General features: G+C 50.1%; 1 protein-coding gene across 3 annotated transcripts; it reads left to right on the top strand.

Moving 5' to 3' along the window:
• The first annotated feature begins 6,798 nt into the window (after window positions 1-6,798).
• Window positions 6,799-38,642, top strand: GPAT4 (glycerol-3-phosphate acyltransferase 4). 3 transcript variants are annotated; one of them, XM_032618207.1, is made up of 12 exons: window positions 6,799-6,955; window positions 18,983-19,965; window positions 27,617-27,686; window positions 27,840-28,140; window positions 28,905-28,979; window positions 29,754-29,843; window positions 30,020-30,113; window positions 30,621-30,736; window positions 31,713-31,768; window positions 32,290-32,375; window positions 35,288-35,496; window positions 37,868-38,639. In XM_032618207.1, the coding sequence occupies exons 2-12, from the start codon at window positions 19,801-19,803 to the stop codon at window positions 37,974-37,976; spliced, it is 1,371 nt and encodes a 456-aa protein (XP_032474098.1). In that variant the 5' UTR covers window positions 6,799-6,955; window positions 18,983-19,800; the 3' UTR covers window positions 37,977-38,639. The 3 variants fall into 3 exon arrangements, with proteins under 3 accessions (XP_032474098.1, XP_032474099.1, XP_032474100.1); XM_032618208.1 differs by lacking the exon at window positions 6,799-6,955 and adding an exon at window positions 11,696-11,773 and having other exon boundaries at window positions 37,868-38,642; XM_032618209.1 differs by lacking the exons at window positions 6,799-6,955; window positions 27,617-27,686 and having other exon boundaries at window positions 19,649-19,965; window positions 37,868-38,642.
• The last annotated feature ends 14,553 nt before the right edge of the window (window positions 38,643-53,195 follow it).

A 53,195-nucleotide genomic window follows, 5' to 3' on the forward strand; every position in this document is an offset into this window, starting at 1 on the left:
AGGGGACACGGGTTCATGACCTGTTCCAGGAAGATCCCACATGCCGTGGAGTGGCTGGGCCCGTGAGCCATGGCCGCTGAGCCTGAGCGTCCGGAGCCTGTGCTCCGCAGCGGGAGAGGCCACAGCGGTGAGACGCCCGCGTACCGCAAAAAAAAAAATTAAAAATACCCAGTCAATCTAAGAAAGAAATGGAAAATTTTATTCACGCCAACCTGAGGATTATAACCCAGGAGACAGTCTTTTAGAAGGCTCTGAGGACTCTTTCGAAGAGGTAAAGGGGGAAGCCAGTATATGTGTGATTTTGGCAAATGGTTTATGCAACCATGCAATCATCTTGGTAGAAGGTTACTGCTGTTCACGATGAACAGATATCTTAGTTAATGGTTTTAGTGCTTTTCTAAGTATGGGAAGATGCAAGAAACTGGATTCATAAAATTTTCTCCTGAAAATATCTAACCGCCGCAGGGCCAGTTTGGCCAGTTTTCCCAGAGCACAAAGTGCCTCATACTGATCTTCCCCCAGAATTCCTTTCAGGGTGTCCTGTAGGTCAGCGACTGCAGTGGCTAATGACCTGATTCTTGTAGAACTGGATGGTGGGCAGCATTCTTTATCTTACAGTCCCCTCCCTTGCGGTCTTAATTTTGCCCAAGGTTTGGGAAGCATTTCATGGCCAGTTTGTCTCACGTCGCTAGGAATGCTCATTCCCAGGTCAGGCGAGGATTTTCTTGATAGGCCTCTCAATGTGCTTTACTGCATGTGGTCCTGTTCATAGTAGCTCAGAGCCTCTGGATCGCCAGTCTTACTAGTCTCTTGTGGTCCAGGAAATGGTTTCCTCTTCTTGCTTCTTCCCTTATCTAGAGTTACAATATATTACAGTCATTGATCTTATAGAACTATATAGTTCATCAATCATTTCAAGTCACCTAATAATCATTAACTTTATTTGAGACTCAGTCACACATTTGCAAGAAACAATAATCTTGTAAAATCAGCAGAATACAAGTATCAATAATATAGCTAGTAGCATTAATAAGGTCATAAGTAAGTATTTAAGCTAAGAACTTCCATTAGGTGTGGCCTAGTGTCTCCCCAGGTCATCTGACTGGTCTGTTCTACACCAATCACTGTCTTTAAGGGAAACAATATATTGGCATTGTACATTGAAAGCTCACCAAAGGTGTCGGCACATACAAGGTGAGTGGTGGGTCATTATGACCCCTTACAAGATTGAGGAAGGAATGTTATCTTCTAAGGAGTTACACGGCTGGCGCCAGAAGAAGAAAAATGGATCTATATGGCAAGTATTTCTGCCATTGGAGAGGTCTGGTTAACTTATAAAACAGACGCACAGTGCACACTGGAGGGGAGAGAAGAGGCCTCAAAGGACAGATTTTATGTTTAAATTTTGTGGGGTTTTTTGTTATTTATTTTATATGTTATGTTTAACTTTTTGTTTATTTTGTATTTTATGTTCCATTTTTGTTTTATTTTATTTCAATTTTATGTCTTGCCTTAAAATGTGAATTTTTATTTCATCAGTGTCAACAGAAAAAGTAAGTAGCCAGCTATAAAGGTGACTTACCCCTAGAAATGTGTTGTAATATATTTGTAATGAAATTAAGGTTTCTAAAATCTCATCGATGAGCCTTTGAAAAAGTACTACTCGTGTCAGAACTCACCACTCGGGAGGGGAAGTCTGGAAGACCATGTGGGTCTGGTCTCACAATTACGGGGACCTGGAATCTAGGCTTTTGATATTATCTCCAATGACGTTATACATGCCACCACAGCCATAGCTAACAGGATTGAAAAAAGATGCTACTCATCACCATCTGTGAATTTCTCAAGCCTGTAGCGCACTTTGAATTAATATTTGGTATTTTATAAAGCCTTATCTTGTAAATGCACAGCTGTGCTCATTGCCCCCTTTTCTGTTAGAATTGTTGATTTTGGAAAAATGCACATGTACTACATGCCACAATATTAATCCTGTAATTCTTTTTTCATAGTGATAATCTCAAAAAAAATGAAAGTGGCTCAGGACCCTCTTGACCTTTGAAGACTCCAGGCTAAGATAAACTGGTCTAATTTATAACACCCTTTCTTATCTGGGTAATATTTCCATTCACTGAGCTCTGACCTTTTTGCTGTTAAGAACCCCTTTTACTATTTTTCCCCACGCACAATGTGTGTTGTCTACCAAATTTCATGCATTCAGTACTAGTTCATTTCATGATTTCATTAACTGCGTACATAATTTGTCAAGTTTCTGATGGTTACATTGTGTAGTTTTTACTCATTCAACAAACATTGAGTGAGCAAGTGCTATGTGCCAGATACTAACTACTAGGGATGGAAAGATGAATTAAAAAAAATCACAGTCCAGTGAGGGAAGCCAGCCATATAAATAGATAATAAAAATGAATAGGGAATTCCCTGGCCGTCCAGTGGTTAGAACTCCGTGATTTCACTGCCAGGGGAAGGAGGGCGTGTGTTCAATCTCTGGTCAGGGAACTAAGAGTGTTAGGGACACGAGGGAGAAATCAGAGACAACTTCCTGTTGGAGTTGCCCGCTATCATGAGTCCCTACAAGCTGAGCAGATGTTTGCCAGAAAATGCATTTTGGTTAGCTTAAGTGGCCTTATTTACATATGTAATTTCCACTAGACTTTTTGAATTAAAGCAACGGAAGCTCCCCTTTTCTTTTCTTGAGACTCTCTGGAAGGCAGCCCGTTGTCTTAATGGAGGGGATAATGACTGGTGGGTGTGAATTTTAGAAAATGGAGAGCCTTAATGGAGGTGATAATGGCTGATGGGTGTGAATTTTAGAAAATGGGGAGCCTGGCGAAGAGGAGTAGTTTCCCCGTATTCATCCAAGAGGATGCTTTGCTCGGCCAAGGATTTTTCAGCTACGTGGCAGGTAGAATGCTGTACAAGTAGAATTTCGGGGGTGTATCAGATTGCCAGAGCCTTTACAGTCACACATTTCCTTTCTTCTTCTTTTAAATGTTATAGTCGACAGCAACCTATTGGTATTGATTTGGTTTCCCAAGTAGATTTCCTACCGGTAAGGGTTTGAACTGACCTATGGATTCTATTATTCCAGTTATGTTATTCTATTATTCTAGTGAATTAAGCATTTTCAATTAGCCACCTAAATTAATAAATAAGCCTTATCTTATTATCAGTGTCTCCTGTTGGCTTGATTACTACAGATCAATCCCCAGAGCCGGCTCATCCTGCTGTGAATTGGCAGCATTGAGTCTGTGTGTATTCAAACTGAGGACCACAGTGTGGATACAAACTGAGAAACTGGTCTTCATTTTGCTCTTAACTGCAAAGTCCTACTTAAGACCGAGTGTCCTTGTATTAATCCGATCCAACATGTATATCATCCATATTCCGAGGATTCTTAAATTTATATTACTAGCCTGGATCTCTCCTCCCAACTCCAGACTCATATGTCAAAGAATAGCATCTCAAATGGTGGTTCCCCCGAAGTTAAAAAGAGAACTACCACACAATTCAGCAATCCCATTTTGGGGTATATAACCAAATGAACTGAAAGCAGGAACTCAGATATTTGTACATTCACATCACAGCAGCATTATTCACGGTAGCCAGAAGGTGGGGGCAACTCAAATGCCCACCAGTGGATGACCAGGTAAAGAAACTGTGGTCTACACATACAATGGAATATTATTCGGCCTTAAAAAGGAAGGAAATTCTGGATGAAGCTGGAGGGCATTATGCTAATTGAAATGAGCCAGTCACAAAAAGACAAATATTGTATAATTTCACTTCTATGAGATATGAGTACTCAGAGTCATAGAAACTGAGAGTAGAATGGTTGGTTGCCTGGAGCTGGGGGAAAAAGATTAGGCAGTATTTGTTTAATGGATACAGAGTTTTCTTTTTACAAAATGATAAATTTCTAGAGATTGAGGGCACAATAACGTGAATATACTGAACACTACTCAACTGTACACTTAGAAGTGCTTAGGATGGTCAATTTTATGTGTATTTCACCACAATGAAAACATTTTTCAAAAAGAACCCAACTTTTGCTTAATTTGGCCTTTTCTCTAGGGGCTTGGAAATGAGCATCTCTGTTGCTGGTTGTGGATTCACCTCTCAATAAATGTCAAAGGCTTTGCACACATAAAGGTGACTTGGATGGGAGAGAAGTTATACAGCACACGAACGGGATTATTCTGCTGGGGGAAGGAGTATCTTTTTTTTGGCTGTTTTGGGTCTTCGTTGCTGCACGTGGGCTTTCTCTAGTTGCAGCGAGTGGGGGCTACTCTTTGTTGCGGTGCGCGGGCTTCTCATTGCAGTGGCTTCTCTTGTTGCGGAGCATGGGCTCTAGGCACACGGGCTTCTGTAGTTGTGGCACACGGGCTCAGTAGTTGTGGCTCGCGGGCTCTAGAGCGCAGGCTCAGTAGTTGTGGCGCACAGGCTTAGTTGCTCCGCGGCATGTGGGATCTTCCCAGACCGGGGCTCGAACCCATGTCCCCTGCATTGGCAGGAGGATTCTTAACCACTGCGCCACCAGGGAAGTCCAGGAGTATCTTTTAAAAGGAGTATCTTCCCAGTTCATAGCACCGTGTGACATACACACAGCAAACACAGTGATCGCAGAGGCGCATTTTGGGAAATGAGTTCAAAGTTAGGACAGCGTGGGAGGTTATTAAACTTCTCACTGAGCTCTCAAACACTGTGATCCCCTACTCTTAATGGACTATCCTTCATCAGGTTTTTTAAATTACTCAGGTAATTTTTGTAGTATGAGAGTATATTCATTCTAGAATGTGAAAATTCCTTTAACAATAATCTAAAAGTCCCAATTCACCGTGACAAGGAGTTTACTGTTGGATATAAGCTGATCATGCTATAGGCAAGAGGCCTCCTCTGTAGGTAAGCCTACTTTGTGTCTAACTTTTCAAGCTGCTTGCTCATTTTCTCTCTCCCATTTGTATTCCTCATGCCTAGAAATGACCATGACAGAGATGTGACCAGATCACTGACCATTGCAAACAAAAGTTTGGAGCCTAAGGGAACTATATTAACCCTGTTCTTATTGGCTTCCGCTTTGGAGAGAAGTTTGATTGCCTTCCTGCACTCAAGAAGTTTAGAGATGGTCTCAGAGAACGTGTACATATTCTCTCACGCATGTGTGTGCGTGTATGTGTGTGTGTGTGCGTGTATGTGTGTGTGTGTGTGTGTGTTGATACCCAACAACTGAGTCTACTATTTGGTTGGGCAAAGAATCAGTCAACACCATTTGTGTTCAGTCTCTAGTATGTGTAAAACATTTTAAAATTTCAAAATTATTATGTACAAAGAAATGTAGTGTATGGTAAGAATTGTGAGGAAATTTAAACATGAATATATATGAGCAAAGCAGGTGAATGGATGACTTCTACATTTTGACTGATTCTGGATCAAGAAAGGAGAGCAGATATAAGAACTCAAAGAGCATTGATGATGGTGGTGGCCACTTTAAAGCCCTATGCCTCGCGTTGATGATGTCCAGTTTCTCCTTTTATGGAACTTAATCTATTTGAAGATTAGACATAGGCATGCATTGTTTGGCTTTGCATCATTGGGACCAAAATTTGTTAAATGAATGGATAAATGATTGAGTTAATGAATATGGGATAAGTCCCACAGGTGTGGTAGCATTTAGCGTGGGGATGAGCGGTCCAGTGTTTGAGAGCAGAGCCATCATTCTTACATGATGATTTTGAGGTCTAAGAATATGGACTTTACCCTCAAGCCTTACTATCGGATCATTTAGCATGGATTGGCAATCTGACAGCAGTGTGCAGAATAAACTAGGAGGGAGGGCTTGATCTTTTCAGAACAGGAAGGAAAAGGGCTAATTTTTTTTTAAGGAGAACCAGTTTTAGGGCAGATGATACAGGTTTGGGTTAGGCGTTTGAAGTTTAAAGAGATGGTGAGCAATACACATGCAAACTCTAGCAGGCAGCAACTAGACTTTAGCAGAGACGTAAGTTACAAGTTGAGGTAGACGTTGGAAAGTTGCAGCTGCGAGGGAACAGGGAGATGCCTACACCAACCCTTTAACTCCTTGGCTTTGCTAGTTGGTAAATGAGACTCGGATGATGATGGTGGTGGTGATGACAGCTAATATTTCTTGAGCGTGCCGGCCGCAAGCTAAGTTCTTTCCATACCGATCTGTATCTGACTGTATACTCACAACAGCCCCAAGATGACAAGGCCATTTGGTGACTCAAGCCTTTTCTCGCGATCAGGGCTGATTTCACTCTCTCCAGAACCTATAAGAGTGTTCTTTGCGGGAAGCAGCCAGCATTCGGGCCCTGGCGCAGCTCAGAAGCGTGGAGACCTCTCTTTAGGAAGTGCTCCCCTTATCACAGCAGGAGTCTTGGGGGCACGCGCCAGGCGGGGAGCAGGCGACCAGGGCCCGGCACGCACAGTACCGGTCTCTGCAGCAGCTGGCCCGGCCCAGGCAGCGGTCCTCGCCCGCCAGGTGGCAGCTTGGAGAGTACCGGGCGCGCCCACTTGGGGCTCGTGACGCGGAGCCCCGCCTCCTCGGCCCTCCATTCGGCTCTCAGTCTGCCCGTCTCCCCGGCACCCCGCCCTTCTTAGCCCCGCCTCCCCAGCGCCCCTCCCCTCGGCGCCCCGCCTCCCCGGCCCAAGACTTGGCGCCCCGTCTGCTCATCTCCCGGCGCCCCGCCCCCATCTCACCGCCCCTCGGGGCCCCGCCCAGCCCGACCGGGCGCGCGCCAGCGCGTGGGTACTGGGCGTGAGGTTAGACGACGGGAGGGTGGGGACTGGACGCGAGGGTCACGTCAAGGCGGCATAGACAAAGGGCGGGCGCGCGCACGTCCTTACGCACGCCTCGGCCGGCGGCGGCGAGGGCGGGGCGGACGGTCCCCGGAGCGATTTGCCTCCTGGAGCCTCGAGGAAGGTGAGTACGGACCGGCTGGCCCGTTCCTGAAGGTCACGGGCCTCTGCGGGAGCTGGGGTTTGGTCCGGCGCCCGTGAGGGCTGCGGTCGAGCGACCCCGCTCCCTGCGACCCCCACCCCCCCGGCGTTGGGAGGCACCATTGCCGCTGCCGGGGGGTTTCCGGCGCCGGAGCGTGCCGCCCTCCCTGCGGTAGAGCGGGCCCGCCCGTCGCCGCGGCGCCCTCCGGCCCGCGCCCCCGCGTGTCCTGCCGAATCCCGGCTCTCGCGGCCTGCCCTCCGCGAGCTCGGGAGGGTGAAAGATCACGGGGAAAGGCCTTCACCGTGGCCGCTCAAGTTCTTTGGTGTCCCTGGGATGTACGTTTTCCGCTCCTGTTCTCCAGAGGATCCCCATTTTGCTTTCTTCAGGATTTCTTAACCCTCGATATCCCTTGCCTTTCCGTTTTGATTTCACGCCCTGCGAAGCATCCTCCTACCGGAGGGTCTTATTTCCTCACTCTCCGTGTCACAGAGGGCTTTAACTTTCGCAGTTGAAAAGTTAGGGAAAATATAGTGTATGAAACATACTGTAGTTCTGTGGAAGTAAGCTCCATGCTGTACTACAAACCAGTGCGTCACTGCTCAAGGCCTCTGTGCCGCGGACCTTCTCGCTGATAAGTTTCTTGAGATCCGTTGAAGAATTTGCTTTCTGGTTCATTTTCCTTAATTTTGGCTGAAGTTTGAGTACGTCAGTTTAGTTTCATGTCTTGTAGATTCTATCTCAACCCAAGGGAAACGGTATGAAAAGCAGTTGTCCTTATGCCGGAGATGGTAGAAAAGAGTCCTGTATTAATGCCAGTTCGGTATTATTTTCTCACTTTGACAGTGATGTTTTTTTCAACCTTGTATTATGAAGAATTTCAGACATGGAAAAGTAGATAGAATAGTGAACCAGCATGTACCCATCATCCAGCCTCAAGAACTCACCTATGACTGAGCATGTCTAATCCACATCCCCCTTCTGCGCGCCCCCATATCTCTGGGATAAATCCTTGATGTCAAAAGTAGCTGGAGAGGGCTTCCCTGGTGGCGCATTTGTTGAGAGTCTGCCTGCTAGTGCAGGGGACACGGGTTCGAGCCCTGGTCTGGGATGATCCCACATGCCGCGGAGTGGCTGGGCCCGTGAGCCACAACTACTGAGCCTGCGTGTCTGGAGCCTGTGCTCCACAACAAGAGAGGCCGTGATAGTGAAGAGGCCCGCGCACCGCGATGAAGGGTGGCCCCCGCTTGCCACAACTAGAGAAGGCCCTCACGCAGAAACGAAGACCCAACACAGCAAAAATAAATAAATAAATTAAACTCCTACCCCCAACATCTATTAAAAAAACCACCATGTTCCTTCAGTGAGCCAAGTTCTTTAAAAAAAAAAAAGTAGCTTGAGAGTCAAAATAAAAATCTTACTTTATGGCTTTATGGAGTAAAGCCATAACTTACTTTTATTGGGACATAGTCTATTACAAGTACAAGTCCAAAACACATAATAGCATTGGAGAAGCACCAGAAAGGGGCATCTAAAAATTAATTAAGCAGCTGGAGGACAGATTAAAACAGAAGGTATGGATGAGAACTTCCAGATCATATTGTCTTTTTCATTTTTGATGAGCCCTCAAGGCCCAGAGAGGTTCAGTGACTTGTCCAGATCTACAGGGATTGAGAGGTTGAACTGAGGCTGGAAAAGACATCTCCCAGCTCCGCATCTAGTCTTTCTCCTGTACCATGCTGCTTGTGTTTATGTTGTTTCCTTTATTATTTCTTAAGCTAGATTTGGGACAAGTTGAGGAGTTCTCATCATAGCTTTTAGGAAACATGGGAAGATGCTGACCTTAAAAGTGGAAATCCAAACAGAATAAGTACAAGCTTTAAAAGATTTAGATGACATTCATAGCTATTGAATGAAGAGTGACTAAGGGAAAGTGGAATGCTTTTTAGGGGGTGTACCCCTGATGCTATGCTCTTGTGGCCGAGAGAACAGTAGCGCCCTCCCATAAAAACATCCTTCCTTGCCATGATCAGGTAAGAATCCTGGGCTGGGTTAGGCTTTTTTTTTTTTTTTTTTTTTTAAAAAAACAAAACCATGGTTTGTATTTCCTAGCACACTTTAGGCAATTAAGTTTCCATACCTGAGGAAAGACAGCTAAGTTCAGTACTTGGGCCTCAATTTTTTTTACCCTTAAATGCTACCTGAGGGATGCTGTGAACAAGGGAATCCTTGTATGTAGACTTCTTGGAGTTTGCTTGTAAGTTCATTTTATATGATATGACATAATTGTTTATAAATTTATTTTCAGGATGGACTTTTCTTCTGTGAGTTTGTGACCTAAACACAGTAGTTGTCATGCACATGCAGTTTATGGAAATGCCGCTCAAATGAACAGCATCAGGGTGTCTTGGTAAATCATTGCCACTGAAGACATGAGGGGGTGGGGGAATTGTATGTGTTGGCTGAGGGGTTGGTGTGTGTTGGAGAATATTTGGTCCTGGTTAAGCTTGAGCTGTACTGCAGAATTGTTTCTTCACGTAAAACAACCTCATCGTGGCATGTCATTTACTTCTTACTGTATCACTACACTGATGGGGAGGACCTGAGCAAATGTCATCAGTTCCCTGTATAATAATGCTTACTCTATAGCATGATGAATGCTTTTTAAGAGCACAGAATTTTAGAGTTAGGAGGAGTGTTGTAAGTGCTTGGAGTTTTTCGTAAGTCCTTAACGGTACTCTCTCTTTTAAAACACATTGATACATGCACACGCCACCGAGCCCTACAGGCTGGTTTGCTCTCTGGGAGCTCTCTTTATTTTGTCTTCATAATAGTTGTTAGCGTGTTTGCCTTCTATTAAACTGTTAGCTCAAGATCTGCAATTCTAGAACGATGCTTTGTAAAAAGTAGGCACGTGATACGCTTTTGTTGACTTTTTGAATTAAAAAAACAGAAACCAAAAAGCTGGTGGGGAAACTTAAATCCATAGAAGGTGAATGACTTATTGAAGGTCACACAGAGCAGAGAGTAACAGAGCTGGGCCTCCAACCTCAGATGACTCCTGAGTCCAGTTCTCAGCCCCTTCCTTTGCACTGTTCTCTTCACACCTCCGAGGAGTAGGGCGGGGAAGATACTATATGTATGTTTTCCGTTACCAGTTGGAGATACATTATCTTCAGGGTCTGCCTTAAAACTTTGTGGTCAGTGCTATCCAATAGAAACATAACACAAACCACATGTATAGTTTTTTGAATTTTGTAGTAGCCACTTTAAAAAAAATAAAAAGAAACAGGTGAAGATAAGTTTAATCATATATTTTATTTAACCCAGGTTATCTAGAATATCACTTCAACATGTAATCAGTGTACAAATTATTAACGAGATCTTTTACATTCATTTTTTTTTACCCTAAATCACTGAAATTCCAGTCTGTTTTACATTTACAGCACGTTTCAGTTTAGACTAGCCACATCTCCAGTGCTCGAGGGTCAGACGTGGTAAGCAGCGGCTGTGTTGGACAGAATCACTGTCAGCTGAGCATAAAGATGAAAGAGCATTTTATGTTCCTGGTAATATACAGGTCTGAGGTTAAAGTAGAGTTTGTGGTTTTGGTGACTTCTCTTTGCACAATTAGGGTTGTTTCAACCTTGTGGCGAGTTGAACCAAGAAGTCTGATGTTTCACAAATTTTGTGCCTTTGTGATGAAATGCTTTCTCATTGTAAAGAGACTGCTTAGTCATGGGGGGCAAGGTTTGACTTTTAAAAAATGGCTAGTGATAAAGCTGAATAATAAAATAACCTGATAAAAAGTAGGCAAAAGATCTGAGCGCTTCACCGGAGAGGATATACAGATGGCCAATAAGCACATGGAAGATGCTTCATATCATTGGTCATGAGGGGAACAAATTAAAACTGGGAGATACCACCTAACATCCATTAGCATGTCTAAAATTAGAAAGACTGATCATATTGAGTGTTGGTGAAGATGTAGAGCACATGGAATTTTCAGACACTGCTGGTGAGAATTAATGCAAGATGGTACAACCAGTTCAGATGCCGGTTTGGCCGTTTCATTAAAAGCTAAACGTACACTCACGTCGTTCCACTCCTAGGTATTTACGCAGGAGAAATGAAAGTATGTCCATGCAAGGTTTGTAGGCAGCGACTTTATTTGTAACAGTCCCCAGGTGGAAGGACCCGTCACTAGGTGAGTGAGTAAAGACGCTGTGGCCTGTGCTACGAAGGGAAACAGCTCAGCAATGGGGAGTGAGCTGTCGACACGGGCAGCAGCATGAATGATTCTCGGAGTGATTATGCTAAGTAAAATAAACCAGACACAAATTTTTGAAAAAAGAAGGTCAGGAAGTTGCTTCCAGTTACATATACAGTACTCAGATGTCAGAGCACCGATTTTGAAATGGAACTCTGAGAGCAGCGTTCAGGTTGGGTAACGAAACCTCTTGGGTCTTATAGTCCCAGCAAATGAAATTGGCCTTTCTTAAACTGATGGCCCCAGAATGTCAGTGTATCCTGTATCTTTGTCCTTTTTTTCTTTTCCAGCTTTGCAGGTTATGTTGCTTTGCGTTGAACTTGGTACCACGTTTCTTGTTACCCAGGTCCAGCTGATGTGAGGCCTTTCTAGGCAAGGAGGAAGTACTTAGGGTCAGAATGACCTTAGTTAAGACCGAGACCCTGAAACTGACCATGTTCCTATCTTCTTCCTAGTGAGTTGAGTCATCCTTGAGCCTGACATATCCTGGCTTTGTCTTGGACCATCTGTTTTATCCAGGATTGCTGTTGGCCGTAAGCATATCCCTGGTTTTTCAGCAGTTCAGGTTCACTTCACCTAGCAGCTCTGTGCTGTCCCAACTCCTTGGAAACATTTTTACACCCTTCCTCCTAAGCAGCAGCGTCCTATTCAGGCATATTTCTTATACTCCACTGCTCTGACATGCTTGACATCAAATTCCCCCCAGCGTACATTTCCTCTGTGTACGTGCATTTATTTACCATCACATCAAAATGGGGGCATTTGCTGGGTCTCTGACCTGACAGAGTAAACTAGGAAAAATGGATGGCTTTCCTCTCAAGTGTAACCTGCCCCAAAGCAAAGGAGAGGCCAGCCTGGGGAGCAGAAAGACCACAAGACGGGGGGTTGGGGGGCAGATGTAAGTTCTAGTCCTGCCTCTGTTACTGGCCAATTTTGTAGCTTGTCTCGTCACTCAACTCTTCCAAGCCTCAATACTTTAAGCCATTAGAGGAGCTTGCATTAGAATTCTCAGTGATTCACTAATGAAGTTGTGGTTTGCGACAGCTACCTTAGGGATTGTAAACACCTTTAGGCAGGAGTGGTGTTGAAAGAGATTTCTTGTCAGTGTAACGTCATGACTTCTTGGGAAATACCTTCTAGTGCCCCCTTCTCCTTCATAATAACAGGAACTTAGTGTAGCAGTAATAACAGTTAATGTATTTTGAACATTTACCTTGTTCCAGACACTGAAATGTGAACATTCTTTTTAGTAGACGTTGAGCAGAAGTTTAAAGAGATTAAGTAATTCACGCAGTCACACTCACACTACCAGTTAAGTGATCGAGTGAGGATTCAAACCCTGATGTGTTTGTTTTGATTCTTGAATCATGAGTCTGTTACCTATTCAAAAAGGATAAATACAGTTTTAAAAGTACCAAAAAGATAAAGTGATGCCTTCCTTCCATTCCTAGAGGCAGCTGCCATTGCCAGTCTCCTGTGTCTCTTCCCAGAGATGTGTGTCTTTGCAGGTACACACGCACACTGTGTGTATTTGTGCTTTTCCTCCCTCCCTCACAGTTGGTATTTGCAGTGGACCTTGTTCTGCATCTCACTGGGAGGTTGTTTCTTCTCGGTGCATATATAGATGTCTCACTCTCTCTCTTTTTTTTAAACAGATGACTAGTATTCCACTATATCCTTGACTAATGGACAGTGATGTTTCTCTTGATATTACAGACAGTACTGGAGTCAGTAACCTTGCACATACCTCCTTTTGCACAGGGTTTCTCAGCCTCCGCATGGTTGCCATTTGGGGCCTTGTTGTGGCAGGGGCGGCCTGGGCTTTTTAGGACGTTTAGCAGCATCCCTGTCCACAGTCAGTGCTGGATGCCAGGAGCCCCGCATCCCAAGTTAGGACGATCACAAATGTCTGCAGACATTACCAGATGTTTCCCAGGGGGCTACAGTCAATCGCCCCTGGTTGAGAACTACTGTTGCAGTTTATCTTTAGCGTAAGTTTTTAGAAGTAGAGTTGCTGGATCTAAGGTTATATGCATTTCAAGTTCTGACGGTGATTGCCGAATTGTTCTGCATAGAGGTTGTACCGTTGTACACTCTAGTCGGCAGTATTTGATGGTATTTTCTCATTTTCACCAGTAGGGTGGGTTATAAGAAACTTTTTTTGCCCCTCACTGTACTTTTAATTCACATTTCTTGGCTTTACAGCTCACCTTTGTGTGAGCACTTAGTGCTTGCTAGGCACCACGGAGTAGTTTTTGGCTTGTGGGTTTTGTGACATGCTTTGAAATGCCTTCCTCTCTATCTAGCCCTCTTAAAAAGTTTGGTACTCGAACTGCAGCCAGTGCTCTGGGTGTCTTCTGCTCGTAATGAAGTGATCATATGTACCAGTTATTGAGATCTAGTATATATAACAGACACGGTGCTCAGTGTGCTTTAGAAATGCAGTATCCCGGTGTAGCCTAAGCACTTATTTTTAATAAAATGGCGTATCTTCTCCTTTTTGAGTTCGTATGTGGCATGTCTCTGGACATATTCTGGTAGTAGGTATGGTCTCCTGAAGTGTAGGATGTGTCACAGAGTCATGGAGAGCTAGCAGAAAAGAAGTTTCTATAGCTGCAAATCGTAATAGTCTCTGCCTTGTGATCGAGTCAGAACGGGTTTAGAAGCCCTGATTTGAATTTGTAAGTTCCCTCCTTTATTTTCTCTTCCAGGACTCTTTTTTTTTTTTTTTTTTGGTGGTACGCGAGCCTCTCACTGCTGTGGCCTCTCCCGTTGTGGAGCACAGGCTCCGGATGCGCAGGCTCAGTGGCCATGGCTCACGGGCCCAGCCGCTCCGTGGCATGTGGGATCTTCCCGGACCGGGTCACGAACCCGTGTCCCCTGCATTGGCAGGCGGACTCTCAACCACTGTGCCAGCAGGGAAGCCCTTCCAGGACTCTTATATTCTTTTTTTTAGTTGAGGTGTAGTTGATGTACAATGTCATGTAAGTTACAGGTGTACAAAATAGTGAGTCACAATTTTTAAAGGTTATCCTCCATTTAGAGTTATTGTAGAATATTGACCGTATCCTCAGTGTTGTACCGTATACCCTTGTAGCTTATTTTATATCTAATAGTTTGTACCTCTTAGTTCCCCACCCCTATATTACCCCTTCACCCTCCTTACCGATAACCACTAGTTTGCCCTCTATATCTGTGAGTCTGCTTCTTTTTTGTTACATTCACTAGTTTGTTGTATTTTTTAGATTCCGCATGTAAGTGATAGCCATACAGCATTTGGCTTTCTCTGTCTGACTTACGTCACTTAGCATAATGCCCTCCAAGTTCATCCATCTTGCTGCCAGTGGCAAAATTTCATTCTTTTTTATGGCTGAATAGTATTCCATTGTATATATGTACTACATCTTCTTTGTCCATTTATCTCTTGATGGACCCTTAGGTTGCTTCTGTATCTTGGCTATTGTAAATAATACTTCAGTGAATATTGGGGTGCATGGATCTTTTCGAATTAATGTTTCTGTTTTCTTTGGATAAATGCCCAGGAGTGGGATTGCTGGATCATATGGTAGCTCTGTTTTTAGTTTTCTGAGAAACCTCCATACTGTTTTCTATCGTGGCTGCACCAATTTACACTCCCACCAACAGTGCAGGAGGGTTCCTCTTTCTCCACCCAGGACTCTCTTCTTGTTGACAGTCATCGAAGTGGGAAGTGATGACTGTGTATGTGCCTGTTTGCTGAATACTTGTCTCTAGGCACTGAATGCCTAATGCCTAACATGGTGTGTGGCACATAGCATGTGCCCTGATGTCGTCACCCTGAGAACTGAGAAGCCCTGGAAAGTGGGCCATTTGAGGGCCCAGATTTGCCATTCAGTGGGTTGAAGAGTTTCATTAGCTTAGCGGTGGACTGCCACATTGCTAGGATGAAGCCATCTTCCCTCCTAAAAGGCTCAGAACTGGTTGGGTCTTCTGTTTTTCTCTGGACCATGTGGACTGTTGGGGGAACATTGGTCCAAGCGACTCTCAGTGGATTTGGCTGAAAGGTGTGGAATGGAAGAGAAGGGATAACTAGTGCTTTGAGCTGATAGCTTCCCCTGCCTCCTGCCAAGGAGTCGTGGTTATATTTACTTGAGGCAAAGTGATAGCCTCTCTTACAAGAGCATTTATCTAGAAATTGTGGTGTGATGGAGTTCTCATGTGAGCAGTTTCCCGATATTTCCAGAGACCAAAGTCTGTGTTAAGGGGCCTTAAGACGCCAGCACCTCTGGCTGTGATGGCTGGTCCGCTAGTCCGGCAAGATGTTTGGAGGCCTGTTTGATAACCACAGTGTGCTGGCCTCATCTTTGCCTCTAAGAATTCACGGGAGGATTGTTTAATGTTGGCCACAGAACTCGTTTGGCTAGTTGCTGTTGCGAGTCCTGGAGTCTCTGGGGGTGCGGGGAGTGGAGGGCAATGAGGGGGAGGTCACTGCCTTGGAGGGGAGGAAAGAGCAGCCGGGACAGAGGTCTGCACGCTGTTGCTCTAAAGGGTCAGATAGTAAGTAGTTGAGGTTTTGCTGGCCGTGGTCTCTGTCACATGTTATTCTTCTTTTTTTTTTTTTTTTTACAAGTCTTTAAAGATGCAAACACCGTTCCTAGGACACGAGCCTTGTAAAAACTGGCCCAGGTTTGTCCTGTGGGTCTGGTGTGTCCACCTCTGAACTAGGTGACGAAATTGCTAAATGTGTTTACTTTGATATTTTGGGGACACGAACCCAGAATAACCTTGGGAATTCTCAGTTGATTGTGATCCAGAGGAAAGAGATCTAAGCTCTGGCTTGGGACGTCAAAGTGACCCCGGTGTTGGTCACCTTAGGTTCATGGAACTCAAGGTAGCCTTGGCTGATGTGACAGCAGCTGTGCAGTGGGCAGGGAAGGGAGAGTGGGACGGAGGTGTGGCCCTGGAATTAGGCTGGAATTGGACAGGTTTAAGGAATACAGTGATTCCGCGAATTGACTTAAGTCTCAGAAATACCTCTAATTTCCTGAACGTCCGTTGGGACGTCATTAGAAATCTGGCATGTACTGTCAGCTTGGCCAGTTTTTAAAAATGAACGAGCAGGTTTGTACCTTGGATTCTGAGAACACCAAATTCCCTTGCGTGAATCCAGATTTGTCTTGTGGTTTTCCTCTGATGGCAGGAAGTTCTGTCGAGCAGGCCTGGCGTGAAGGAAGTGTTAATGTAGCTCAAGGTAGTTTGAAAGCTAGGAGGGCCTGGTGGTTAAAGAGCGGGGCTGTGAGATAGGCGCACTTGTCCAGATTCCTCCTGTGCCATTTATAGCTGTGTGGCTCCGGGTGACTTTGTCCTCTAAGCTCCGCTCCCTCACCTCTCATAGCCGTGATGGTAACTCCCCTGTGGGGTTGTTGTGAGCATTCAGTGAGGACGGCGTGTGCACAGTGCTTGTTGTATTAGCTCAGTGTCCGTGCTGTGAGCAGTCAGTAAACGTTAGCAATGATTATGGTCACGTGAAAGGAAGAAGTGGAGGATCCCTGCCACTGAAACGTTCTCTTTTTAATTTAATTGCTAGGTGTGTGGGATGTAATGGGAGCAATTAGGAGTCAGAGAACGGGATCCGTGTCTCCCTCGCTTAGTTTCCTAACTGGTAAAATGGGAAGAATACATACTGACAGGCTGTGAGATAACATGAGAAAGGGCTTTGAATTCTAAACAGCACTGGACAGAACTCAAGGTGAAGTCAGTCACCTGTTCATTTGTTCCATTTCTTGAACTTCTAAAAGTATTGGAACCGAGCCAGAAGGTGATTGGCGTGAGGCCAAAATGTTTGCCAGAGAGACATGATAGGATGTTCCCAAGTTCAGAGCTTGGAGTGGTAACTTGTGGTTAAGAGTGAGTAATATAAAATTGAAATAGTGAAATTTAAAAAAATAAGTGGCTGTATTAAGTAAAAGAAGCCAAGAAGGCTGCATACTCTGTGATTCCAACCATATGACATTCTGGGAAAAGCCAAACTATGGAGACCGTGAAAAGACCAGTGATTGCCAGGGGTTGGGGGTAGGTAGGGATGAATAATCTGAGCACAGAGGATTTTTAGAGTAGTGAAAATATTCTGTGTGGTACCTTAGTGGTGGATACATGTCATTATACATTTGTTGAAACCCATAGAATGTACAACACCAAGCGTGATCCCCAATGTAAATAGTCTTAAAGAACAAAAAAAAGAGTGGCCAGAAAGGCTGGAGGAGTTAATCTATGTAGAAAATGTGACAATATCTTGTAATACTAAAACTGTATTTCCTAAGTCAGAAGCGAAAGACAAATACTGTATATTCTTACATAAATGTGGAATTCAGAAAATATGAACTTGTAGAAACAGAGAAAAGAATGGTGGTTACCCGGGATCAAGGGGTAGGAGAAGTTGGGAAATGTTGGGCAAAGGGTAGAAACTTCCAGTTATAAAATGAATAAGTTCTGGGGGTCTCCTGTACAGTGTGGTGATTATAGTTAACAGCACTCTATTAGATACTTGAAAGTTGCTGAGAGGGTAGATCTTAAATGTTCTCACCACACACACACAAAAGGTAAATATTTGGCTAATACTCTGTGGGTGTCAAATTGCGATATGCAGGTGTGTCAATCATGCTTTGTACTCTGCAGACTTGCTCAGTGTTACCTGTCAGTTAAATGTCAGTAAATCTGGGGGGAAATAAATAAAAACAAGAGTTGTTATTTTTTTAAAACCTAGATTTCCTTTCCCCCTGCAATTCCATTTCTAGGAATTGATCCTGCAAATATGTTTGCATGTGCATTTTGTGTGCTAAATCGTGTAGCACATTCATTACATTATTTATAACAAAAAAAGGGTAGAAACATTAGTGTCCAACCTCAGGAAAGCAGTTCACCAAATCAGGGAACGTTCTTAACAGCTGAGAACTATGCACCTTCAGAGAGTAAGGGAGCTCCGTGTGCACTGCGGGAACACTCTCCCAAGACACGTTAAGCTACAAAACAAGACGAAAAGCAGTGTTTGTAGTGTGCCGTCATTACTGTTGCCTGGGCGCGAGGTGGGCCTGAGTCGTTTCCTCGTGTGTGCGTAGAACGTCTCAGGAAGAACACGAAGCTGGTGATGCGGTTGCATCTGTGGACAAGAACTCTGGGCAGTGGGGGGACAGGTAGGAGGCACGTGTACTCCGCCTCGTATACCCTCCTTGTCTTTTGAGCTGCGTCTTATGTCCGTGTACTTTCTTTTTCTTCTGTTTGAAGTCTACGGTATTGATTTTTTTTTTTTAATTGAAGTATAGTTGGTGTACAATGTTGGGTTAGTTTCTGCTGTGCAGCCGAGTGACTCAGTTATACGTACACATTCTTTTTCGTATTCTTTTCCACTATGGTTTATCCCAGGACATTGAATATAGTTCCCTGTGCTCTACAGCAGGACCTTGTAGTCTGTCCAGTCTATATGTAATAGTTTGCCTCTACTAACCCCAAATAGGCATACATTTTCTATTAGAAAAGTTTGGGCGGCCACAGGTCGTCGTTTCACCGGGGTTGAAAACTATGACACGTCTGTGGTTCTCCTCCACACGCACGTCTGCCACCTGTTGTTCTGCACAGTCCCTTTGACCTTGGTGTTGTGAGAGCGGCACGGGCTCTAGGCTGACCCGGGCCCCACCCCAGAGCATCGTGATGTCCCTCCCCTTTGTCTGTGTTTGTGTGACGGATGGTGTTTCTGTTTCCACCTCCAGCTTCGGCAGCATGTGAGCAACTTCTTGCCAAGGACCCGGGTCACCGCTGAGAAGGGGGCCTTAGGGAGAAAAGTATCCAGAGGAAACCAGTGCCAGACGCGTCTGGAACTCCACGCACCGCAGGCAGCATGAGGCGTGCCGTGCCAGCACCTGCGGCCTCCTGGCACAGCCTCTAGCTCTCCAGAGAGGAGGGTCCTGGGAGCAGTGCGCCTGGAGCCTCTCCAGGGGAAGCACGGGGCCAGTGTGAACCCTCTATGATGGACGCAATTTTCAGCTTATGAAGGAGTTTTAAGGAAAACAGTTATTTAATTTCCACATATTCATGTTCGCTAGCCTTCTGTGGGAAGTGCCAGCAGTCACCCTCCTCCACTGGAGTTATCAGGATTTTTCTGGCACCAAGTTGCACTCTTCTTGGTACTTCTGGCAACGACACATCCTCAGGAGAGATTTATCTGCTAAATGCTCTTGGACAGGAGAAAAAGTAAAACTTCTGGAAGCAGCGTGAGAGTAGCAGAGCCCAGATCGCGCCCTCGCCGCTCACTCGCCCAGACACTCTGTCTGGCCTCGGATGCTGGCACTGAAGACTGACCCTGCCCCGTCCACCCCTGCAGCCCGTCTCTTCTGGGGGTGGCTGGCCGCCTCGGGGGCCCCCTTTTGCTCTCATCCTACTCCCAGGCTCTCTGTTCCGGCCGTCGAGTGACGTGAACTTGGGAATGGAGTTGGTGCCCCTCCCCAGGCCGGTGCTGTTGGAGAGGACCGTCTGAGGCCGAGCTTTGTTCGTGGGGAGGAGGGCGCTGGCCTGGCCTGCATCCTCCACCATGTTCCTGTTACTGCCTTTTGACAGCCTGATTGTCAGCCTCCTGGGCATCTCCCTGACCGTCCTCTTCACCCTCCTTCTGGTTTTCATCATAGCCCCCGCCATTTTCGGAGTCTCCTTTGGTATCCGAAAGCTCTACATGAAAACTTTGTTAAAGATCTTTGCGGTGAGTGTGCTGTTTACAAATGGTTGCTTCACAGAGGAGGGAAGAAGTACCATTAGCAAAAAGAGTTGTTCTTGTCTGGTTGATTGTGAACTCGCTGCTGGATGTGGAGAGAGTTGGGAGAATGGGAAGGAAGTGGCATTTTGAGTAGAAAGAATAACTAAACGTGAGCTTGTGAAAGCCTTCAGCAGTCTTTCTTTTGAGCTAAGGGACTTGTGTGTTTGGCCTGTCTGAGCAAAGGCACCTATTCCATGACCCCACACCTTGCCTGTTTATTTCAAACGGAGGGACTTAAGAATTAAAGAAAAAGTCACTGCCGGACAGTGATGTAACAGATACTGCAACTCAAAGCTGCTGCTGGCATATTCCCTGACTGATAAGTATGGGAGAGTCTTTTCTCTCTTTCAAATGTTTATCTTAATACGTTCTTGCACTTCAGACAAAAAGAAGTAACAGAAAAGGGCATTTGATGAATTTTTCTATTTTCTGAAAGAGGAGGAGAAGAGTATATTTCTTAACATATGTCAGAACTTAAGTCATTACACCACTGAACAGAACTGGTCACAGTGGGAAGGAAATGAGTGAGAAGTGATATTTCCTGGAAGTTGATCTCTGCCACAAGCCTTTTAACTATCTCTTCAGAGATGTGGTGATTTATTAGCAGGATCTGTTTTCAGTAGTCACCAGATCTTCAGGTTCATCTTTTCCATGCCTGAGACCATAATAGGAAACACAGCGCAGTTATATTTGTTCAGATAGTATCTTACGGTTCAGAATAGTCTCAGTCGTTTTCCTTTGGTTCCCTGTATGTAATTCTGCAGTGGCCCAGGGTATCTATCCGTGATAGACTTAACCAGTGAAGAAATAGTGACTCTGGAAGATGAAGTGAGCTGTATGAAATGCTACATTACAGCAGGAGATATTTTTAGGTATATTACTGAATCTTGAGTTTTGGTATTTTATATAAGAATATGACTTTTTTTCACATTAAAAAAATGGAGGTGAAGTTGACAGAACATAAAGGTAACCATTTAAAGGGAACGGTTTGCCGGCATTTGCGGTAGTTGCAGTATTGCATGGTCACCACCTCCGTGTGGCTCCACAGCACTCTCACTTCTCCGGAAGGGGGCTCCATACTCATTAAGCACTTGCCCTCCTTTTCCCCCTCCCCTGGCTCTGACAGCCGTGAACCTGTGCTCTGTCTCTGGCTTGACCTATTCTGGATCTTTCATTTTCATGGAATTACATAAAGTGTGCTCTTTTGTGACTGGCTCCTTTCATGTAGCATAACTTTGTAACATGTTTCAGTACTTCGGTTTTTATGGCCGAGTAATATTCCACTGTGTGTCTGTACCATAATCCGCTTATCCATTCATCTGTTGACGGGCCGTTTTCACCTTCCGGCTGCTGTCCGTAATGCTGCTGTGGTGCGCTTGTACTTACTTAAGTACTTATATTCAATAGTAAGATTTCTGAGCCTTACCTATGGTCTCTGGGGTTGTCTTGCTACTCAGAGAGTGCTCTGAGACCAGCAGCTGAGTGTCACCCAAGACTGGTTAGAAATGCAGGTCACAGGCCCCCTCCAGACCCACTGAACTAGGATCAGCATTCCAGTGAGCCCCAGGTGCACAGTAAAGTTTGAGAAGTAGTAATCTTGTCAGTCTTTAGTGTTTGTTTTAATTAATCAGGAAATGTAGTTTTCTTAAACTTCAGTCCCTGAAAATCTTCAGTAGAACCCAGGGTTCCTGTGAACCATGTAACTACCCATGCCCGTTTGCCACTGAAAAAAGTACATCAGTATAGAGTGAGTAGAACAGCTGATAAACTTCTAGGAGACAACAGTGAGTGATGTCTAGCTTTTATTCAAGTTTATAAGCAACTGATTAATTCATAGACCTATGGAAGTACTTATTCTTAAAACATAAAAATTGGAGTAATCAGACCAGAGTTCTTTGGTAGTAGCTAAATTTTTAAAATTTGGATCACTTTGGGTGGAACAAAAGACCTAGAATCCATGTACCTTCCCTATTACATTTTGAAAATGTCCCCTCAAATTAGTATTTTAAAGTTCATAGCCAAGTAAATCCTTATTACTATTGACTGTGTTTTTCAGATGTACGTTCTTGTGGCTTTTAATGTCGATTATAATCATATTTTTGGGCCAATCCATGGGACAGGTAATCTTTTTTTTTTTCCTTTTTTAATTAATTAATTTATTTATTTTTGGCTGCGTTCGTTGCTGCGCATGGGCTCCCTCCAGCTGCGGTAAGCGGGGGCTACTCTTTGCTGCAGTGCGCGGCTTCCCATTGCAGTGGCCTCCCCCGTAGTGGAGCATGGGCTGTAGGCGTGTGGGCCTCAGCAGTTGTGGCTTGCGGGCTCCAGAGCGCAGGCTCAGCAGTCGTGGCACATGGGCTCAGCCTCTTGGCAGCATGTGGGATCTTCCTGGACCAGGGCTCAAACCTGTGTCCCCTGCATTGGCAGGCGGATTCTTAACCACTGTGCCACCGGGGAAGCCCTTAGTTGCCGCAGAGCAACTAAGCCCGTGTGCCACAACTACTGAGCCTGCGCTCTAGAGCCCACGAGCCACAACTACTGAGCCCGTGTGCCACAACTACTGAAGCCCGCACACCTAGAGCTCCGCAACAAGAGAAGCCACTGCAATGAGAAGCCCATGCACCGCAACGAAGAGTAGCCCCTGCTCGCCACAACCAGAGAAAAGCCTGCGCGCAGCGACAAAGACCCAACACGGCCAAAAATAAAAAATAAATAAATAAAATAAAATACACCTAAACTTGTGGGTGCTTTTTAATAAAGACGAGACCTTTATTTTGCCTTTTTTTATCCTCTTCATCCCTTCCTAAACTGGGGTGCTATATGTAATTTTGCAGTTGGAAGGAAGCTCAGAGATCATCTTAATTCCATGGGTCTCTTCCTAACTACACATCTGAATCACCTGGGGAGTGTTTAGAAAATACTTGTTTGGGAGCACTAGAATCTCCCCAGAAATTCTGATTTAATTGGTTTGGGTGGGCATTTTTAAAAAGCTCCCCGAGTGATTCTAACATCTACCATCAGAAGGTGGAGTCTGATTGCCCTCCTCTTGAGTTGGCGACCTGCCTTGGTGACTCGTTTCTAACATATAGAATGTGGTGGCCGTGACGCTGTGTGACGTGTGAGGTTAGGTTAGAAGTGGCAGTATTAACTTCCATCTGCCTCTGGATACTTGCCCCTGGAGCCCGGCTGCCACATTGTGAGGAAGCCTAGGCCCCGTATATGTGTTCCATATTCCAGTCCCAGGGGAGCTGTGACAACCAGCATCAGCTGACACCCAGCCGATGCCGGACCCTGTGCAGTTTGCAGATTCATGAGCAGAATAGATTGGTGGTGGTATTTTAAGCCAGTGTTATGGGGTGGTTTGTTACACAGCAGTAGATGACCAGACAAATAATATAATAGTAAAGAATTTTAAACATTCATTCATGTCTCACAGCTGACAACACCTTAAAAATTTTTTTGTTACCTTTCAGTCTTGGCAGTATTTTATGGCTGTGTTAATGGCATGTACATTTAATTTTATGTCTACATTTTCTTCTGGGATCTTATAAGCCAGTTTTAAAGTTTAGTAGGTAATCTTCATAAAGATGATTCTAGCTGAATGTCTGGTAGTCCGTGCAGTACACATACCTGTGCTTTTGGGGGACCTAGGTCGGCGCAGCTTGACAAACGGTTTCCCACGATCAGCTCATCTCCCCATATAAAGGAACCTTGGGGTACCTGCCAAGGGGGGATGTGTGCGTGGGTGGGTCCTGCAGGTCTTTCCTCCTGGAAGACAGCTCTGTGCAGGTCCTTTTAATGCTGAGTCACGGGAGATGGTTGTGTGCGGAGGGCAGCGTGTTACTTAAAGTACCTTAGTTGTCTTAATGTTTGTGCCTCACATTTACCCTCAGTACAGTGATGATGGTATTGTTTGGGGTAGAATTCCTAGCAGTGGACTTCCAACTGAGTTGAGAATGATTTGGAAAAGGAGAGAAGAAAGCCTGGGTATAAACGAGAAAGATGAAAGAAAGAAAAAAAACAAAGACTTGAGTTTTCTTGCCTGATGTGAAGGGGGTTGATCAGGTCAGGTCAGAGAAGATGGGCCAGCTGTAATGAGTGGCGTCAAGCTCCACAGCGGAATGGGTCAGAAACCAGTGATGGCTGTGAGGGGGTTGAAGAGACTGAACAGGTTGCGGGATCTGGGTGGGATAGGCGTGACTTTTTGGAGGGTTTTTTACCAGCTCTGGAACTAGACCGAGGAAGTCCTCAGACCCTGCAATCTACGTCCTCCTCTGGGGAGTGGGAGCAGTAAGGCCTCCTTCACATGGGTCCGTGCCCCCACCCCCCATCCCAACATCACCGCGGGTAGCTTAAAGGCCGAACTGAAGGAGATGAGAGTGGGATTATGGTGCTAGGGAGTGGTTTTAGGTTCAGGTCTGTCTTTCATACGGAGACCTTGATGAAGAGAAATACTGGGAGCTGGTGAATTAAATGCAGCTCTTACTGGCTGCCTGCGAAGTGCAGGGCGCTTGGTCAGATTCCGCTGGGTTCTGCCTCCTGCCCCTCGAGGCAGTTATAGTTTAGTAGGAAAGACAGATGTCTGCATACAGAACTAATTCAGAATGTGACGCCAGTTAAAATACACAGGCAGAGACGAACTGTGACTGCAGGAATTGGCTAGGTAGCATTTCATGTAAGATTTGGCCTTTGAACTGGATCTTAAAAGAGAGAAAGCATTCTAGAAGTGCGGTGGGTAGAGGTGAGAAAGTGCGGTCTGGTTTAGAGGCAGTACCTAGTTCAGGAGAGAAGAGCCTTTGGGGGCCTGGAGGGGATGTTGCACGGTGAGACGGGAGTGCGCGTCCGCATGGCCTGGAGGGGGAAAGGCGGGGGAGAGAGCTGTAGGTGGGAGAAGCCGCGGGTGGACGAAGGGGGTGGCCTGACACTGGCAGCCAGGGAGGACCCTTCTCGGGCGGGGAAGCTTGGGGACCATGGGAGGAGGGTCGGGCGGAGGGGAGCACGTTGGGGTCGGGTGTGTGCGGCTGCCTCTCGCTCTCAGGCCGGGTGTGAGGATGGGGGGACTTGCACGCGGTCATGACCAGCAGGTGATTGGAAACGTGAGGTTGACGCCGCTGTGCAGTCAGGATTGTTGATTGGACAGTAGCTGCTGAGAGATTCCCGCGGAAGCGGGGAGAGGAGATGTCGCCGCTGGCTGGGTGGTGGCCGGTGATGGGTGCTGGGGTCTGGTTCTTTGGGTGTCTCTAGTGCGGTCGTGTGGAGCGCGGTGGAGGCTGGCTGAGGAGAGGGGCGGGTCTCCGCCGAGATTAGTGCTGCAAAGACCGTCAGGCCTTCCGGTGCGCTCGGTTCCTAACCCGCAGTGCTCAACAGAGAGCACGCAGCAGAGATGCACCGTGGTGCCGCCCACACCTCTCGGGGCTGGGCCTGCGTTCACCTGCGAGGGCTGTGTTGGGTTTACCGTTAGCTCGAGTGCAGCATTATCCTTGCCCCTAACAGTCTCTGTCTGGAGATGCTGAAAAGGGAATAATTAAGTAATCTGGTCCTGAACATCCCGGATCAAGGGAACGGAGGGGGTTGTGGGGAAATGACCTCTGAACCCGGAGCTCTCGCTTTTATTCTGGGCGTCTGGACGCGGTGCTTCTTGAAGTGAAGCTGGAGAAGCCAGGTGCGTAGCTCTCCGACGCCCTCCTGGGAGTCACCGCAGCAAGGCGAAGGAGCCCGTCGTGAGCGCTGGCCCCTGGCGGCCCCGCCCGGCGCTCTTCCCCTGCTCTGCTGACCTTGGATGGTTCTCTCCTCAGCGCAGAGACATTTTGAGGTGTGCCTGAAGTTTGGAAAAGTAAAGCTCGAGTACAAAGCGGGAGGGCAGGAGGATGTTTGTGATCGAGCTAGGGGACTAGACTCTCATGGAACCAGCACCTTTCCAGTTAAAACAGAAGCCACAGCCTTCCCGCACATTCCGTCGTGAGGCGTCCTCACAGACGTTGAGTCCTAGTGATCCAGCGGCCTGAAGGCAGGTGCTACCTGCCGCTTAAAAGTGGATCCAAGTATCAGAACTGTCAGTGCAGAACCAAGCTTCTCTGACTCTGCGCTTTGCAGCTCCAGTGCAGAGTCCTGGCCAGAATGGACAACCCTCAGCTCCGGTGTGCCGGGCTTGTTGTAAGCTCTCTCGCCCCTTAGCCACCCCTTCCCTCGATGACATTCCCAGATGGAATTCATCTTTCTCCGTTGTAGGAGCTAGGTTTACATTTTCTTCTAGAAGGAAATCACCTGTGCCAGAAGCCATCAAGGGTTAACTGCCTGAAATGGGCTGTGTGAGTTTTCCTGCCTTAGACCTCTAACTGGGTGACTCTGTAAACTCTGTTTTCTCTAGACAGTGGTGTTTGAAGAAACTTCCAGATGAGGTCAGACGGCTGATTAAGCTCGTGTCCTGCTTCTGGCTCTGCTGCCTTGCTCACACTTCAGGCTCTGCCAGCAGAATCTCACCAGAGGCTTTGTGCCGTGTGGATTCTGCTGTGTCATGGAATGATGGGGTTCTTTTCTACCTTGCAGAACTGTGGAAACAGAAGTGTGAAAACACGCCTTTTAAAATGTCCGTTCTGTTTCCTTGACTCACTGCGGTCATAACTTTCTGTTCTGCGGTACCACGTTGCAGGAGGGTGGACAGGAGCCCGTGTGTCTGCCTCTCAGCATTTGAGAGCAGGAGGGACCCAGCCTCTGGCTCTCTTCAGACAGCTGAAAGGATTTTAATGAAGGAAGGGAGGATCTAGGAAGAGCCTCACTTTCCTGGAGCCCATATTATTTCAGTGATACTGAGGACAATTCGGGGGGTTTGCCATTTCCCGAGTTCTGTCACATATGGTCTCATTGGATCCTCGTGAAGTAGGAGGTTGAAGGACCATCATCCTGTTTTGTGGATAGAAAAGACTAGCACCCAGAGTGTTGGCATGAGTTGCTTAAGGGACACAGCATAACTGTCAAACTTGGGATTTGAGCCTAGTTTTGTTTTTGTTTTTTTATCTCCAAATAGTGTTTTTTAACACCTTTTTTTCTTTTAAATTTTATTTTAAACACTAAGCTACTCTCAGGCTTTCTGTGTCAAGTTTGTGGGGTCTCCTGTTAAAGGTTACCCAGAGGGTGAATGGGCAGTCCAGACATATATATTATTTAAATCCTGTATCGACTCGAAAACTAAAATTGTTGCTTTCTTGGAATAATTTGGAAGGCAGGCAGCACCGGGTGGCGGGCAGTAGCTTAAAGGGTGCTTGGTTTTGCTGTTGGTGAAGCGCTGCTGTTGGCAGAAACGAAGGAACCCATGAGGTCCGTGGACTGTTGGACCCGGGAGGCCGTGAGAAGCGAGCCCCGAGCAGCTCGCCCCAGCTCCTGACTCCCCGCTCGTGACCGCCGGGGACGTGGCTTTCGGTCCAGGTTATCTGGGACGGGTGTGCTCTAGGAGGAGAGCGCTCCGGTTTCCTTCCAGAGCCAGTGCTCTCTCGGCCGCAGTCTGCTCTCGGGGCACCGGGCTGGAGTCTGTCACGGAACGGAAGTGGAGGTGCCCCCGAGCGAGGAAGGGGCTCATCGCGGTGTGTGGCTGTTCCCTCCGCAGTGGGCGACCTTGAGGATGGAGCGAGGCGCCAAGGAGAAGAACCACCAGCTCTACAAGCCCTACACCAACGGTAAGACGGGGTGTCCGTCCCCCTGCACAGCGGCCCCCTGGAGCTGCGTTCCCGCGCGCTTTCGCCCGCTCCCACGCGTCACTGGTGAGCAGCCTGAGCGTTCCCAGCGTGCTTTCGCCCAGCGGGCCGCTTGACTGGGCTGTTCTCTTGCAGGAATCATTGCAAAAGATCCCACGTCACTAGAAGAAGAGATCAAAGAAATTCGCCGGAGTGGTAGCAGTAAGGCTCTGGACGACACTCGCGAGTTTGAGCTCTCTGACATTTTCTACTTCTGCCGGAAAGGGATGGAGACCATTATGGACGATGAGGTGACAAAGAGGTTCTCGGCAGAGGAGTTGGAGTCCTGGAACTTGCTGAGCAGGACCAATTATAACTTCCAGTACATCAGCCTTCGGCTCACCGTGCTCTGGGGCTTAGGAGTGCTGATTCGGTACTGCTTCCTCCTGCCCCTCAGGTGAGGCAGGGCCTAGCCCGATGCCTGATCTGCCTGCCCACGCCCCCGGCCCCTCCGCTTTGCTCTCCCACTTTAGAGAGGAGGACAGTACCGTTCTCTCACCGGCCAGGCCATCTGGCTCTCGGAAGGCTGCACCGGGGCTTGTCCTTTAAGGGCCCTCGGATTGTCTGCGTATCAGACGTAGCTGGGTTTCTCAAAGACAAATTGCTTGTCTGGACTGCCTAAACACGGGGACGGGGAGCACGATGTCCTTCCTGGCCGCCCCTCCCCGGGCCTGGCTGATTCTGGCCCTGCAGCTTCCCCTCCAGGACAGAGGCAGCATTGATCTCCCAGTGTTTCTGTACACGTGCTATTCTGAGTATGTCTTGCCGGCTGCTGGTACCTTCGGGCCCTATTTCCTATCGCTTCACAGCGAAGCTGGGCCTCTGCCAGGGTTTTAAGCCAAAAGGAAGGGTAAGACCACAGGTGCGTGAGGGCGGCGCAGCCATCAGTAGGCCGTCCCGTCATTCTGGCTGCTGCCAGTGCCTGCGGAGAGGGTGTCGGCTGAACGCCAAATCCATGGTGTCCTGCCACTCTGGAAGCGGAACGCCCTCTGCTTCTCATAGGCCTGCCCGCATTTCTAGGGACCCGGACTCCTGGCTGGGTCCAGGTGATCAGATCTTGTGGGGGGGGTTTCGTGACGCCCAGTTCCATTTTCACACGTCCAGTTCTGTACTCGGGGCACAGATTTGTCTGCTGTGTTGTAACTTGTCTTCTCGTTACAGGATAGCTCTTGCTTTCACGGGGATTAGCCTCCTGGTGGTAGGCACAACGGTGGTGGGATACCTGCCAAACGGGAGGTGAGCAGAGCGCGGGCATCCGAGTCTACAGGTACTGGGGGCGGCTCCTATCTTGAAGGCCAGGCCACTTCTTTGGGCGTAGCCCAAACCACAGACTCTTAGAAGGAGAAAGTAACCCAACGACAGCAATGACATAGGCAGGAAAGTTTTTTTCCAGCTGGTCTTGATCTGTGACTGTTCTTTTTGCCCTCCAGCCCTCACACTCTTCCCATTTTAAAGACAAAAGGGAGAAACCACAAGCCCGTAGTGTCCAGGACTAGCAGGTTTTATAGCATGTTGAGTTTTGAGCATTCTGCTGTGTTGATGAATTGGTAAGAGGATAAGACGTGTAGGTAGGGCCTTTTTGTTTGTTTGCTTTTTTTTTTTAATAAGAGAAATGGGCTCATTCTGGGAAGTTATGGGGCTGGCAAACCTCTCTTTTCCCTGGGCTGGTGGGGAGGTTTGACTCTCTGGCCTTTGCCCTGCCTCTGGGTGTTGACCAGCAAGAAGGAAAGGAATCTAGGAGACTCAGGTGTGTGTGCTGGAAATTTTAGGGCTGTGATTTCTAAGCGCATATCCTTGTGTGAATTTGAGTAGCCCTCATCATTTCTTTCTTTATCTGTAGACAGAAAGATGCTGATACAGAGTTTTACCATAGACACTAATATTTGTAAAAATACTCCTCAGTCATAACGGCCATAGGCAGTGATGGTTAGGTGGTTGGACTCCGCACCTTTTCCTGTCTTCCTATATGTATGAAAAATAAAAACAGAAATCTCTGTCCTGTTGTCGCAGGTTTAAGGAGTTCCTGAGTAAGCACGTTCACCTAATGTGCTATCGCATCTGCGTACGAGCCCTGACGGCCATCATTACCTACCACGACAGGTGAGGGGGCTCGGGGTGGGACAGAGGGGTGCGCTGGCGTAACACGGGGGGCTGGCAGCCGGCCCGCGGGCCCTCAGAGCGTCGTTAGAGCCGAGGAAGCTGCCGAGGCCAGGCGTGAGTTCCAGATGAATTGTTTCACACTGATTTTTGTTGCTTTGCCTACAATTTAAACGCAGGAAGAACCGGCCTAGAAATGGCGGCATCTGCGTGGCCAATCATACGTCTCCCATTGACGTCATCATTTTGGCCAGTGATGGCTATTACGCCATGGTAAGGCCTCTCTCTGTTGCTCCTTTAGGCTGGTCGGGGCTGGGAGCTCTTTCTTAAGGGTGTGAACAGGTAAGCACGTTTTTATACACGGGCCTGACCTAGGTTGTTGCCTTTGTTTCTGTGGCCTTGGGGACTCCTTGGGACCTGGATGTTGTGAGCAGAGTGAGCACCGTGGGGAGGGGTGAAGGTGGGGAGGGAGGATTTGAAGGCACTGGGCTCGGGGGCTTTGGATAATCTGCCCAGGGAGGGCGTTGGACACAGGTGTGCTCTGCTTCACGGTTCGTTTTAGGGTTTTCAGCTGTGTTTTTATCAATAGTTACACATCTCTGGTATCACTGATTAGAAGGAGAATTTAAATTCAGAGAGTCTAATGGTGGTTCTGAACAGTGAGAGCCTGTGGTTACTGATAAAGCGTTACGGGGTGAGAGGTTGGGGTCTGTGTCTCAGGGTACCTGGGGGCTTGCGTGAGGACGGCTTCACTGCCCTTGCTCCTTTGTCTGAGAGTAGGTGGGGCAGGTGCACGGCGGCCTCATGGGCGTCATCCAGAGAGCCATGGTGAAGGCCTGCCCCCACGTCTGGTTCGAGCGCTCGGAAGTGAAGGATCGCCACCTGGTGGCCAAAAGGTAAACAAGTGACACACAGTCTGCGCTTAGGGGAAGCTGTGCCTCTACAGCCTTCTGCACTGAGCCCCGGCTGCTTTCAATAGTAGTGTTTTTCTGAAACATGGAGTATAAAAGGTATCAAAACCCTAGTGTTATTACTAACCCAAGGTAGTAATGTTTGTAACCTTTTTTATTCATTGTACCCATTGTAATGAACACTGTATGAACTTTTAATGTGATTTGATTTTTTTTTTTAATATTTATTTGGTTGTGCTGGGTCTTAGTTGCGGCTTGCCGGCTCCTTAGTTGCAGCACGAGGGCTCCTTCGTTGCAGCAGGCGGGCTCCTTAGTTGCGGCTTGCCAGCTCCTTAGTTGTGGCATGCAAACTCTTAGTTGCGGCATGCATGTGGGATCTAGAGAAATCTCAAAATGAATTCATTGTCACAAATGAAAAGACACTTAAGGCAACAGAACAGAGTGCAGTTCTGTTTTCAAGGTAAAAAAAAAAAAGTAAACATGGTGCAAGTGATGGCGAGAGCTTTGCCGTAAATTGAGAGGAAGCAAGCCTCAGCCGAGACCCACTCCTCAGGGGTGGTGGGTCGTCCCTGAATTCCCTGCGCTGCGTCTCAGGGGGGCTGCAGGTCCCACCCAGCATGGCTGTAGGAAGTCGAGGGTGAGCGTTTCTCGAGGCTGTTCTTTGCCGGACTCTGTGGAGGGTGAACCCTTTAGATAGTCCTAGGTCTGAGCCATGGCCCCTGTGCACAGACTCACGTACTTCATTGAACAGCTGTGCACATTAAGTAGTAATCATCCGGTGTTCCCTGTCCTTGGGAGTTTTGTCTGTTAGCCCATGGGTTTATAAAAGAGAGGGTCGTGTTCGTTAACCTGCTTTTCTACCACGTCCAGCGTCACGTCTAGGCAGGGTATCGATAGACGCCTTTGGGTGACGATGGACGTGAGGCTGTCTGACCCTTCGTTTTATTTTCCTCTTGTAAAGGCTGACCGAGCACGTGCAGGATAAAAGCAAGCTGCCCATCCTCATCTTCCCGGAGGGTAAGCTTCTGTGTGGGGAGGCCGTGCAGGAGGGTGAGTCCAGTGTTGTGTTGGAGCCCGGGCCCTCACCCTTGTTGGGGGGGCCCTGTCTTCACTGAGCAACGTGGGGGCCCTTTAGATCGGTCGTGGGACTGAAAACTCAGAGGATTCAGAATATGGACTGAGAGTGCCGCCGTGTGGCCTTCCCCGTTTCGGGAGCCCCTTCTCTAGTGTTGCTGACAGGCTCCTTGAGCTTTCTGCAGGGTCCTCCCTGGACCCTCCCGAGTCGGCCGGGGCCTCTGGCCTCTCATCTGGGCTGCCGTGGGAACCGGGGAAGACGGTCCTATAAGAAGAGAAGAGGACGCAGCGCAGTAGTCTGTTCATCTGTTTTCAGTATGCGTTCAGGAGCTGGGGAGATGGCAGGTTTATCCTCTTTGAAGAGCCATTAGAATGATTTTTATTATTATATTTAATCCTTAAACTCCTAATCTCTGGGGTAAAGGACCGAAGGAAATAGCATTTTACTCTCTCCTGCGTTTTAGGAACCTGCATCAACAATACGTCTGTGATGATGTTCAAAAAGGGAAGTTTCGAAATTGGAGCCACAGTTTACCCCGTTGCGATCAAGGTACGAGCCCTCTGAGGCCAGGTGACCACCGCTGCCGCTGTGACGTACAACGGGGAGCTGGGCCCCCTCTGCATGGAGCAGCCCACACTGCGGAGCCCTGAGCTTGGTGCATCTCCCCCACTGGTTTCTCTTTCCTCCTAAGCCCCGCCGGTGTGGAAGGCAGTCCACCTGAGGGGCTTCCTGTGGGCACGGGGCTGCCCAGCTGGGTCTGTGCCTTTGGTCGGTTAGAGGTAAGGGTGGGTAGGTGCAGATGTGTCCTTGCTGCTGGAGGAAGAGACAGCCCCGCTGCTGTGGCTCCCGTGGTTCGCGTGACATCTGACAGACCGAAGGCCTTTCGTGAAAGTAAAGGGGCCTTAAAGGAACCTGTTAGTCTGCCCCACCTTTTAGGAACTTGAACCTCTGAGAGTCCAAACTTGCTCAGGAAGATGGGACGCACTCAGCCCGTTTCCCCTTTTCCTCCTCCTCTCTCTCCCCCTCGTATCCATCTAAATTTATAAATAGATACACGTAATTATTTCTAAAAGAATGCTGTTACACTACTTCCTCAAAAAAAACACAGCCTTTGTCACTGTGTTTAGAGTATTTAGATTGACGTCTCAGATTGGGGTAAGAGTGAGTCAGAGTTGCCGTTAGAATTTAGTCTCCATACTTTTGCGAGCGTCTTTTGTCTGCAAAGGCTTCTGAAGAAATATTCCTCATTGTCACCTGGCAGCACAACTGGGGCATTTGGGGGAGGAGATGTTCTTCTTGGTTAAGCGAACACTTTCCAGCCACGCTGCTTTCCCAGGTAGGCCGAGCACCAGGGCAGGGATGGTGAATGAAGAGTGGCTGCACGGTTACAGGTCCCTGGACCAGGGCTGCCCACGGGATTCGTTGAGGATGCTGGGTCTGGAGCAGCAGAAAACGTTCTGTTCGTAGTGTGTGCCGTGGGTGTGGGAACGGGGAGAGATGTTTGCATTGCGTGCGTGCGTCCCGCAGTTTAATGTCCTGGGAGCCCAGTGCCTCACCCCACGTGTTTATTAAAAACCGGCTGCCGCACAGAAGCCCTTCGTGCTCACTGCAGAGCATCGGTTCGGTGCAGCTGCATCAGCATCCCTTGGTGGGGCTGTGAAAAGGCAGATCGTTGGGCCCCGGGCCTGGAGTTTCTGAACTTGCGTTTCTGACCCGTCCCTGGGCGCTGCTGACACTGCTGGTCGGGGACCACACTGAGAGCCTGCTTGCTCTTCGCCACTTTTGGAACATGGACCCTTGGACAGTCATGCCAGCTCCAGGACATGGGTGTGTAAATTTTCCTTCCACCCACAGGTTTATTAAAGCTCACATGTGATTAAGAACTTCTGCTTCCCAGATACTTTTCTAGTTTCTGTGAAGGCGTCATTGGTAACCAAACTTGCATGACCTTAGCGGTTTTAAAGCTCTTGTTACATTTCCACCAAAATTAAGCCATTGTCTGACTTTGAGGAATGTATTGGCTGTTTTGAACTTTTGCCTTGTTTTTCTCTCTACGGTGTCTGCCCAGCATGGAATAGAGAATCAGCCCTCAGCTGAGGTTTCTCTCCAGTCATGCCGTGTAAACTGTAACAGCACTTTCTTCCAGTCACACACACTAGCTCCTGTTTAAGACTCGTTCTTCTCCCATGTTTCCTTGTGGTGTTATAACATGAACCCTTTTAAGCCTTCTGTAGTTACCTCCGGATTTTTTAGTTTCTATGATTAAGTCTAAATGTCTTCATTTCTGTAGTCAGGTGTGCAATTAGGCAAAATTCTCTAATTTTTATTCTGAGAATCATAAAATTTCGGCTTGAAAGGCCTGAAAAAAAATCATATAGTTCTAACCCAGCCCCCTCGCCCCAAGCGTAAGAACCTGCACTGGGGCATCTTGGCCGGTGTCCCTTCCCAGGGTCTCCGGGGAGGGACGTCCTGCACACTGGTGACAGCTGGGTCCTGTGAGACCACTCGTGAAACTGCATCTCCTTTGGTTTTTTCACTCGGGTCCTGGGTCTTTGCTTCGCAGTCACACACTCCATGTGACGGCTTGTCTCTGAGAGCCCTTCAGACGTGCAGTGGCAGTTCAGCCCTGACCCTTTCAGGCTTTCTCCTCAGGGACCGGTTCCTCTCGCTGCCTCTTGTGTAACTTCCTGCGGCAGCTCTCCCTCCCGACTCGCCTGCACTAGCTCTTCTGTTTGGGGAGAATGAGGGTCGCAGCTGCGGCCACATGGCCCACAAAATGCCCCTGAGGCACTGCCCTCGCCTCCCTCGGAGCGGCTGGCAGGTGGCAGTATCCGATGCCCGCCCGCCCGCTGTGGCCGCTGCGACTTCCTCGGGGCAGTGCGGCCTCCTCACACGGACAGGCAGCTCCGTTAGAAGCGCTGTGACACAAGCAGAGCTTTCTAGTTGTTTTCTCCTTGGTCTGGGCACCGGAAGCGGTCTTTGAAAGCTGGCGGTTGTGTAAGAAAGTCTCTCTCTGTGGAGGTACGTGTCGGTCTTTGTGAGTGTGTGACGTGACAGGAGGGGTTGATGGAGCCGGTGGGGCGAAACGTTGGGGATTGTTGACTCAAGGCCTGGATCCCTGGAGGATGTGCTCCTCTTCTGTGTGCGGATGTGCTTGAGGACTTGAGGAATAGACAGTAGACACCTGTGAGTGAGACAGGCCCCTGGATCAAAGAGGGAGGACCTTGGAGGAAGGCTGCTGGTCCCCCTGAGTGATCTGCGCTCGGGGGTGGATGTGCTAGGTGTCACACGTGCCCAGGTGTGGGGCTTCTGCGGAAGCGTCCACGTAGGGGGCTGGGAGCAGCGTCCTAGTACCGGTCCTGCCCCGGGCGTGGCAGGGGGCGTTCAGCAGAGCTGCCGTTGACGCTCACACAGGTTAGAACTCCTGACTTCTCACTGTCCGGCGTTCCCTTGTCTTGCAGTATGACCCCCAGTTCGGTGATGCTTTCTGGAACAGCAGCAAGTACGGGATGGTGACGTACCTGCTGAGGATGATGACCAGCTGGGCCATCGTCTGCAGCGTGTGGTACCTGCCTCCCATGACGAGAGAGGCCGAGGAAGATGCCGTCCAGTTCGCAAACAGGGTGAAGTCCGCCATTGCCAGGCAGGGAGGCCTTGTGGACCTGCTGTGGTGAGTCAGAGCTGGATCTTAGCAGCCGAGTCCAGGAGGATGGGAATTTCTGAAGCAGGTGCTGGGTGGTTGACTCCATTTACGAAGGATCCTCCTCTCCCTGGTGTGAAGAAGGAGCCCACCAGTCCTGGAGAGTCAGCAGTTTGACTCACTCTCAGAAGCCCGGGATGTTTGGATGAAGCGGTGCGTTTGGCGCCCCCTCCTGGGGACACAGTCCACCTGAGCACCGGGACAGCCCTGTCTCTGCGGGCAGGGACTCCGTGCCAGCCTGGAAACCTCAGAGGAGCATTGGGCTCTCTCATCTCGTGTATTTGGCAAATTGCACCATCCTTAGAAAGGCCAGTTTTGTGTTTTTGTAGCTTGTTACCTACTAGAGCCGGAGTTGGCAAACTTTTTCTGAAAAGAGTCAGTACGTATTTTAGACTCTGGGCCATGTGGTCTCTGGTGCAACTGCTTGACTCTGCCATTGTAGCGGGACAGCAGCCAGAGACAGTGCAGGAGCGGGTCCGTGTGCCGGTGAAACTCCGCTTACAGACGTGGGCGTCGGGTGGATTCAGCCCGTGGGCCGTGGCTTGCAGACCCTTACACTAGGGTGTGAGGTAGTTATACTCCAGCTAACAGGAGGTTGATGTGGTTGAACACTGGGTCAGGGGGACTGATTCCCCCCTCCTGGGACCCTTAGGTTTAAGTGCAGGGGTCAGCTCTGGAGTGCATTTGACTGACTGGGCGTTTAAGCTGACCTGTAACCTTTTTTTTTAAATTAATTTTGTTATTGGAGTATAGTAGATTTACACTTGTGTTAGTTTCTGCTGTACAGCGAAGTGAATCAGCAATACATATGCGTATAGCCACCCTCTTCCAGACGCCACTCCCACACAGGTCACCACAGAGCACAGAATAGAGTTCCCTGTGCTATACGGTGGGTTCTTCATAGTACTTATCTTTTATATATCATAGTGTGTATGTGTTAATCCCGGTCTCCCAGTTTATTCCTCCCCTCCCCTTTCCCCCTTGGTAACTGTTAAGTTTTCTACATCCGTGACTCAATTTCTGTGTAAATCCGTTCATTTGTATCATTTTTTTTTAGATTTCACATATAAGCGATACCACGATTTTGTCTTTCTCTGTCTGACTAATTTCACTCAGTATGGGGTCTGCTCTGGGTCTGCTTGGCCCTTTTTAAAAATGCTGACATTTATTGGGCACCTGCTGGGCGCCAGACACAGTGCCGCTGCCGCTGGTCTAATCACCTCACCTCACCCTCAGTAACTCCATGAGTAGGAAAATCGTCACTGCCATTTTTCAGATGAGAAACTGAAACTCGGAGAGGTTAAGTAACTGTCTTTCAAAGCCACAGAATAAGCCCTGGAGTCGCAGGTTGAGCTCAGGTCTGACCGGCTTGAATGTTTAGCCACTGCCCCACGTTCCCTGTCGCTGAAGCCCAGCGAAGGCAAGGGTGGCCGCTTTCCAAAGGAGGCCTTTGCTGGGGATTTTAAAGGACGTGGCAGGTGTCAGGGCTCCCAGGGTAAGGCGGGTCCGGTGGTGAGGGCTTCACCAGAGACTTTTCCTACCAGCCTGCCTCCACACTCAAAGTGTGAGAGAAAGACTGCGGTGGGCTTGGGTTTGCATCAGTCACTCAAGATGGTGATTCTAGGGTGCAGGCAAGGCGTTGGGGTGTCTGTCAGGTGGGGGGAGACTTTGAAGAAGCGAATCCACGTTTAGAGGATTTCTTTGGGGCTATTGGAGGAGGTGGGTTAGCCCCAAACTCTGCGTTACTTCCATTCCCTTACGGGACCATCCCTTGAGCGCGAAGAAGTAAGAACTTGTATTTTCCGTTGTGTTCATTTGCGTGAATTTGGAGAATCCCGGCGTCTGAATTGTACAGATTTTATTTTACAGATCAGTTTTACAGATTCATTATAAGTCCTGGTATTTCTTAAAGCTTGGTTCACCTTCCATAAAGCCAGGGCCTCCTTTGCTTTCTGTAAGGTGAGGATGAATGTTTGAGCAGAAAGAACTTTGAACTCCTTGGCAGGTGTGAGCAATTAGAAAGTACCCTGGATAAGAGGGGTGAGCTCTGACCCCAGGGCAGGGGTGAGAGTTGTAAGGCGGAGAGGGTGGGTCCCACAGGCCCAGGGCCTGTTTCCGAGGCCACCGTGACGAGGGAGCTGCTGCGACTCTGGAGGGCTTCTCCGGGTGGGAGCGGCACGGGCGGCCGGTGGGGGCGCACCTGGCCGGGGCGCAGGGCGGCCGCGGGGCTTCTCCGGGCGGGAGCGGCACGGGCGGCCGGTGGGGGCACACCTGGCCGGGGCGCAGGGCGGCCACGGGGCTTCCCTGCTCTTGCATCCAGCCCTCCTCTTTCTCTCGTCAGGGACGGTGGTCTGAAGCGGGAGAAGGTGAAGGACACGTTCAAGGAGGAACAGCAGAAGCTGTACAGCAAGATGATCGTTGGCAACCACGAGGACCGGAGCCGGTCCTGAGCCCGCGCTGCCGCCCGGCCACCTCCGCCCGGGACGCAGGCGCCACGGGCCAATGCGCACACAGGACTCTTCGGGCTTCTTCGAGCCACCCGGGCTGCTCCCAGGACGAGCTGCCTTCTTGTTCCTTCTCTGCCGAGTCGGCGGGAGGAGTGCCATTAAAGTCCCCTCGCCACCGTGCCCGTGCGGCCTGAGTGCTGGGCGAGAGCCTGCCATCCCCACTCGGGACCCGGGGTGCGGTCTGTCCCCGAGACCCGCCTGCGGGTGGGGACCTCACCAGGCCAGGCCCGCCCCGAGGAAGGCGCAGCCTCGGGGCCCCGCAGACTCGAGAAGAGAACATGTGGTCTGCAGGGGCCCTCGGCAGACTGACGGTCCCCGGCCTGGGCCGCTGGCTACGGGGCCGGGCGGGCACGGGGACCGGTCCTCCCGCTCCGGCCGCACTCTGCCAGCTCGGCCTCGGCTGCCCCGCTGTCTCCTGGGCTGGGGGTGTGGCGACACCTACCTCACCGGGTTGCTGTGGCAGCTCACGCGCTACCACGAGGGGAGGCCTGTCAGCTCAGCGTTGCGGCTCCAGGGCCCAGGGTGGGGCGGGACGAGGGGAGCTGGAGCTGCCCACGGGGCTCCAGGTTTGTTTCTGTGAGTAAATAAAATTGTCTTCGATGGTGACTGAATTGCAGGGTCTTTTCCTTCACGCGCCCTCCCCTGGCTGTGGGCCCGAGCAGCATCCTTCCCGGCAGTAGTCTGGTTCTCTGACTTGAGCCGTCGCGGGGACTTGGCTTCTGGAACGGGGACTGGTGTGGGTGGGAAGAAGGTAAAGCCCTCCTGTTAGGTGTTTCCGTAGCTCTGGGTGATTTGGGATTCCCCACACACGGTGCCGTGGGATTGAAGGTGTGTGACGGCGGGTGGAGGGCGTGCAAGACGGTCTGGAGGTGAGGGCGGGGGAAGCGACGAGAAAATCCCCGGACAGGGCAGCAGCGGGGGCTCTGGGGGTTGGGTGCCCCGTGGGCTTCATGCAGCAGAGGGAAGCCGCTGGCCGCCTGCGCCAGCCTGTGGTCACCTGGAGGCAGGTCCGAAGCCAGGCCCCTTCCCCCTTATGGCTTCAAGACTCACCTGAGTTCACATCCCTCAGGGGAGAGCTGCCTCTCCCACAACTTCTCCATCTGTCTGTCCGTCCGTCCCTCCCCGCTCCCTGCTCTGGCAGAGCAGCCACCACACCCCTCAGGGTTTTGCAGCGGCCACGGGGAGGGTCAGCTGTCCGAGCCGCCCCCCAGCCTCGACGTGGGGAGGTGGTGGCAGTGAGCCTGGCTCCAGGGGCTTCTGACCTCAGTCTGAGTCTCCACCCAGCTGCCGGCTGCTCCTGTCCCCTGGATAGCCTCTCATTTCCTCCTACCCGCCCCTGCCAACAGGCGGGAAACTCTGTTTCTCTTTCTATTCCATTTCTCTCAAACTAAAACACTGTTAGGACAGTAAGAACAGCCTCTTATGAACTGTTTTACAAAATGTGCGAGAATAAACAGTGATTTTTAGTCTTTTATAGGCAGTACTGTTCAGTGTGTGAAAGCTGTCTGGGGACTTCCCTGGTGACACGGTGGTTAAGAATCCGCCTGCCAGTGCAGGGGACACGGGTTCGAGCCCTGGTCCAGGAAGATCCCACATGCCACGGAGCAACTAAGCCCGTGCGCCACAACTACTGAGCCTGTGCTCTAGAGCCCGTGAGCCACAACTACTGAGCCCATGTGCCACAACTACTGAAGCCCATGTGCCTAGAGCCCGTGCTCCGCAACAAGAGAAGCCACTGCAATGAGAAGCCCGCGCACTGCAACGAAGACCCAACGCAGCCAAAAATAAATACATTTTAAAAAACCAACAAAAACACCATTAAAAAAAAAAGCTACCTGGAATGATCTTTACAAACTGGTCTTAAAGATCAGGTTCCATTTTTTAAAAGTTCCCTTTTCTTTCTGCCATTCAGTGTTTATTTCATAATTTTCATAGGTACTTTTAAACATTTTGCTTTTAGTTTTCTCACATTCTTTTCAGCACATCTGTCTTGCTGATGGCATAGCAGAGGACTGCAAGAACCTGGTCTAGAATTGCTGCTATGTAAAGAAATACTTGTGGAGACTAAGTAATGGTTCTTTTCACTGTTACCAGCTGAGAAGGGATGTGAATTACGCCCCTATAAATAGAAATTTTTATTTAGTGCTTGTAACAAGAGTACAGAATCATCAGACCACTCCATCCTTTTAAACTGGGGACCCTGCAGGCCCCCAGTTATTCATAATTGGCTTGGGATAACTGAGTCGGTCTTGTATGGTTAAACCTCCTGACATTTAGGAATAACAACAACGAAGCAGGTAAAGCAACGTAATGTACAAAATACGCTCACTTCTGGGATCCCAGCACCCGGGAGGACAGGTCTTGGAATGAAACCAAGTGGTAGTAAGTAGTGGGATGAGTACTGGCCAGCATCAAATCACCTTCCCGACCTGCCACTCATTTGCCGTTTGGGCTTTATTTCTATTTCCTGATCCATAACTTGGGACTTGGGCTAGGTGACCCCTAAGGCCCTTTCCACATCTGAAATGTCTGTAATTTTTAAACCCCTAGTGCAGACAACTTTGAGCTGTAAAGTCATCTGGGTTCAGACATAAATGAGTTTGAATCCTTTTGCTTCCTGCAGAACGCTGGGCTCGTGAAACTCCTTTGGAGGGTGTCACAACGTGTCAGAGGGTCCCCAGGGTTTTAGGTGGTAGTGGGGCTGGGTGGATTTGATTGTGCATCTTGGGAAGACTTTTTTCACTGAAACGTGAGCTATTTTTTTCCCCAGCTAGTTGGCGAAGGAACTTTGTGAAAAGGCTGGTAAGGTCCCCCTGGCGGGAAGCTCTGTAGAAGGCTGTCTCCAGGCCGGGGCTCGGGGAGCTCAGCTTGGCCGAGCAGTCTGAGGTGACATCCAACTTCAGAATTTGATTCTTTACTGGGTCAGAGCCCACTGCTGGTTGCCGCCCTGCAGCCCGATGTGAAGTGTGTGTGTGTGTGTGTGTGTGTGTGTGTGTGTTTTGGGGGGACGGGCCGCAGAGTCCTGAGTGCCCAGACCAGGCCGGGACGAGCCCTCGGGCACCACCCCAGCTCAGCCCTTCACGACAGCACCTCCCCAGCCATGGGCACTAACCCTGCTGTCCTGTGGAAGTCCTCCAGGTCTATAAACCCTGGCGTTTCCTTCCTGGAGTTGACCGAAACCTCAGTGGTCTGGGGGATGGCGCTTCCAGCGGTCCCTGATGACCAGAGTCCACGGCGTGGCATGTCCCATCCACCTGCTTTGCATCCCGGGCAGCCAGACTTGATTTCTCTGGTTGCACTTGCCCTGAGTGGCCCATCGCCCGGGCTGGGAGGGCAGCTGCACGCACACTGCCTCTGGACGGGCCCAGAGACCACCATCCCGCCATCCGTCTTGCGCTGCGCTAACCCTCCTCTCCCCCAGTCAATATGTCTCTCTCCGATGGGAAAGTTAATAAATTTTGCTCTAGATTAAAAGTATTGATCATTTCATTTGTAAACGATAAATAAAAAGGGGGAACTTTTCATCGCAGCAGGGGTAGCGTCAGGTGTGTTTTGCGGGTGAAATTGCGCTGGCTGTCGAGGGGGTGGGCTTCTTATATGCATTCCAGCCGGCCAGCGGCATTGATTTCCTATTAGTCTCCCAGCACCACCCAGTACCACATCATTCCGGTACCTGCTATTAATGGTCTTTTGATAAATAATCACTTGTAAGTCAATAAATTTTTATTAAACAGTGTGGCTCTTTGATTTATTAAAATCCGACCATGTTTGTCTGGGAGAAAAAGGATGCTGAATTGAAGTGGAGGTTTTCATACATCTTCCTGACGCCGAGCAGTCACGGCACACTCCAGAGAAAAACAATTGCGTTTTAACAGAAACAAAACAGCCGAGTTTGGAACTTGGGCCCAGGGAAACTTTATCTCCAGCAGCCTGGAGGCTCACTCCGCAGGCAGCAGGTGCAGGCCGGGGGCGCCGAGTCAAGAACCTGCTGTTTGCTTCTGAGAGGGGCGAGGTGCCGGGGCTGGGCCCCCGCGATTGCCATCTGGGCAGCACAGACCCTCGTGCTGCAGACGACCCGCCGTGCACCCTGGAGTAGTCACCCTGGACGGACAGACGTTTGGGATCCATGAGAAAAGTTGGATGGCGGGACCTCTTAGCTTCCTCCCTGGTCAAATCACCAAAGTCACATCTTGTGGCAGGAAATGCCAAGAGGTGGTTCATGTGTTAGGTGGAGATCTGGCTATATGGATTATCTTAGAAAGTGGGCTAAAGAGCTGAAGATTGGAGTCTTTTATTGGTGAGATTGTCATTGGCATAAAATTCGCTGTAAAGGGTTGAATTTGCTGTAAAGGGTTTGGCAAGTTTTCACTGAGACTGATACGGCCCCAAACAGACTTGTGTACAGAGAGGGCCAACCACTGGGTACAGAACCAGAACTCCCAGCCCGGAGGGAAGTATGAGACCCGGGAAATGCTCTTATTAGAACTGATGGCCGTCCCCAACCCTGCCCTGATCCAGGCCACTGCTGCACCCTCTTTTCCATTCATAACCAGCGTGACAGGTGTTAACGGGAAGGGGCTGCTGAAGCGAGGGTGGCTAGTAAGAAGTTCAGCTGAGGGCTTGAATGTTTTTAAACCTATTATAAAACGTTTAAATCACATTTTAAGATGTTTTAAAATTTTAATATTTTAAACCTGCTGCAAGGTTTCTCTTGTTGCTTGAGTTCCTTTCCTGTCCTGGTCTTGGGGGCGACAGCTGCGGCATGGGGGACCCTGAAGGTGGGCAGGATTCAGGTGCGCAGGGCAGGTGAGTGGTGACACGGCTGTCCTGGAGCATGGCCCGTTCTGCCCCATTTTGAGGGGTTGCCCGAGATGCCCAGCCTCTCCCCGGAGGAGCTTTGGGTCCTGTCCCTAGGGGTTGGTCCCACCCACCCCTAGCGGGGCGTAGAGGTAAGCCCAGGCCGGAAAGCCACAGGACAGCTGTCTAGGACGTGAGTAACAGTAAGTATATTCTGCACTTTGCACGTGCACAATTCAAGTCCACTTTCAAGGTGAAACTGGAGACGTGGCCCATGCTTCACCTGGGCTTCACTTCTAGCCTTTGTTAATTCTCCCCGACTTCCCTCCCCTGTCCTTGCTCATTCAACTCTGTGTTAGGACTTCAGTGGGGCAGCTGGAGAAGACTCATCTTAGGGTTTCTTGCGCTCTGTGAGTTTCCTTCCGGGGATTCTGAGTCAAGTACATTAACTTGGGAGAGAAGTGACTCCTGCTGTCCGGCTTCTGTTCCAGCTGACGGCGGGGGTCGGGGGCGAGTGAGGTCGGCACAAGGAGTTAGAGGGGCATCTGGCCAGCGCCAGGCAGGCACCTGCCGCTCCTGTAGGCACAGCCAGGCAGGAGGCGGCGGGGAACGGTGGACGGTGGGAAGCTCTGTTTCCCTAAAGAGTAAGAGTGGAGGCCTGAAGCTTCTAGAATGGAAGACCCGGTGATCCCGGAGACCTGTGACCCCGGGGTCCGCAGACTGCACTTCACTGCGTATAATGCTCCGCGTACTGCAGACTCAGCGCCGAGGGGCGGGGACTGGGGTCGGGAGTGAGCTGGTACCTTCGCATCAGATGCCATCCGGAGCCCTGGGGCAAGATGTTCTGCTCCCCCCACCCCGCCCCCTCCCGCCCTGTTTTGGGGGTCTGGACAGACACCGACCCTCCCGAGCTGAGGAGCGGCTCTGCAGGGGGGCCGAGGGCGCCCAGCTCTTGCGGCGCCTGGTTGGGTGGCTGCAACCTGGGCTCGGGAAGGGCTGCGAGCCCTCGGATTGATCCCCCAGCCGTGATCTGTCATTTCTCCGAGGCAGGCGCTGTTTTCTCTTGCTTCAGGAGCCCCTTCGACACCTGCTTTATTTTTCTTCCTGTGCTGACGTGACGGGAGACAGGTGTTAAACTACTTAATCACTTTAAAATTGTTTTAATTTTCTGGTTTTTATTGATCGCTCCAGCACCAATTAATCAGCTCACTGGACCAGGCAGTTAGTACATTAAAAATTGTCAGGGAGGCCGTGCATCTTGCAAAATGTCTAAAAAATATTCGGCTAGCAAATTTCGTTTTTCTTTGGCACGCAGCAGCCCTTGGGCCGCAGAACTCCCACTCTCGAGGGGCCTCTGCCTCTGGGGCTCGAGTCCGGGAGTGCAGGGAGCTTCCGGTAGGAAGGACGGAAGCAGGTGCCTGTTTCATCACTGATTTGCATCTTTCCTTCCACTTTTGTTCTCTGCTTCCAGAACAGCATTGGATCTCCTTTCCCCAAGAGGGTTGGGAATTTTCGGGGACGCGGTGCTCGCTCTGAACCCCATGTCTGGACCCCAAGGACTCCGCCATCTGTAACTGACCTTGCGACTGGCCGGGCGCCAGGCCCGCAGCCAGGGTCCCTTTCCCCGGCACTTTTAACTTGTCCCGATGACGCCAAAGCCACCTCTCTGGGGCAGCGGCGCTGCTATACTTGGTAAACTCTGTGGCAGGTGGCTGCGTGTCACGCCGCCTTGTCCCTGGCAGCCAGCAGTGAGCCTGAAGTCCGTCCATGGAATGTTCTGGACAGCCCCACCCCGTTGGTCACCCGGTCCTGGGCGGCAAACCTTTGCCACTTGTCTTTTATCACCTGATTAACTGCTTGGCTGTACTTTCTTTTTTTAAAAATTCATTTATTTTAAATTTAGATTCTATTGGAGTCTAGTTGATTTACAAGGTTGTGTGAGTTCCAGGTGTACAGCAAAGCCATTCGGTTATACATATACATATATTCATTCTGTTTTAGATTCTTTTGTATTTTCTAAATTAAATAAAACGTGGACCGAATAAGCCAGGGGCTTCCAAAATCATCTCTTGGGGGTAGAAATTTGTTTTCTGGTTTTCCCATTTTTGCCATTTTTTGCCACTCACTTTCCAAAAGCAAGCGCCTTATGTCTTCTGTGGCAAATGAAGTATCAAGCAGCCTGTCTGTGTGGTCTGAGTTGCTTGTTCCCTTCCAGTGGGTACCACCCTCGCAAGCATCTCTCACCCATCACACCCTCTTCCTTCTACTCCCAGCTGACTGAGGGAAGCTCTCTTTCTCTTCTTCCCTGCTTCCTTCCCCGACCCTTCACTGTTCAGTCTGGGGCCCCCTCTGGAACCAGGGCCTGCAGCCCCATCTGAGCCGGGGGCAGGTACAGGCAGCGCCCGCCTGTGGCTGGGGGACTTATCTCCCCCAGCACCCGGCCGCACCCATGCTTATTAATTGGTATATGATTGGGCTCGGGCATATAATCTCATATTGATTTTCCCTCCGGACGCCACAGCTTTATTTGCTCACATCTGCCCTGTGTTTAATTGGTGCTTTGCTCTGGAAAGGAGGGATCTTATCGGCCGGTTTGGGTTCTTTTCCTGGGGCACACAGGCACACACACACCCTCACACTCAAGTCAGTGGCCCAGCCCGGCTGCTCCCTGCCCCTCCCTCAGTGAGCCATTCCTGGGGCGGGGCGGTGGAGAACGACCTAGAAGGGCCTTCTGGAGTCTTCCCGTCTTTACACTTTACCTCACGCGTTGTACCTGATCCCGCCTGCAGTGAAAGTGCCTGTGTGAGGCTTACTGGGGAAATGCTAGCTTTGGAGTCGGACCTGGGTTCAAACCCACCTGCTCTCCGTGTGTGGCCTCGAGGCTAACCTATTGCATTTTTCTGCACTGCAGTACCTCCCTTTTTAAAAATTTATTTATTTATTTAATTGAAGTATAGTTGATTTACAATGTTGTGCTAATTTCTGCTGTACAGCTTGCAGTATCTTCTTTATCTGAGAAAAAGGCAGCATACCTGCTTTGGAGGATTCTTGGGAAATATGGGTCAGTCACCACACACAGTGCCGGGCACTTAGTAGGTGCTCAGTAAACAGTGGCCCCATTCAGCCCGTGCTGGTGTGAGAGATCATAGCCTTGTGTGCTGGGAAGAAAAAGAAAAAGGTGTCTCTGGCAGCCACTGTGTCCCCGCGGGGTAGGGAGCTTGTGTCCCTAGGCCCACGGTGCAGGGAGAGAGGCTCTGCCCCGATGCACTGCTGTTACCACCCCCTTGTCTGCGGCCAGCACCTGGGCTGTGAGGTTTTGTTTTTCTCTTCTAACTACAGTCCCGCATCTGGGCGGTCCCGCACCCCACCCTGGGGTGTTCATAGCAAAGGGAAGACATAAAGGCCAGAGGTAAACACGAATTTCCTATTGACACAACATTAATTCTCCTGCTTGGACAGGTGAATGTGCTTTCACTCACTTTACCAAGATTAATGATGTGTGTTTGCCCACTAAGAGAGGCCTAATGAAGGGCCCTGAATGAGAGCCTTCTGGGTTGGCTGTGGGAAAGAGGCCGGCAAGCTGCTCTACGTGGGGAGCAACCAGCCTCTCCACCACTGCCAACATCACCACCTTCCCCCTGGAACGAGTAGGACGAGACAACTGTTGGTTTAAGAATGTGTCCTGGGGACTTCCCTGGTGATGCAGTGGTTAAGAATCCGCCTGCTAACACAGGGGACACGGGTTCAATCCCTGGTCTGGGAAGATCCCACATGCCGCAGAGCAGCTAAACCCGCGCACCACAACTACTGAGCCTGCGCTCTAGAGCCCGTGTGCCGCAACTAGTGAGCCCACGTGCCACAAGTACTGAAACCCACGCGCCTACAGCCCGTGCTTTGCAACAAGAGAAGCCACTGCAATGAGAAGCCCGTGCACCACAACGAAGAGTAGCCCCCGCTCGCCACAACTAGAGAAAGCTCGTGTGCAGCAACGAAGACCCAACGCAGCCAAAAAATAAATAAACGTTAAAAAAAAATTTCCACATATCAAAACATTAAAAAAAAAAAAAAGAATGTGTCCTGCCCCAGGGGGTTCTGATGGAGGTTAGCCCGCCCAGCCCGCCCCCCCACCCCGTACTCTGAAGCTCTCTTCCCACCTGTGCAAACTGGGTCCTCGCCCCACCTGCCCCCAAAGCTGTCGTCAAAGGTCGGGTCAGCCTCTGGTTCATTGCTCTGAAGAGTGACAGAGTATTGGAGGGGCCAGGTCAGGGCATCTAAGGTGGGGCTTCCGGGAGAGAAGCATCAGGACCACCGAGGATGCTCTGAGCCCTTAGGGCAGAAGGCTCCTGGGCCTGCAAGTGACTGGTAACAAGACTGGATCTGAGCAGCTTCTGTTCTGTTACTCGTAGACTCGGCACAGCTCAAACATGGCAAGAAGGGGCCTGCAGCTCGACTCTTCTCAGCAGAGCAGCACAAGACAGATGAGAGAGGAGGCTGCAGGGGGTGGCACGGCAGGGGGTGGCACGGCAGGGGGTGGGAGGCAGTTGCTACTCCAAATCCTGGACTCTTAGGGTCTCTGGAGGATTTCCTCAGCCTTGGGGGTGGGGCGGACACACCGCCCATCTCCTCCCAGGCAGCCTGAGACTGCAGACAGGCCGCCACCCACCGGCCGCAACATAAGTGTGGCTCCCCACCAGGGCTAGGCGCTGCTCTCATCAGGAATCTGATCACGGCTCAGAAGAATAAAAGCTGGGGATGGGAGGTTTAACCCAGTCCCTTCCTGTCACGAAGGATGGTCCATTACCGGGGGCCAGAGTCGAGAGAGGAGAGCTGGGGAGTAAAGAGAGGAAGTGCGGGGACAGCTGTCAAGGAAGGAAGGCTGGGAAACCCGAACCCAGGGCAGCTCCCCTTTGGCCATCTGTCCCCACGTCCCTACAGGCTCCCTGGCAGGGCCAGCCTATAAGCAAACAACAGGGGTAAAAGAAACATTTTTTTACTCCAATAGTGTTCTTTGAGCTGTAAATTATAGAAACCCAGCTCAACCAGACTGAAGACAAAAGGGTGTGTCTTGTCTCCTGAAAAGGCTAGGCTTGGCTGAAACACTGTCACCAGTTCAGTCCCGCTCTCAGATCCTCTTTCCACCGGGCTGGTCCCTTCCCGGGCAGGCCAATGGCCAGGCCACTTGGTGCTCCAGGTAGAGAGGGAAGCGGGCACTCCCCAGAGCAACCTGGTCCTTCGCTCATTGGTCGGGACTGAGCCGCGGGCCCATCCCTGGACCAATCCATCACGTGACCAGGGAGCTGGCATTCACTGATTGGCTTAGAGTGGTGTCAATCATCCGTGCCCGGAGATGGGGGTGGGTCGGCCTGCCCACACAAGATCAAATCAAAAAAATGGCAGGTAGGTTGTTCTCCAGGGTGGCCTTATCAGAGGCCGCAGGGCTCCACACCTGGCGAGCCCAAACCACAGAAGCGCGCTGTGCCCTCTTCCTCCTCGCAGAGGGGAAGCTGCCGTTTACTGGGCAGTGCACAGTACTCTACAGTTTTCCCGCAGCTGGGCTGCAGAGCCCTCTGCCCTGGCTGTTTCCACCGTGGCATGTGGTGCCCCGGCCAAAGCAGCGCTGGAACTGCAAGGCCAACGCTGCTTTCTCTTCCAGAACATAGAGGCAGCGGGTTAGCAAATTCCTTAGTTAGGGCAGGGTCTCTCCCAAGAGCCCTTGGAGGTTTGAGTGTATTAGATCTTTCCATAGTATCACAGGCACAGGACTGATGCCAGTGGCAGCAGGAAACCAGAAGGGTCCTGCCATCTCTCTGTCCTTCCTGAGGAAGAAGACCCAGACCCTTTGCACCTTTTCTTGCACCCCTGCTGCCTTCCCTGACTATGTGGGTCTTTGTCTCCTGGGCAGGAAGGAAAAGTTGTAGAATTCAGCGTGGGTCACAGAACAACTCAGGGAGAGCCAACGTGAATTTAAGTCAAGTTGGGCTTCTAAGATCACCATTTGCCAAATTTGTCCACTGCCAAGTCCTGGGGCACTTGTTAACCAGGCACATTCCAGGGCCACACCCGCCCAACTGGGTCAGAATATCCCGGAAAGGCCCTGGGTATCTGTATGTCTGACAAGGCCTAGCGTCAGGCAAGCTTAGGAGACTGCCTAAATGAATATTTTCTCTGGCTGTGGCGTATCTGCTCCATCCAGGGACACTGGCCATCAATTATAAAGCAGCAGAAACCATACCAGGAAAAACGGCGTTCACTGTAACCGTGCACTGCAGTGCACTTGATCAGTGAGCCTTTGATGAGGGGACCTCATCTAGTCCTCTTGTGTCCTCTGTAACTTTCAGGTCCTCATACACCTGGCAGCTGACACAGCCCTGGCCTTAGAATGGAAAGACAAGGAGTTTTGACCTTGGGTACATAGATTCATAGCATTTGAAGCCACGTAAAACACAGCTGGAACCTGACTGTGAGCAAAAGAAGAGATCATTCTGGGGACAAGAAAGCAGCTGCTACAAGGCACACACACAGCCCTCCCAGGCAAGGCCAGAGCCACCTTAGGTGCGAGACTAGGCTCAGCGAGGCCCAGAGCCGAGACGCAGGGCGGCAACTGTTAGCAGTGGCTGACGAAGGAGAAAGGGGGATTTCAGAAGCACAGATCCCCGTGGGCATTTGGTGATGGGATAGAAAGCCCAACTTAGGTCAGTGCATCTCTATGTATCTAACAGTTTTTTGTTGAGCACCTAATTTGGGCCAGGCTCTGTGCTCTGAGAAAAGGAGGGTTGTCCATACACACTCACACGGTAATGCCCGCCGTCCATCTTCTCGCGCCTACAAACCACCCGGGGATCTGGCTACAAACGCAGATTCGGATTCGGGAGGGTTGAGATGGGACCTGAGAGTCTGCATTTCTAACAAGTGCCCAGGACCATGTCTTAGGGTATCGAGGCTTCAGAGCAGGACGTATAGACCCACATGCCTTCAGGGATCAGGCGGGGGATGGAGCCTGTGGGGACCGGGCTGGGGATGTGCCAGGAAATCGTGAGGGTCACTCACGGGACCAGACTTGCTCGGCCTACAGACCAGCTAAAGTTTCTGTAAATGCACTGTTCTGCCCCCCAAAGAAACACGTCTGCAAACTGAATCCAGCCCTCAGCATCTGACTTGACTCCGTGCCCCAGAGTCCAGAACCTCAGGTTTTTGGCAGGTAAATGAATCTGGTCACACACAAGGCCTTCCATAACCTCCCGATAGCAGCTGACCTGCCGGGGCTTGAGTACTTATAGGAATGGGTAGCTGTGACTTTGAACCTGCCTGTCCCACTGTGAAGGAGACCCGCTTAGGACTGGCTCTGCCGCTTCCTGGCAGAAGGAAGGAGAGGGTGTGAGCACGCCGATGTGGGAATGCCCACCCCCTTTTACACCTTGCAGGTGACTTCAGTGCATCTTCTGCTGGGTCTTGCTGATAACCACATCAGCTTCACTTTACAGATGAGGAGACTGGATTTCCAGAGGTTGCCTAACTTGGTCACGGTGACCCAGCGACTACTTCGTGACATGGGGACCCAGACTCGGGCCCGTCGGCCTCCACAGCCCTCTTGAAATAACATAGCAGATACTGTTGGGTGTCTGTATATGCCACGCATGCTCGAGTTCTGATCTTACAGAGACCGTGTGAGGTATGTATAATTACTCCCATCTTACAGATGAGTAAACTGAGGCTCAGAGGTTAAGTCACTCGCCCAGTGACACAGAGAGTGGTGGCGCCAGCGTTCGAGCCCAGCTCTAACTGAACCCAGTCCCCTCTGCCATGCTCAGGCAAAGACTCGGGCTGGCTGGTATCTGGGCTCAAATCCTGGGGGTGGCTGAGAAGGAGGAGGGATTGCCAGCAGTGAGATTTCAGTCCCCATTCTTTTCTTGGATTGTTGCCATCGGGATATGGCCATTCGGAACCTGCTAAGACACTGTCATCCCTAGCTTCAGCCCCGCCCTGCTCGGGACACGTCAGGTCTTTCCTACACTGGAAGCCGCAAGCGGGAGGGCTGTGGACGGGGCAGAATCTTGCCTGCCTTGGGAGCCTCCTGGGCTGCTGGCAGGGCAGGACTCGGTCGCTCTCAGGAGCCTAGGGCTGAGCGTCTTTCTCTTTATTCATCCCACAGGAGGAAAGTGTCTCCTGTGGTCAGAGGGAAGTTGCCAGAAGCATGAATATTCTTAAAGTTGTGTAGTTTTCTTTAACTCAGCATATACAGGAAGGCCCTTTGTGACCAGGAATGGAGAAGGAGAAGGGGGGTGCTATGGCTTATGATTTCTTTATGATGGATGAAGTGAAATAGTCCTGAGTTCCTCCCAGCTACACACACACACACACACACACACACACACACAACACACGGTGTGCACACATCCACAGAGGGCAAAATTTATCCAAATTACCCTCGGGCATCTGGGCCATTCACCTGTGGCTCTTCCCCTCCTTCAAACTGGGAATCTGGTCCCTAGATGAGGCCTGAGCAGTACCTCTTCCTCGCTTGGCCCCATACTTGGGAGCAGGGGTGAGGTAGGGGGACTGCAGGAAGCTGGAGGCCTTGACTCAGAGGTTCCAGTGGCAGGTGTCCCAGAACTTGGACATTGGAGGAAGTTTTGTTTAGCTCAGCAAATGTTTCCTCGGCAGAAAAAATTTTCCCTCCACTTGATATAATACTGACCCCAGACAATGTGAATCAGACATGCAAGAATTATAGCTATAATAGAGCGTTAGGATTGTAATACACTTACGAAGAAGGCAAACGAGCCCAGTTTTCTTGTCCCTGGCTTCTCCCCACGCCTGCCTCATGACTTGGCACCTGCCTTATGTTGAAAGCCTCCTCTGGCCAGCAGGCCCCAGACTCTCCTCAAAGTGCTCAGGAAATCCTGGGCCCCGTCTGGCTCACAGAGTTTTTCGTCTCTGTGGCTGCACCCAGAGGGTCCTTGGGTCCTCCCAGGTGGCCATCCGGCCTGCTGCAGCTCAGGACCCCCGTGTCAGCTTGGGCCAGGAGCACACAGGGCAGGCGCGTCCTTATTTCCTTCCCACATTACGTGGAGAGAGACCGAGTGTGGGCCTCATTGTGGAATGAGGATCACAGCTCAAAAGCATCCTATATCTTCTTGTTATGGCCCTCCATCCTCCGGGTCCAGTAGGGTTATTATGAAGCCTTGGTGCCGCTGTTTCCAAGAGGCCCCGAGCTGGGGTCTCCCTCCCACCCTCCTTCCCGCTCCAGGCCGACTGCACCAGCCCAGTTCTCCCACCCTTTGGGGCCCAAGGGACCACAGAAGGACTTGCTGGGACAGCAAAGGGGGCAGGCTGCTCACAGCTTGGAGGCCTTGCTGGAGCTGGCATAGACGGTTACAGCTGGAAGGTCCTGAAAGCACATCTCATCCCAGCCTCTGGTTTTACAGGAGAGGCCTGTAAAAGGCGCTGCCCCTCGCGGTAGACGTGAGGGCCTGGGCGTCAGCTCAGGTGGCCTCATCCCACTTCTGGAACTTGGTGTAGGTACCTTCTGGGCCTGTGTTTTCTCATCCATGCAAGAGGGACAAGCCCTCCTCCCGGGTTTCCGGTGGGGTCACGTGACACAGTCGGGCCTTCCACGTGGGAAGAGTTAGTAGGTGTTCGGTCGTTGTCATTGCTGCTGTTCTCTGCCCCGGGATCTTTTCCTTACGGTGCCGAATTCCGCACAGATAATTTCCCCCATGAGGCCATGAGCTCCTACAGGTCAAGGACCCTGCTGAACGCCTCTCGGGCTTCTGTACTATGGCACTGCCTGGCGCATACCACCGAGACTTACCCACGCCTGCAGGTTTCCTGATTCCCAGAGCCCTGTCCCCCGGGGGGCAGAGACGCTGCCGTCCGGAGGGGCCCCCCGGCAGCTGGCTCGCCTGGGACCCCCACAGACAGTTTTTCGGAAACACATGAGCCATGGGGAGGTTTCTGGGACTTTTATTTTTACCCTTTATTTGTTAAAAGCCAGTGAAGATGGGCGACTGCTTGGTGCCTTTTGTGCTGCATTCCTCTAGGGCCTCACCCACCCCGCCTGCTGCAGCCCCCCCCCCCCCCCCCCCCCCCCCCCCGTCCTTCCCACCTGCTGGGCAGCGCCCTCCGCAGCACCAGCTCCAAGGCCAGGCTGCAGGGTGCTCCCGGAAGGGAGGGTCGTGGGTTCCATGCGAGCCCCTCCCGCCAGGTCCTCTGCTCTCCTGCGGGGGTACCCCATTGGAGGAACAGGGGGTTCTGAGGTCCCTTCCTGCCCCGAGTCCCTCCCCGGCGGGATGCTCCCTTCTCTCTGAGGGTCCTGTCCTTGCACTGGCAGGCACCGAGGGGAGCCCAGGTGGAAGGCTCTGGGGT

The sequence above is a fragment of the Phocoena sinus genome, chromosome 21 (genome assembly GCF_008692025.1).
Source record: "Phocoena sinus isolate mPhoSin1 chromosome 21, mPhoSin1.pri, whole genome shotgun sequence".
NCBI classification, from domain to species: Eukaryota; Metazoa; Chordata; class Mammalia; order Artiodactyla; family Phocoenidae; genus Phocoena; species Phocoena sinus.

Excerpts from the sequence above, each read along its gene's own strand:
- GPAT4 (XM_032618207.1), top strand. The coding sequence starts at position 19,801 with ATGTTCCTGTTACTGCCTTTTGACAGCCTGATTGTCAGCCTCCTGGGC. Across the intron at positions 27,687-27,839 it reads CTACAAGCCCTACACCAACG|GAATCATTGCAAAAGATCCC; the intron begins GTAAGACGGGGT and ends GTTCTCTTGCAG. Across the intron at positions 30,114-30,620 it reads GTGATGGCTATTACGCCATG|GTGGGGCAGGTGCACGGCGG; the intron begins GTAAGGCCTCTC and ends GTCTGAGAGTAG.